This window comes from Carcharodon carcharias, chromosome 13 (assembly GCF_017639515.1).
Source record: "Carcharodon carcharias isolate sCarCar2 chromosome 13, sCarCar2.pri, whole genome shotgun sequence".
NCBI classification, from domain to species: domain Eukaryota; kingdom Metazoa; phylum Chordata; class Chondrichthyes; order Lamniformes; family Lamnidae; genus Carcharodon; species Carcharodon carcharias.
The window spans coordinates 15,242,844-15,314,932 of NC_054479.1; the positions used below are offsets into that span (position 1 = coordinate 15,242,844).

Below are 72,089 nucleotides of genomic sequence, written 5' to 3' on the forward strand. Positions count from 1 at the left end.
CATGCAAAAGATTCTCAATCCTACAGCAAATACCATTTTAGTTTTCTAGCTGTGTTTTGCAGCAATCTGTTCCATCCCTACTGTCCCCAAAAGAAAAAAGCTTCTCACTCATTACTGGCAATTTACTTCAAAAGCAAAGTAGCATCCTTAATGATGGCTGATCTTACTGCAATTTGAAATCAAGAACGGTTCCAAAATTGGACAAAATCCAATTGCCAATGTGCAGGATAACTAAGGTTTTGCTGAAAGCTAAATGAATTCAGGTCAAAATAAAAGGAAACAAATTTCAGTATCCAGTTGATGTGTAACTACAAGCTAATAATGAATTCAGAACTGTACATTATTTTTGCAGAGCCAGCTCTACTAGCTAAAAATTAAAAACTGATCATGAAGCAAGCAAGACTAAACTAACATCAGACAGATTATGGTATCCAAATTCAGTGCAATTGAGGTATTACTGGAAATGAGGCAACTTAAAAGTGCCACACTAAAGAATATGAAGACTATCCAGATTTTGAATAGTATTCTATTTAACATGGGTGAAAGCAATGTTAACAACCTTTCATTTGTACAGTGCCTTTAACATAGTTAAATGTCCCAAGCTGCTTCACAGGGCCATAAACAGACAAAAACTGACACCGAGCAAAAGAGGGCAATATTAAGACAGGTGATAGAGATCATTTTACATTTGAACACAGCCAATGTCAACACGCAGCTATCTTAGCTGTTAACTCTATGTAAATGTAAATAATCCAACCTTTAACTGTTCTGCTTTTTATCCCGTCAGCTGCTGCCAGATTCCCTGGCTCTGCTTCTTATCCACAAAACGTATAAGGAACTACTTTAGTTTGTCTGATGTCATCAAGTCAGTAGCTTTAACTACTCAATTGGTCAGATTGAAATGCAGTCCCAAAACCAGCCTTGCACACATGCATATAAAACAGCATGCTTTCTTCTTCAATCGCTAATTCTTGGTAATGCGTGCCACAGCCTCCCAACTGTCTGTAGAAAAAAAAAGTCCCTCCTGCTCTCTAAACCTCTTGCATTTAATCGTACATCTAGGTGCCCTTGTTCAAGATCATTAAAAACAGTCTGTTGCTACCCATTCTGTTCAATCCATCATGATTCATCTATCAAATCACCCATTAATTTCTTCTCCTCTATTGAAAACAGTCCTATCCCTGGTTACCTGGATTGGACTGTAGCAAGCAAGCATTTGCCACTGAAACTCTGCACCTCCAATTGATAGGTGGATTATGATTGTGTATTTTGCAGTTACAATGATGTTAACAATCTACCCTCAGATTTTATGGCTGTTCACAGTACTGCACAGGATTCGGTCTTGGTACATGTTCTCCTCCTAGGAAAAAGTCAATTATGCACTGAACAGTTGTCCAACAGTCAATTAGTTGCTATCCCCTGGGAGCAAGGGGTTGAAAGCACACTTAACAATGCAAAATTGGAACAGACTTAATGGTCTGGATTTCAATTTACCTGACCAGCTGGAGGGTTGGTAAGGCGCAGGGAACAGACAGTACAGGATTCCCCTGCATGCTCTGTAGTTTCAACTCCCTGGCATGCACGTGATGTCAATGATCAGTTCCTCACTCTGAAGCCACCCTGATCGTCAGGCTTGACCTCCGTTTGGGCACGGTACAGGTCAGTAGAGACTGCAGCACACATCTGGGGAGTTGGAGTCATTTGGATGCCTAGGATGGGGGTAAGTCCGAAACCTGGGAGGGCGGGTGCATGATCACTCAGAGGGTTGCACAGGCAGGCACGCTGAATCCAGTGGCTAGGTGTAAATGCACATGCTCCCTGGACCCAGCAGCCTTTGTGTGGAAGTAGCTGGTGGATTTCCCAAGGCTTGGGAAACTCGGTCATCCACAGTTAAATTCAAAATAGTGAACAATGAGGCTTCCAGCTTTATTATCTCATTCAAAGTACCAACCCACTTCTTGGAGCGGCTTGGTCACCCACCCATCTACCGGCCACAATTAAAGTCAAAAATAGGCAAGTGGGAGGCGGTTTTAAGTCAGGATTCAGAACACCCTCCAGAACCAATCCAAACCCACCTGTTTTTTCTGGGTTAAAATTCCAGCCCTCTCCCACCCCAGTGTTCTGTGACAAACTTAGAACTGAACCTACAGGGACGGGGAGGTCCAGTGGAATGATGGATGACCAGCCAACCTGGCTTATTGATGAGATTTTGGTGAATGAGAACAGTCGTTGAGGACCAGAACTTTTCCTGGATCTCCAAATAACCCTATAATATAATGTCTCAATGGAAATGGTGATCTTAGCTGGACAAGCAGCAGTAAACATACTTGTGCTGGGTAGCTGTGAGGATTTTACTAACTAAACCCAACCCAGATTTAGCTCCTGCCAACCTGAATTGGAATTCTATGGCTTTAGATAGATGGGCATGCTCATACTGAAAAAAAAAAACGGGCACTTGTTGTCCAGAAAACGGAAACTATTGATGTGGGTTTCTTAACAGTTTGGTTTGGAGACTTGTTTTTAAGCAGGTGTAAATTTCTGCCCTGAGTCAATGAGAGACAGAGGCATATAAATTTTGGGATGAATACAGTAAGCATCAATTTACAAATAAAAACTCAGTAAGATTAGAATGTGTGGTTTATTTCTCCAAATCTTGCACCAGCACAACTCCACATGTACACATGCAATACACGCTAGCTATCATATATAGTAAAGTGCATCAAAGAAGTAATTCACCTCAAGATTTGAGGGAAATCAATAGCCAGGTTGTGCAAACAAAATTACCAGGCCAACAGAGGTAAACGTGCCTATGGAAATATAGTCCATCAAATGGAGTCTCTCAGTGGTAGGCAAGCATAACACTGCATCATTAACAGCATTGATGTTAGTCTGAATTATGTAGTATTGTGTTAGCTTCTCTTAGAATTGAGTTCACAAAACACTAATTCACTGGTGGCACAAACAAAAATAACACTATATCACATTTACAATCTGAATAGACTAATGTAGCACTAAAATCAAGTACACAATGACACAAGGAACCTAGGTTTGAACACAGCTGATGCAGGATGGTAGTCTCTCCTTCTCTGTTGGCTGTTTAGGTCAGTTCAGAATGTCTCAGTCAACACAAATCCACTGTACTAAAGTGCCAAAGATTCAGCACAGTGGTCAATTTCCTTAGCATTTTGATGGGACAATCTTATTTGGAGAACACTAGGGCATACAGTGCCAGAACTAGTTATTTAAAACATGGAAGGAGGAATGAGGGAAAGACGTGAAGGGAAGCAACTGGCGGTCCCCTTCTTTTCTTCTTGGGTGGGACTCATGAACATTGTTCTAGCATTATGGAGCTTACACCTATCCTGCGCAGCACTATTCTGCACCTGAACTTGAAGTGCTTCAGACATCGCACACAAGAAGGAAAAAAATCTTCAAGCACTGTTAATCATCCTGCCACTTTGATAAACACAAAAGGAATAAAATATATTTCCACAGTTTTAATCTCAAAGTACATCAATAAAAGAATTAAAAATAATGACCCGAAGTTAAATACCTTTAGATTCAAGTAAGAGAATTTTTTTATTGTATTGATCCATGAGATTAAAAATAAATGTAAACCTGTTTATAGTGAAATCCAGCAAAGATAACTTCTCATTCGCTCCCATTATATGGATATCCAATGGATCAAATAATTTCCCATTTATTGCCATTAAATGGGACAGTGAGATATACCGTATTACTTATTTACATAGAATTTGCATTCCAAAAATAATAGTTCTAATTATCACAGCATAACTTTCCAGTGTTAGTCTCTTTCTATATATCTAGCATGCCCTGCATGGTCAATCCATTGTCTCATTTTCCCTGATGACAACAGAGCAGCTTGTGTGTGTAACTTTCCTTTTACCCCATTCATTTCTTTTTTTTGCAAAACTATTCCTTTTTAAGTGAATATATTTTAAGTGTGATTTTGATTTCACTGCAAAATACATTAAAACCGCTGAGATACACAAGCGAGTCGATAAGCAGTCTATGGAAATCACGGTCTGATCCAGAAATTTTTGATTCAGGTGAAACACATTTTTCTAAAAACATGCTCAATTGGGATTTGGCTCCACTCACCTGTACACGGACACCTGATCCTAGGAGTTCCTTTGGAAAATTCTTGGAACGCGACTACATTTCTCCTCCTTCCCCCCCAAACCACCCCTCTCCCTAAAAATGAACTTTGATTACCAGATGATCCGGCCTAGAAAACCTTCACAGTGTCTCAACTGGACTAGCTCTCGCAGGAGAGATGGCTTCAAATGAAAAACTTTTACAGCTCAAGGCATTACAGAAAATTGTCTCAGGGACTGCAGCGTAGCTAGAGAAAAATCAGATAGACAGCAGTGGCCACCCCACTAACCAGTGGGGAGGAAAGGAAGTTGAGCCCGACATATTTTGTTTAAAAAAATAAATCAGAAGCAATAGATAAATAAATAAATCTTGGACTCTTTTCTCCACCTAACCATTAACACGGCATTGCGTGCATTTTCAGCAAATAAAGCTTAAATTTTCCTTAGTGTGCCCACTTATTCCTTTTTGATGAATGAAAGAGGGGCGGCACGTCTGATGACCCAAGAGCCCTCATTCCAGTGTTCCGCTCCTTCCGAGATCAGCCGCTCTGGAGGAAAAATAAAAGACGATCAAAAGGAGTCAGCGGCCTGGAGAAAAGATGAAGTCTAGAGCCTGGCGCTCAGTGGCAGCAACATTCGGGTGCCACAAATCAATCATGAAGACAACCCGTGGACCTTCTTCACTTGGACCTGCAATCACAAGAAATAAAAATTAGTAATAGTATGGCCAAAGGAAAATACTTCTCACTTTGTAAAAACACTGTTCCTAATTACGCTACCAGGAATGCCACTTAAGTGAGAGACAAGGAGGGCACAAACGTTCAGCAAGGAGAGGCTAGGTTCAATTGTGTTGCCCTGCAGGGTCAAACAGCCATTCTGGGTACATTAGAATGAGATGAAAACAGGTCGCTCAGCACACTAAAGTATCCTGAAGTGCTTCACCAAAGCATTAGCAGAGAAAATTTGACAACAAGCCATGTATTAAGTCAAATGAACAAAAGCTTGGTCAACAAAGTAGTTTTTAAGGACTGTCTTAAAGGAGGGATGGTAGAGAGAGGCAGAGATTTATGGGAGGGAATTCCAGAACTGAGGGCCCAGACAACTGAAGCTACTACGACCAATGGTGGGGCAAAGAAATCCAGAGCCAGAACTGCAGGGATGCAGAATGCGCAGGGGGTTGTAGAACTGGAGGAGATTGCAGCGATAGGGAGGAGTGAGGTCACAGAGGGATTTGAACATAAGAATGAGAATTTAAGGTTGAGAGGTTAAAATAATCAGTGACAGTTAACAATATACTTGCCTCCATGGGATGCCGTATGTAGGAAGGAATCATCAAACAGCAAACAGCGCCCTTCTGCCCAGCATTGCGGCTCCCCACCTACCACCAATTCACAGCTGCTGGGAACCTTTAAACCTGAAAGAGCAAGAGACCACAGTGACAATAAGCACTGCAGGCCAATATTAACAATACAGACAGTGGAAAGCAAAACAGGACCAAATGTGAAAAAATATATAATTGTTAATCATATAGCTTAACAAATGGGATGTCATAAAAATTCCCATATTATCACTGACTCTAATCCAGATATTACATTTCTGTGGGCATTGTGCTCTTCTCCGAAGTTTGGCATTACAGTTCACGCCTACAAGCGAACCACGTATTCCCTATGATCCTGAATGCGTTTTGCCACCCATCCATAATTGGTTGAACAGGACCATGTTTGCACTTTTTTCAATGGCACTGAAATGTGTGGCTGACTCTTTACTGCCCTCTGAAATGGCCTAGCAAGCCAGTGAGTTATATCAAACTGCCACAGAAAAGTTGAATAAGAATAAAACTGGATGGGCCAGCTGGCATTGACCTAGGAACTGGAAAAGATACATCCTCTCAGTCGACCCTGCAAAGTTCTCCTCAATAACGTTTGGGAACTTGTGCCAAAATTAGGAGAACTGCCCCACAGACTAGTCAAGCAACAGCTTGACAGTCATGCTTATTAAATCATTCTATACAAGCAATGTCCCAGACTCCTCCATCGCCATTGATCGGTATATCCTGTACTGCCAGCAGGACAGACTCACCAGAGGTAGTGGCACAGTGGTATACAGTTGGAGGTGGGGGTGTGGGGGAATGCCCTAGAAGCACAGAGAGCATTAAGGGCACAGATGCACGGGACCACCACCACCTGCAAGTTTCCCTCCAAGACACACACCATCCTGACTTGGAACTACAGGCCTGAATTTTCCGTCGGCGAATTGGGAGCGGGGCCTGCTCGCCGACACGGAAATGATGCGGGATGACGTTCATGGGAAGCCAACTGAGGTCATTGACAGGATCATTAAGGCGATTAAAGGCCCTGTCCATCCAACCTTAAGGCTGGCGGGCAGGCCAGGAGCCCCAACGGGCTTCTGATAATACATGAAACCTCATCCACTGGCGGAATGAGGTTTCATGTCTGTTTTTAACAAGTTTAAAGTTTTAGTCATATGTCGCATCTCATGTGACATTGCCACATGAGGGGGACATGTTAATAGTTTTTTTTATTATTCTATTTTTGATATTTAAAATACTGTCAGCGCTCTCCCTGAGACAGCACTTAGTCTCAGGGAGATGTGTGCATGCATGAGAGAGCGCACTCTGACGGTTGGGTAATTCCCTCCCCCCGCCCCGCACAGGAAGCGCATAGATCTTCCTGTCGGGTGGCCTGCTGGGCGGGCTTAATTGGCCCGCCCACTTAAAATGGCGGCGGGGCCTGTTTCGGCAGCGGTGATTGGCTGCCCGCCCGTTGCCGAACTGGTGGGGCCCGCCCGTCAAGGGCAAAATTCTGCCCATAACTGCTGTTCCTTCACTGCCGCTGGGTCAAAATCCTGGAACTCTCTCCTCAACGGCTGTGGGCATACCTACACCACATGGAATGCAGAGGTTCAAGAAGCCGGCTCATCATCACCTGATGAAGTGCAATTGCGGATCCCAAGGACAAATTACAAAAGAAGAAAATTAGTAACCAGAAGACACAGACTTAAAATAATTGGCAAAAAATGCTGGTGGGAAGATAAGGAGCCACTAAAAAAAAAATTAGTAAGTTATGATGCTCTGGAATGCATTGTCTGAAGAGGTGGTGGGAGCAGATTTAGTTGGAACTTTCAAAAGGGGTTGAATATGTATTTAAAGAAGGAAAGATTTGTAGGGCTATGCGGAAAGAGCAAGGGAGTGGAACTAATTGGATAGATTTTAAAAAAGTCAGTGCTGATACAATGGGCCAAATCGTCTCCTTTTGTGCTCTATAACATTATGAATGTAAGATTCACAAATTATTGCTCGATAGCATGGAGGTGAAGGTTGATATTAAAAACATTGGCTCCTACACTATTTATTTACAGAACAGCATAATTTTCACCACTTCTATTACAAACATCACACCAAAAAAGAATATCAACTGTGATATTTAGCACCTAACATCCAAAACAAACAGCAGTGCCAAGTAAGTTAAAATGCACCAGGCAGACTTAGGCCCAATTTGTTCCATTATCTCCTGAAAATCATTTAGTTCCACTCAGTTAAATATAAGCAAATAATTGATCTTGCAGGGGAGAAGTTCCACTGGGTTCTCTTGATCTAACTTTGCAGAAACTCTTAAGTGTAAACTGCACTTTTTGCCATTTACGCCATTTCCAGGGGTTCCATTGATTTCCAGTTGGAGAAACCCCGTGGAAATTACATGTGGGCACCATCTCCGGGGTATCTTGTTCCACCGTTGCCACATGTATGGGTAACTGTATGGGTCTCATCAAAAATGTAATTTTGTCCTTTAAGGAGCTCAACAATTGATTGGGAATGGAATTGTGACTATTGGAATAACCTGAATTGAAATAATTAAATACTGTGTCAGGACGGTATGCCACATTTGAACAACAAAGATAGGTGGATGCTGCAGTATTCTGGAGATTGGCTTGACTATCTTTGGCGACCAGGGAGCGTACAGAAATTTTCCTCGAGATGAGGTGGATAGGGTAGAGTCCAACATCAGTTTTACTTGATGTGTGGGAGAAGCAGGCAGATGTGCCAAAATTTAGGGCCTGAATTTTTGAGTTAGGAGTGGGCCCGACAGGCTGGCATGTAAAATGGCGCACGATGACGTAGGGCATGTGTCCCGATGTCATCGTGCTGTCTCACGATGATTTGTTCTTTAAATGCCTATTAAGGCCATTAAGGAAGTAATTAAGGTCAAGCTTACGCTGCCCGTCCAACCTTACGGTTGATGGGCAGGCGAAAAGGCTGAGCAGCCTTTACGTTTTTTAGGAAACCTCATCCACAAGCGGGATGAGGTATCCTAAAGCTTTTGTTAAATAATTCACATGAGGGGACATGTTTAATTAAATTTTTAATCCATTTTACATATTTCACAGAATCTCACAGTGCAGAAGAGGCCCTTCGGCCCATCGAGTCTGCACCGACACGTGAGAAACACCTGACCTACCTACCTAATCCCATTTACCAGCACTTGGCCCATAACCTTGAATGTTATGACGTGCCAAGTGCTCATCCAGGTAATTTTTAAAGGATGTGAGGCAACCCGCCTCCACCACCCTCCTAGGCAGCACATTCCAGACCGTCACGACCCTCTGGGTAAAAAAAGTTTTTCCTCACATCCTCCCTAAACCTCCCACCCCTTGTTTCCTCACATTCCCCCCTAAACCTCCTACCCCTCGTGACTGACCCTTCAACTAAGGGGAACAGCTGCTCCCTATCCACCCTGTCCATGCCCCTCATAATCTTGTACACCTCAATCAGGCTGCCCCTCAGTCCTCTCTGCTCCAACGAAAACAACCCAAGTCTATCCAACCTCTCTTCATAATTTAAATGTTTCATCCCAGGCAACATCCTGGTGAATCTCCTCTGCACCCCCTCCAGTGCAATCACATCCTTCCTATAATATGGCGACCAGAACTGCACACACTACTCTAGCTGTGGCCTCACCAAGGTTCTATACAACAGCAACATGACCTCCCTACTTTTGTAATCTATGCCTTGATTGATAAAGGCAAGTGTCACATATACCTTTTTCACCACCCTACTAACATGCCCCTCCACCTTCAGAGATCTATGGACACACACGCCAAGGTCCCTTTGTTCCTCAGAACTTCTTAGTGTCATGCCGTTCATTGAATACTTCCTTGTCAAGTTACTCCTTCCAAAGTGTATCACCTCACACTTTTCAGGGTTAAATTCCATCTGCCACTTATCTGCCCATTTGACCATCCTGTCTATATCTTCCTGTAGCCCAAGACACTCAACCTCACTGTTAACCACCCAGCCAATCTTTGTGTCATCTGCAAACTTACTAGTCCTACCTCCCACATAGTCATCTATGTCGTTTATATAAATGACAAATAATAGGGGACCCAGCACAGATTCCTGTGGTATGCCACTGGCTTCCAGTCACTAAAGCATCCTTCTGTCATCACTCTCTGTCTCCTACAACTAAGCCAATTTTGAATCCACCTTATCAAATTACCCTGTATCCCATGTGCATTTGCCTTCTTTATAAGTCTCCCATGTGGGACCTTGTGGAAGGCTTTGCTGAAATCCATATAAACTACATCAACTGCACTACCCTCATCTACACACCTGGTCACCTCCTCAAAAAATTCAATCAAATTTGTTAGGCATGACCTTCCTCTGACAAAGCCATGCTGACAATCCCTGATCAAACCTTGCCTCTCCAAGTGGAGATAGATTCTCTCCTTCAGAATTTTCTCCAATAGTTTCCCTACCACTGACGTGAGACTCATTGGCCTGTAGTTCCCTGGCTTATCTCTACAACCCTTCTTAAATAGCGGAACCACTTTAACTGTTCTCCAGTCTTCTGGCACCTCCCCCGTGGCCAGAGAGGAATTAAAAATTTGGGTCAGAGCCCCTGCGATCTCCTCCCTTGCCTCCTTCAGCAGTCTGGGACACAAATCATCCGTACCTGGAGATCTGTCCACTTTTAAGCCTGCCAACACCTCCAATACCTTGTCACTCCCTATATCAATTTGCTCAAGAACTTCGCAGTCTCTCTCCCCGAGTTCGATACCTTCATCCTCATTCTCTTGGGTGTAGACGGATGTGAAGCAGTCGTTCAACACTCTAATGATGTCCTCTGGGTCCACTCATAGATTGCTCCCTTGGTCCTAATGGGCCCTACTCTTTCCCTGGTTATCCTCTTCCCATTGATATACTTATAGAATATCTTGCGATTGTCCCTACTTTTACCAGCCAGAGCTTTCTCACATCCCCTCTTTGCTCTCTGAATTACTTTCTTAAGCTCCACCCTGCACTTTCTGTACTCCACTAATGCCTCCTCTGATTTGCTTCCCTTGTCCCTGCTAAAAGCCTCCCTTTTCCTTCTCATCGTATCCTGAATATCTCTGGTCATCCATGGTTCTCTGGTCTTGTTACTCCTTCCCATCACCCTAGAGGGAACATGTTGAGCCTGTAGCCTCCCCATTTCCTTTTTGAACACCCCCCACTGCTCCTCTGCAGGTTTCCCCACAAGTAGCTGTTCCCAGTCTACCTTGGCCAGATCCTGCCTTATTTTATTTATTTCAGGCCCTGTGCCTCAGGGAGATTGAAGCGCTCTTTCGCGTGCATACGTGAGAGAGTGCTGGCTACGACTCTCCCTCCTCCCCCCACTCGCACAGGTAGTGCTACCACTCGCATCTTATGCTGGGTGGGCCTTATTGGCCCGCCTGCACAAAATGGTGGCATGGATCTGATTGCGGGCGGCAGTCAGCTCCGTGACTGCTCCCGCTGAGCCTACCCATTGACTGAAAAATTCAGGCCTAGGAGTCAAATCACAGAATCACAGAATTGTTACAGCGCAGAAGGGGGCCATTCGGCCCATCGTGTATACACTGGCTCTCCCAATAAGCAATTAACTTCGTCCTACTCTCCCAGTTTCTCCCTGTAATCCTGCACATTTTTCCTTTCCAGATAACAATCTAAATCCCTTGCGAATGCTTCGCTTGAACCTGCCTCCACCACTCTCAGGCACTGCATTCCAGACACTAACTACTCACTGCACAGAAAATTTTTTCTCATATTGCTTTTGCCAATTACTTTAAATCTGTGCCCTCCCATTCCTGATCCTTTCATGAGTGGGAGCAGTTTTGCCCTATCTACTCTGTCCTGGCTCCTTCATGACTTTGAACACCTCCATCAAATCTCCTCTCTGCCTTCTTTTCTCCAAGGAAAACAATCCTTACCTCTTCAAATATCTTCACAACTGAAGTTCCTCATCCCTGAAACCATTCTTGTGAATTTTTGTTTTACTTTTGCCACTGGAAATAGAAATTTTGCAGTACAAACAACCCCTCACTTTACTGAAATATTCACAAAGAAAATGCCACGCAAAATATTCAAGCCGAGATTGTAACAGTCACACTGCAACAATTTGCCTCTTGGCAGTAAGATTACACTGCTCGTTACTGTAGACAAGTTGAAAATGTTATTACAGTAGAAATTTTTGTTTAGAAGAATCTTTTCCAGGACTTAAGCACATCGCCCTTGAAATAATGGTGGTAAAATAATAACTCAATTTGAGAACAGAAGGAACTTCCTCAGGGGTCTGGTGGATCAATGGTATTGTGCCTCTCAGGCTAGGAAGATCCCAGGTTTCATGATAGGTTTATAGTGAATTAGTCATGTTTCCCAGGCCAGCAGTTTATAGCACTCCAACTGGGCTTAATGTTCCTATGACTGGTGCCAGGTGTGGGCAGGGGAGGAGGCATTTTCAGCTTTGATAGCTATCTAACAGAAAATGCACATGTGGGTATCAGCTGAGGAAAGAATTGCCTCAGTTGTAATGCCTGTCAACACTCACTGCTAAGGCTCAGATATGGAAAGTGGTCATTTGCACAAAGCTACGCATCACTTTGCATTTATCATTCCTTCTGACGTTGGATTAACTGGCCTAAAGCTACCTGGTTTATTCTTTTCTCCTTTCTTGAACAAAGATATGACTGTGGAATCTGGGAACCCTCTCCTAGAATGCTGCTGATACCGAGTCAGTCGAAATTTTCATACCAAGATCGAGAGATATTTGTTAGTTAAGGCTATCAAGGAAGAAAGGCAGGAAAATGGAGTTGAGGTGCAGATCAATCATGATCTAACTGAATGGCAGAACAGGCTCGAGTGGCTGAATGGTCTCCTGTTCTATCTTCTTAAGTCACAAGAAGGCGCCTGCAGATATGTACAAAAGTATCAGTCAGTGCTGAGGATAGGAGAGAAGTGCATGATTTTGTAAAGCATGTAAGCTTACAATAATACAACAAAGCAGAAATGGTCCAGCACATGCACATGAACACACACAAGCTGCAAGGAAGGTGGGTGGGAATTTAAAAAGTCACAATGATGCTGCAGAAGATTCTCTGAGATTGTGGTTAAGTCATTCTATTAGGTAGATGTAAATCATGTTTACTTTGCATTTAACTCCTGCTGTACTTAGCCTGGAATACTTGGTGTGGACATGGTGCAAAAGAAAAGAAGGTATTCCATTTCTCAGCACTTGACATGTTTCACCTTGAATGGTGCAATTATACACCAAATGAAGAGAACAAGTGCCAATGGGCAGCATGGGATCAAACCCCAGAAAAATATCACTACCTTCAGGAAAGGAAGAAAAGAATATATTGAAATAATTTTGTTATGAAAAGTCAAGACTAATTACAGTTTAGCATCTTATCCTGAAATATTCCTTTAAAGCTTTAAACACTGTTTTTGCCAAATTTTCTCCATTTTCTCCTGTACAGGTACAGGTCAACAGATGGTGGCAGTCTGCCCTCCAACCCTTCCCCTCTCCGTACTTCCCTCCCTGTACAAAGTCCATTTTCACGGGGGTGAGCCTGAACACTGATGACTGTCAGGAGGCTGTTCCACTCTGAAAGGCATCCAAACAGACCTAATCTTCTCACCCAATCCCCCAACACATACAATTTCCAGCAATTTTTTAATATTCGTTCAAGGGATGCGGGTATTGCTGGCTAGGCTAGCATTTATTGCCCATCCCTCATTGCCTTTGTTCAAAGGGCATTTAAGAGCCAACCATGTTGCTGTGGGTGTGGAGTCACATGTAGGCTAGACCCACCATCTGCTGTGGTGGGATTCGAACCCAGGTTGCCAGAGCATTACCCTGGGTCTCTGGAATATCACAGAATCAAACAGTGCAGAAGAGGCCCTTCGGCCCATCGAGTCTGTGCCGACACGTGAGAATCACCTGACCTCCTAATCCCATTTATCAGCACTTGGTTCATAGCCTTGGATGTAATGACGTGCCAAGTGCTCATCCAGGTACTTTTTAAAGCGCCTCCATCACCCTCCCAGGCAAACATTCCAGACTGTCACCACCCTCTGGGTAAAAAGGTTTTTCCTCACATCCCCCCTAAACCTCCTGCCCCTCACCTTGAACTTATGTCCCCTTGTGACCGATCCTTCAACTAAGGGGAACAGCTGCTCCCTATCCACCCTGTCCATGCCCCTCATAATCTTGTACACCTCGATCAGGTCGCCCCTCAGTCTTCTCTGCTCCAATGAAAACAACCCAAGTCTATCCAATCTTTCTTCATAACTTAAATGTTTCATCCCAGGCAACATCCTGGTGAATCTCCTCTGCACCCCCTCCAGTACAATCACATCCTTCCTATAATGTGGCGACCAGAACTGCACACAGTACTCTAGCTGTGGCCTCACCAAGGTTCTATACAACAGCAACATGACCTCCCTACTTTTGTAATCTATGCCTCGATTGATAAAGGCAAGTGTCTCATATGCCTTTTTCACCACCCTACTAACATGCCCCTCCACCTTCAGAGATCCATGGACACACACACCAAGGTCCCTTCGTTCCTCAGAGCTTCCTAGTGCCATGGCGTTCATTGAATACTTCCTTGTCAAGTTACTCCTTCCAAAGTGTATCACCTCACACTTTTCAGGGTTAAATTCCATCTGCCACTTATCTGTCCATTTGACCATCCTGTCTATATCTTCCTGTAGCCCAAGACACTTAACCTCACTGTTAACCACCTGGCCAATCTTTGTGTCATCTGCAAACTTACTAATCCTACCTCCCATATGGTCATTTATGTCGTTTATATAAAAATGACAAATAATATGAGTCCAGTGACGACACCACAATGCCACTGCCTCCCCTAAAATGGACAGCAATCAGGTGCAGGATTCAACAGCAGAAATAAGGGGCAGGAGTCCAGGCTGATTCTTTCCCTGTTCTCCAGGGTAGCAATCGCCAACTATAACCCCAGCTGAGATCCACGAACTCAGCACAACTAGGGAATCGACCCCGGGACGAATACTCCCTAAGGTTTAGTTCTGCTTTGGGCAGCATTTTAAACCATTAATCCATCAAGAGAAATTTCATAAATCACATTTAAAAGTTCACCGCATCAGAACAGTAGATGTCAAGAATTAATTCATGCTTGAGAAAATGTTTAAGTTACAAATACAAAATTCACATACTACCTTCATCTTGTCTATTCTCATTCTTGTCAGAAGTAGATATTAACTGGCAAAATTGTGGACTGCAATCTACCCAAGTGTACACAAGATTAGTCAAGCAACTCCCCTTTTTAGTTGTACATGTGTTGGCTCAATGTCATCTAGGGCAAGCAGCCTGCTTGATTAGCACCTCACCCATCAATCTAAACATTCACGTCCTCCACCACCACAGTGGCAACAGTGTGTATTGGAAACAAGACGCACTGCAGCAACTGGGCAGGTTAAGTAAGTGGTTAATAAGGCATATGGGATGCTGGCTTTATAAATAGAGGCATTGAGTACAAAAACAAGGAAGTTAAGATGAACCATTAGGTTTGGTTTAAACTGGAGTGTTGTGTCCTATTCTGGGCATCGCACTTAGGAAGGATGTGAAGATTTCAGAGAGGTTGCAGTAAAGATTTACAAAGAATTTACAAGGATGAGGGACTTCAGTTATGTGGAGAGATTCTTCTAAACTCCAATGGATACAGGCCCAGCCTGTCCAACCCTTCCTCATAACATAACTCAAGGCAGCATTTGACTGAGTGTGGCATCAAGGAGCCCCAGCAAAACTGGAATCAATGGGAATCAGGGGGAAAACTCTCTGCTGGTTGGAGTCATACCCAGCATGAAGGAAAATGGTTGTGGTTGTTCGAGGTCAGTCATCTCAGCTCCAGAACATTACTGTAGGAGTTCCTCAGGGTAGTGTCCTAGGCCCAACTATATTCAGCTGCTTCATCAATGACCTCCTTTCCATCATAAAGTCAGAAGTGGGGATGTTTGCTGATAGTTGCACAATGTTCAGCACCATTCGCGACTCCTCAGATACTGAAGTAGTCCATTACCAAATGCAGCAAGACCTGGACAATATCCAGGCTTGGGCTGACAAGTGGCAAGTAACATTCGGACTACACAAGTGTCAGGCAATGACCATCTCCAACAACAGGGAATCCAACCATCACCCCTTGATGTTCAATGGTATTACCACCACAGAATTCCCCACCATCAACATCCTGGGGGTGACCATTGACCAGAAACTGAACTGGACTAACCATATAAATACTGCTGCTACAAGAGCAGGTCAGAGGCTAGGAATCGTGCAGTGAGTAACTCACCTCCTGACTCCCCAAAGCCTGTCCACCATCTACAAGGCACAAGTCAGGATTGTGATGGAATACTCTCCATGAGTGCAGCTCCCAAAACGCTGAAGGAGCTGGACACTGTCCAGGACAAAGCAGCCCGCTTGATTGGCACCACATCCACAAACATTCACTCCCTCCACCGCTGACGCACAGTAGCAGCAGTGTGTACCACCTACAAGATGCACTGCAGGAATTCACCAAGGCTCCTTAGACAGCACCTTCCAAACCCACGACCACTATCACCTAGAAGGACAAGGGCAGCAGACAGATGGGAACACCACTACCTGGAGGTTCCCCTCCAAGTAACTCATCATCCTGACTTGGAAATATATTGCCATTCCTTCACTGTCACTGGGTCAAAATCCTGGAACTCACTTCCTAACAGCACTGTGGGTGTACCTACACCACATGGACTGCAGCGGTTCAAGAAGGCAGCTCACCATCACCCTCTCAAGGGCAACTAGGGATGGGCAATAGACGCTTGCCTAGCCAGCGATGCCCACTTCCCGTGAATAAATAGAAAAAAACTCCCTAGATCCCAGGTATCAGTCAAGTGAACCTTCTCTGAACTGCTTCTAATGTATTTATATCCTTTCTAAAATAAGGAGACCAAAACCGCACACAGTACTCTAGATACATTCGCCAAAACCCTGTACAACTGCAGCAAAAAATCCCTATTTTTATATTCCAATCCCCTTTCAATAAACAACAATATTTCATTTGCTTTTCTAATAATTTGCTGTTATTAAAAGACTAACTTTGTTATTCATGTACCTGGACACCCAGCTCCCTCTATACTTCAGAGTTCTGCAATCTCTCTCCATGTAAATAATTTGCTGCTTTTCTATTCTTCCTGTCAAAGTGGACAAGTTCACATTTTCACACATTTCACTCCATCTGCCAAATTATTGCCCACTCACTTATCCAATCTATATCCCTTTGCAGACTCATGTCCTCTTCACAACTTACTATCCTACCTATCTTTGTTATCATCAGCAAATTTAGCAACCATACATTTGGTCTCTTCATTTAAGTCATTGATATAAATTGTAAATAGTTTAGGCTCCAGCACTGATCCTACTCATCACATCCTGCCAACCAGAAAATGAGCCATTTATGTCTACTGTTTCCTGTTAGGTAACCAATCCTCCATACGTACTAATATGTTACTCCTACACCATGAGCGCTTATTTTGTGTAGTAACCTTTGATATGGCACCTTTTCAAATGCCTTCTGGAAATCTAAGTATAGCACATCCACAGTCTCTCCTTTATCCACCTTGCTTGTTACTTCCTCAAAGAACTCCAATAAATTAGTCAAACATAATTTCCCTTTCACAAAACCTGGTTGACTCTACCTGATTGCACTGGGATTTTCTAAGTGCCCTGCTATAACCTTAATAATAGATTCCAGCAATTTCCCTGACCTGTAGTTTCTTGCATTCTGTCTCCCTACTTTCCTGAATAGAGAAGTCACATTCATTATTTTCCAATCCGATAGGACCTTTCCAGAATCTAGGGAATTTTGGAAACTTAAAACCATTGCATCTACTATCTCAGCAGCTACTTCCTTTAAGGCTCCAGGATAAAGTCCATCAGGACCTGGGTACTTGTCAACTTCTAGTTCTAATTATTTTCTTAGTACCCTTTCCCTGGTGACTGTAATTGTTTTAAGTTCCTCCCTCCCTTTTACCCACGATTCATAATTATTTCTGGGATGTTATTTGCATCCTCTACAGTGAAGACAAATGCAGAACGTCTGTTCAATTAATCCACCATTTCCTTATTTTCCATTTTTAATTCCCCAGGCTCTTTAGAGAAAGAGGAGTAACACTCAGATGGAGTTAAATACAGATCAGCCATGATCTAATTGAATTGCCTATTCTTGCTCTTATGTAAAATACAGGCTGTACCGTTGTATTAAAAAAACATAAAAGCTTCAAGCACATGCATTGTTGTGGGTGGCCTGAAGAGTGTACTGGAAATAGCGAAGTAAACATAGAAACAGAAAATGGGAGGAGTAGGTGATCCAACTCTTCACGCCTGCTCTACCATTTAATATGATTATGGCTGATCCTTTATCTCAATGCCGTACTCACGTTCTATCCCCCATGCCCCTCAACGCCTTTAGAGTCTAGAAATCTATCTATTTGCTTCTTAAATATGTTCAGTGACTTGGCCTCCACTGCCTTCTGTGGTAGAGAATTCCATAGATTGGAAGAAGCTTCTCCTCATCTCTGTCCTAAATTGCCTACCCCTTACCCTGAGACTGTGATCCCTTGTTCTGGACCCCCCAGCCAGAAGAAACTTCAACCCTACATCCAACCTGTCCAGCCCTGTCAGAATTTTATACATTTCAATGAGATCCCCTCTCATTCTTCTAGACTCCAGTGAATACAAGCCTGGTCAATCCAATCTCTCCTCAGATGACAATCCTGCCATCCCAGGAATCAGTCCAGTGAACCTTCACTGCAGTAGATACAACTCTCTATGCTGTAAACATGGAGCTTGTAAAATATGCAAATTAATTATAAATAATCTAATGCTTGAAAGTATTTTGCACATTAAATTGAACATATTATGTCTTTTAATGGTCAAACTTCCTGCCCCTTTAACAGAGCAGCAGGCCCATTTATGGTCCCTGCGGGAACCAATATTCTGAATTTATCCTCATGACCTATTCGAGTGACAAGTTGTTGAACTCGGGCCAATAAATCATGGCCAATGAGTTATTTATTGTAGCAAGGCTAAGCTACTTTTCACTATTAAAAAAGAGAAGAGAAGTGGAGGAGCAAAAGAGTAGAGGACTAAAGGCCTGAATTTTCGCTCCCGAGCCAGGTTCGCAGAGTTGGGAAATTTCCCGACTACACAAACCTGACTCGGGAGAAACTGCCTCGATCCACCAGATTTTTCTTGTGAAAGAGTGTAAAAAAAAATCATCTGCAATGGGGGCAAAGGAGAGGCACTGAGATAGAGGGGGACAAATGGTCAGAGTACAACAGGCAAAAAGGATAACAAGCAGTGCAAAAAAAGAGAGACAAAGAAGGCAGAAACGGCACGAGACAAAGTCAAACAGAAAAGTGGCAAGGGCGAAGTGGGGGGAGCAAGGGCGAGGCGAAGGGAGCGAGGTTGAGGTCGGGGGGTGGGGAGCGAGGGCGAGGATCTGGGGAAGGTTCCATCATATTGGAAAATAGCAAATATGACTCCTTTATTCAAAAAGGGAGGGAGATAGGAAGAAGACTATAGGCCAGTTAGCCTAACATTTGTCATAGGGAAAAATGTTAGGGGCAGAATTTTCTGCATGGTGGGGGCGCGGACCCGATCGCTGCTCGCGATCTGGTCTGCGCCACCATTTTACGCAGGCGGGCTAATTAAGGCCCGCCCAGCATACTTCACAACTCCAGCCAAGGGCAGCGGCAGGCGCACTCAGCCCGCCGGGTCCAATGGTGACCCGGCAGCCTGTATAAAGGAAGGCCTGTCAGCCTTGTAAAGGCTGCTTGCTATGGCTGGGCAAAGGGCTCTGCAGAGGGGCAGTGGAGGTTATGCAAGTCGGGAGGGTAGGCCATCGGGGCAGGCCAGGCCGGAGGGTAGGGCAGGAGGGCCAATGTGCCCCTTGTTTTTCCGATGACTGCCTTGCTGCCCTCCTCGAGGTAGCAGCACAGTGGGAGGTTCTGATGCCCTAGGACGGGAGGAGAAGCCGCCCCCACATCGCGATATGTGCCTGGGAGGAAGTGGCGGAGGCGGTGAGCTCCTGTGACGTGGTGTTTCACACCTGGATCCAGTGTCGCAAGCTTCAACAACTTGTTGTGCTCTGGAAGGGTGATTGCCATGTTGGCATTGGTCACTTAAGCCAGTAGGTCGGCTTTCCCCCCTGCTGCCTTCCCCCACCAAAAGTCTGAGTGTAGTGACTGCATTCAATCATTGATGGCATGTGTCCTTTGCTGGGTGGACCAGCAGGTATCGCCCATGCTGAGGCCAGCCTGAGAGGGTGGTGAAGAGATGGGTTCTGTGCCCTCAGCATGCGGTACACTGAGACCCACATTACTGTTTTGGGGGCAACTTGGAGGGGCTGCACCTAGGCACAGTGCTGGAACGCCAGGACATGTCAAAGTCAGGGTGATGACATGCTGCGGGGGGAGCTTCAAGGTGGGGTGGCAACGAACCATCTGCTCCACGTGCTTGCGCCTCTTTGCTATGGAAGGAAATACCGTGTGGTGCCTAATGTGATGTAGGCAGCATGTGGCCAAGGGGGTGGGGGGGCCCGGGGAACAGGCCTATCACCTTTGTGTGAGTGTTCGGCAGCCGTGGGGTGAGGAGGCACTGGAGCCCTGATATGTCCCACTCTGGCTGGGTTGAGCTGTGCGTGAAGAGAGTCCACGTACAATTTTCACTAATCAATGCTCGTCTCTCATTTTCAGGAGAAGAATGCTCATAATGCAGCAGAGCGTGTGAGGACTGGCGGCAGCCAGGTGTAGTTAGCCATTCTCAGCTGGTTTGAGCAGGAGGCCCTGGATTTGGAGAGGCGCCATGCACCCAGGTCCACTGATGTCGGTGAGGCTAGGGTGTCAGCCCAGCAGTGAGGTCAGCATTGTTCTCCTAACAGCCATAGCAGTGCTGAATGTTAAGTGATTTAATTTTGCAACATGGCTTGACCATTGCTTATGGAAGGATAAGCGCATAATAATCCGGGGGACAGGGATGCACTTTGTCATTGTCTCCATGTTAACTGATCCAATGTCCTTTCAGCATCGTCGGAGCAGGGTCGAGAGGAGGAGGAGCAGCAGAGGCCCCCTCTCACACCTGAGGGCCCTGAAGTCTCACCAGCGTCACACCATCTCTGCCAGGCAGGCACCAGCGCAGATACTAGCACCTCGATGGGAGATAGAACATCGGCTAGTGTCCCAGGGCGCAGCAGCGAGGGCACTGCACAGTCGCTGGAGGAGCTGGCAGAGACAGAGGTTGTCTCAGATGCCACTCCCAGAGATCGGGCAGCACCAAGACGTAGCACCTGGAAGTGTAAATATATGGCACCTTTAACACACCACGGGTTTCTCACTGGTGCTTTTGTGTTGGCCCGAGATGAGGTCTTTATGAATTGCTTTGAATTGGAACACCCGTGTCATTTTGTTTCATTAAGTTTCTTAGACTGTAATATTAAATTCAGACATGTGACCATGGCTGAGGGTGCCTCTTTTCTTCTGCATGTGTACGGTTTCCAAAAATGTTAGGAGTGCTTTGTGGGACTTTCAGCTCTGTTAACAAGGCCCTTAGTTACTGTTCCTAACCTGGAAGATATGGCACTTAGGTATCGAGTATGGAGTCTACAGCCCAGGCTTGTCCTGGGGGTCCATCTGTGGTGTACTAGCTGAAGGTACGTTGGATTAAAGCCTCCCAGGTGTCCCTGCCTCCCTGGAGTATGCCCGGGTCAGCGCCTGCCCCCCCAGCATTTCCCTGTGTGTGCTCATCCTCGGACTCACTGCTGGACTCATCGTGCGCAGCTGCAGACACTGCATCGACACCTTCATCGTCCACTGCGTCCCCCCTTTCCAGCGCCAGATTGTGTAGAGTGCAGCATGCAACCACTATCACCGACACACAATCTGGGGGTACTGGGGTTTGCGCCCCCTGAGCGGTTCAGGCATCGGAAGTGCATCTTGGGAAGACCAATGGTTCTCTCCACCACAGCCCTTGTGGTGCCGTGGCTCCTATTGTAGCGCTGCTCAGCTTCTGTTCTTGGATGGCAGAGAGGCATCACGAGCCACCTTCTGAGGGGATAGCCCTTGTCACCCAGCAGCCATCCATCCAGGCGGGCTAGAGCACTGAAGAGCCCTGGCACCTGGAAGTGTCTGAGGATGTAGGCATCGTGGGAGCTGCCTGGGTGCCTTGCGCAGACTTGTAGAATCAGCATCCGGTGATCACACACTATCTGCACGTTCATAGGGTGGAAGCCCTTCCTGTTGACGAAGGCACCGGGCTCACCTGCTGGCGCATTTATGGCCACATGTGTACAGCCTATAGCACCCTGGACACGGGGGGAAGCCAGCAATGGCTACGAAGCCTCTGGCTCTCTGTGTCTGACTTGCCTGGTCCCAACAATAGAGGATGAAAGTCAATGCACACCTAAACAGAGCATCTGTAACCCGCTTGATACAAGTGTGGACAGTTGATTGGGAGACACCGCAAAGATCACCCACCGAGCCCTGGAAGGAACCAGAGGCATAAAAGTTGAGGGCAGCTGTGACCTTTACAGCCACTGGCACGGGGTGTCGACCCATACAGTTTGTGGAGATCTCAGGCTCAATCATCTGACAGATGTAGTTGCCTGTCTCCCTGGAGAACTGGAGCCTCCTTCAGCATTGCACCTCAGTCATAGTGAGGTAGCTGCTTCGCCACCTGTATACCCTGGCAACAGGATAGTGGCGTCTTCTGTGGCCCCTTCCGCCTTGGTCCACCTCTTGGCCCTGTGCTCCCTGTGCCTGCGCCTGTCCTCCCAAAGGTGGCTCCTCTGGAGGCGGAATGTGCACTCCTGGCCTCCTCCCCCTTCTCGCCCTCCCTTCCTCCTCAGAGGAGGTGCCTCCAGTGGAGAGTTCAGCTCCCATTCCCAGGCTATGGGAAGGCTTCCAGAAACCTGCAGGCCCAAAAAAGATCCCTCACTGCAGAGGGTTAAGAGTCCAGACAAAACAGCTGGTGTGCGTTTTAAAGTATTGCAGATCACACAGGCAAGTTTCAAAATCTTTGAAAAATCAATGCTTGAGAGAGCACACTCACGATCCCAGTGAGCCCTCTTATCCCGCCCGTGGATGAGGTTTATACAAATGCGTCCTACCCGCCTGCCCGTTGTGTCTGTGCACCAACCCGAAGATTGCACGGGCGCTGAAAAATCGGTGTTGATTGGTGAGTCAAGGGCCTTAAGTGGCCCATTAATTAATGGTAGGCGCGCAGCAGATATCATTGTGTGCCCGCCCAATGAAATATTGTGATGGCGTGCAGTGATGTCGGGATGCTCGCCTGACATCACCGCACGTCATTTACATAAAGGGAAACCTGTGGATGTACTGCACTTAGATTTCCAAAGGCATTTGATAAAGTGCCACATTAGAAGTTATTGTGGAAAATAAAAACTCATGGTGAAAGGGGTAACATATTGGCATGGATAGAAGATTGGCGAGCTAACAGGAAGCAGAGAGTCGGCATAAATGGGTCTTTTTCTGGTTGGCAGTATGTTACGAGTGGTGTGCTACAGAGATCAGTGCTGGGGCCTCAACTTTTTAAAATTTATATAAATTACTTGGATGAAGGGACCGAAGGGTGCTAAAGCTGCTGACGACACAAAGATGGGTAGGAAAGTAAATTGCGAAGTGGACATAAGGAGGCTACAAAGTGACATAGATAGGGTAAGTGAGTGGGCAAAGATCTGGCAAATGGAGTACATTGTGGGAAAATGTGAAATCGTTCATTTGGCAGGACGTATAAAAAAAAAAGTTTATTATCTAAATGCTGAGAGATTGCAGAGCTCTGAGACTCAAGAGGGATCTGGGTGTCCTAGTGCATGAATTACAAAAGTAAGCAGGTAAGGCAGGTAATCAGGAAAGCTAATAGGATGTTATCATTTATTGTGAGGGGAATTGATTACAAAAGTAGGGAAGTTATGCTTCAGTTGTACAGGGCCTTGGTGGGACCACACCTGGAGTATTGTGTACAGTACTGGTCTCCTTATTTAAAGAAAGATGTAAATGCATTAGAAGCAATTCAGAGAAGGCTTACTAGATTAATACCACGAATGGACGGATTGTCTTATGAGGAGAGGCTGGACAGGTTAGGCTTGTATCCACTGGAATTTAGAAGAGTAAGAGGTGACTTAAGTGAATCCTTTAAGATCCTGAGGGGTCTTGACAGGTTGGATGTGGAGATGATATTCCCTCTTGTGGGAGAATCTAGAACTGGGGTCACTGTTTAAAAATAAGGGGCCGTTCATTTAAGACAGATGAGAAATTTTTTCTCTCAGAGGGTCGTGAGTCTTTGGAACTTTTCCTCAATAGGCGGTGGAAGCAGAGTCTTTGAATATTTTTGAGGCAGAGCTTGATAAATTCTTGATGAATAAGGGAGTGAAAGGTCATTGGGGTTAGGCTGGGATGTGGGGTTGGGGTTACATTCAGATCAGCCATGATTTTATTGAATGGCGGAGCAGGCTCTAGGGGGGCGAGTGGCCTACTCCTGCTCCTAATTTGTATGTCCGTATGTAGGTGAGGTGAGGGTGAAGGGTGGTGGGGGGGTGGAGAAGACAAAGGGTGAGGGGGAGACAGTTGTGGGGGGGGGGGGGGGGGGGGGAGGCGGGGAGACAGTGATGGGGGGGAGAGAGACAGTGATGGGGGGGGGGAGAGAGACAGTGATGGGGGGGGGGAGAGAGACAGTGATGGGGGGGGGGAGAGAGACAGTGATGGGGGGGGGGAGAGAGACAGTGATGGGGGGGGGAGAGAGACAGTGATGGGGGGGGAGAGAGACAGTGATGGGGGGGGGAGAGAGACAGTGATGGGGGGGGGAGAGAGACAGTGATGGGGGGGGGAGAGAGACAGTGAAGGGGGGGGAGAGAGACAGTGATGGGGGGGGAGAGAGACAGTGATGGGGGGGAGAGAGACAGTGATGGGGGGGGAGAGAGACAGTGATGGGGGGGAGAGAGACAGTGATGGGGGGGAGAGAGACAGTGATGGGGGGGGGAGAGAGACAGTGATGGGGGGGAGAGAGACAGTGATGGGGGGGAGAGAGACAGTGATGAGGGGGAGAGACAGTGATGGGGGGGGAGAGACAGTGATGGGGGGGGAGAGAAAGTGATGGGGGGGGAGAGACAGTGATGGGGGGGGAGAGACAGTGATGGGGGGGGAGAGACAGTGATGGGGGGGAGAGACAGTGATGGGGGGGAGAGACAGTGATGGGGGGGAGAGACAGTGATGGGGGGGGAGACAGTGATGGGGGGGGAGACAGTGATGGGGGGGGAGACAGTGATGGGGGGGAGGAGACAGTGATGGGGGGGGGAGACAGTGATGGGGGGGGGAGACAGTGATGGGGGGGGGGAGACAGTGATGGGGGGGGGAGACAGTGATGGGGGGGGGAGACAGTGATGGGGGGGGGAGACAGTGATGGGGGGGGGAGACAGTGATGGGGGGGGAGACAGTGATGGGGGGGAGACAGTGATGGGGGGGGGGGAGACAGTGATGGGGGGGGGGAGACAGTGATGGGGGGGGGGGAGACAGTGATGGGGGGGGGGAGACAGTGATGGGGGGGGGAGACAGTGATGGGGGGGGGAGACAGTGATGGGGGGGGGAGACAGTGATGGGGGGGGAGACAGTGATGGGGGGGGGAGACAGTGATGGGGGGCGGAGACAGTGATGGGGGGGGGGAGACAGTGATGGGGGGGGGAGACAGTGATGGGGGGGGAGACAGTGATGGGGAGGGGGGAGACAGTGATGGGGAGGGGGGAGACAGTGATGGGGAGGGGAGACAGTGATGGGGAGGGGGGAGACAGTGATGGGGAGGGGGGGAGACAGTGATGGGGAGGGGGGAGACAGTGATGGGGAGGGGGGAGACAGTGATGGGGAGGGGGAGACAGTGATGGGGAGGGGGGAGACAGTGATGGGGAGGGGGGAGACAGTGATGGGGAGGGGGGAGACAGTGATGGGGAGGGGGGAGACAGTGATGGGGAGGGGGGAGACAGTGATGGGGAGGGGGGAGACAGTGATGGGAGGGGGGAGACAGTGATGGGGGGGGAGACAGTGATGGGGGGGAGACAGTGATGGGGGGGAGACAGTGATGGGGGGAGACAGTGATGGGGGGGAGACAGTGATGGGGGGGGAGACAGTGATGGGGGGGGAGACAGTGATGGGGGGGAGACAGTGATGGGGGGGGAGACAGTGATGGGGGGGGAGACAGTGATGGGGGGGGAGACAGTGATGGGGGGGGAGACAGTGATGGGGGGGGAGACAGTGATGGGGGGGGAGACAGTGAAGGGGGGGAGACAGAGGGAGGGGGAGACAGAGGGAGGGGGAGACAGAGGGAGGGGAGACAGAGGGAGGGGAGACAGAGGGAGGGGAGACAGAGGGAGGGGAGACAGAGGGAGGGGAGCCAGAGGGAGGGGAGACAGAGGGAGGGGAGACAGAGGGAGGGGAGACAGAGGGTGGGGAGACAGAGGGTGGGGAGACAGAGGGTGGGGAGACAGAGGGTGGGGAGACAGAGGGTGGGGAGACAGAGGGTGGGGAGACAGAGGGTGGGGAGACAGAGGGTGGGGAGACAGAGGGTGGGGAGACAGAGGGTGGGGAGACAGAGGGTGGGGAGACAGAGGGTGGGGAGACAGAGGGTGGGGAGACAGAGGGAGGGGAGACAGAGGGAGGGGAGACAGAGGGAGGGGAGACAGAGGGAGGGGAGACAGAGGGAGGGGAGACAGAGGGAGGGGAGACAGAGGGAGGGGAGACAGAGGGAGGGGAGACAGAGGGAGGGGAGACAGAGGGAGGGGAGACAGAGGGAGGGGAGACAGAGGGAGGGGAGACAGAGGGAGGGGAGACAGAGGGAGGGGAGACAGAGGGAGGGGAGACAGAGGGAGGGGAGACAGAGGGAGGGGAGACAGAGGGAGGGGAGACAGAGGGAGGGGAGACAGACGGGGAAAGGTAGAGCTGGGGAGGAGAAAGGAAGGCGGTGGGTGGGATGGTGTAAATAGAGAGGGACACATATACAGGGCTGCTTTTATTTTCTGAGAAACCTGGTGAGGCGATGGCAGGGCGCAGCAAGGTCTGGCCGTGGGAACTGGTTCCTGGAGGTGTCAATAGGAGAGAAATCCAGTTTGCACGAATGAGGAGAGCTGCTGCCACTGCAAAATGCATTCTCCAAAGGCAGCTCTTCATGTAGGAGGCAGGAAATTGGCCACTGCTGCAGGCTCGTTACATGAGCAACATTTTCACTAGGACCAACTGCAGTGCTTTCCTGCCTCACTGCAATGTTGATAGGATTGGTGCCAAAAAACTTCAACACTGAGAAGCAAGTAACATTTTGTTTAGATAATATATTTTCCTCTCTGTCTCAGGTGCTTACTCGTGTGACAGGAACTAACTTTTGACACTTCACTCAGTTGAGCATTCTTCATGCACGAAGCTCGACAGAGTGCTCGCAGGCTTTTCAACCCTATCACCACCAAACCCAACCCCTGTCCTCATTTGACGTGCCATTTCCTGTGAGAATCTTGGCTGACTTTTCTCCAGCCTCAAGATAACAGAGACTTTCTGGTCTGTTTGATACAATGGTGTACTACACAGTGCATTTACCCAGTGAGCGTTCAAAACACCTACAGAATACTTATCAAAATATCAACGACATTAATCTCAACCTAATGTTGCTATGATAAAGCTCTCGAAATCAGCTCCCATGGCTTCATGGTGACATTGCAATCACTTAGTGAGATATTGTAATCACTCTCACCTACCATTCCCTGTGGAATGATGGCACTGATGGTGCTACTCACTGGTAATCAACTTCTGGAGTATCACTCAATACAGTGACAATTACATCAGACCCATTAATTCAACAGTGTGGTGCGACCATACAACAATTGCATGGAAAATCCTGGCTGACATCTTCCAAAGAAAGAACTTACATTTACATACAAGTATTTTTATAACACTTTTATATGTGGCCACCACGAGGTGCATCACAAGGCCTTAACAAAACTATATTCCAACTGCTCTGAGAAGTATTAAAAGTATTCATCGCTTTATTCAAAGAAAGACTGACATTTATATAAGCAGGTTTCTTAAACTCGGAATGTTCCAAAGCACTTCACAAGCAACAAAGTAATTTTGATGTGTAGTCATCGTTCAAATATAGGAAATGTGGGAACCAATTTGTACACTGCAAGCTCCCATAAACAGCAATGTGATAATGAGCAGACAATTGTTTTAAACTGTTAGTGATGTTGATTGAATGATAAATATTGGCCAGGGCACTAGGACAGATCGTCTCTGGTCTTTTTTGAAATCCTGTCATGGGATCAATCATGGAAAGGGTTGGCTGGTTTAATGTGTCCTCCAACAGCACAGTGTTCCCTTGGTACCGCTCAGAAACGTTAGTTTCGATTTTTGAGTGGGCTTGATTCAGGAGAGAATGCTACCAACTGAGCCATGGCTAACACAGGAGAATAAAACGGGAATTCTCCCAGCCAACATTCCCCACTCAACTAATGCCACCAAAAAAATGAGCTGTTCATTTATGTCATTGGAGCATCATTCATGCAAAATAGTCACAATCCTCATTTCCAATAACAGCTTATATTTATATAGCACTTTTAACATAAATAAATGCCCCAATGTACTTCTCAGAAGCAGTGAGCTACATAAGGAGCCCACATAAACACAGTATTGACAAAGTGCTTAGGGTGCTGTGGTGTGACAAGGCATCATAGAATTGCAGATTTTTTTCATTATAACCTTGCTTACCCCCACAAGTTCCAAATCTCTGCCAAGTCGCTTTGTGGAAACACCACTATGTGGCTGCAGCATAGAAATTATAAGCAAAAATATTGGTAAAAATTTGGTAAACTAATGACACTTTAAATACTAACTGATAATCTCACCTGGGCAGGGAATGTGATTAGAAAATGGCAAATAGCAGGGAGCAGAGAATGCTCTTCATGAAGGTATTTACACAGAAACACATAGATGTTACAACACAGAAACAGGACATTTTATCCCATCCAGTCTGTTTTGATGTCCAAACTCTATACAAGCAAACAATCGTAATCATGATTATCTGCCTGTTTCCATAGCCCTTTATCCCTCTTTCCCTCATTCTGCAAAAGAGTAGGTTGGAACAGAGTACTTCCAGTGGTTGAGGGACATGGATATAAGATCAAAATAAGCAAGAGCATCCGGAAAATGCTTTCTTTTCTTAACTACAAAGAGATTTATGAGGCCGCAGAGTGCATTTACCAGGTAGAAATGTTTAAGAATAGGTTAGAAAGGTTGTTGAAGAAAATGGGTAAAGGGATAATGGGAACTAGGTGTGAATATGGGATTAGGATTACTACTTTTATGGAAGAAAACACTTTCATGGGCTGGTCAGGCCAAACACCCTGTTTCTGTGTGGCAATTTCTACATAAAATTCTGTTATGGAGGTTGGGGTCAGGAGGAATAGACACCTGGAAGGGAGTTGATGCCTGAAATGACAAAATACCTACACTTGCTCACCTGAAAACAAATGTTTAAAAAAATTAGAGGAAAAAAAAGCAATAGTGCAATCTAATGTTGGGAGTCTAGGAGCTTGTAATACATTACTCAAACAATGGCTGCCTAGTGCAACTTGCTATCTGAGTCTAAGACTGGATCATTGTCATGAAATCCCATACAAGGTCCATGAGTGCCTGCTTAACTGCAAAAAAAAGCATTTAAAGACACTATAAGACACACCAAGCAATACCTTCATGGCACACACAGAGCACACCTTATTATGGCCAGTAAAAAGTTAAGGAATACTCACGAACCTAAATGGCAGCGGATCCGAACATTTGTGGGGCCATAGTGTTCAGTAATGTGTGTTTCTGGGCTCATTACGGAGAAACAGGCATTCCCAAAGACATTGTTACTGATGAAAGTGCGAAGACTGCCTAGCAACCGGTACGTCCGGGGGCACCTTCTGCAATTACTGGGAATGCAGATGCCCTGGTTAACCAGATAGAAGGTGAACCAGTCGCCTCTGGGGGTGCTGTTAACCTTCCAGCCCTGCGGAAGGCTGCAGTTTGAGAACACCTTGAAGATCATTTCAAACTCGGCCAGGATGGCTTGGTAGTTCCGTTCCAGCAGCTCTACATCATGCTTCTGGGCATCACGTGCAAAATAAGGAGTTGTCGGCAAGTCAGGCAGGAAGAAAACTTCCGGTTTCTGAATGGATGGCCTGTTGTTCAAATACCGGCTCTGTTCCCGAATGCCTTTATGGATCCGTCCCATTCCTGACCACGAGTAGTGCTTGGCATACTCCTGCAGATTGTGATAAAGTTTCTGATTGCGTCCCTCATTATGGGTGCACCTCACGCAATCGGCAGACTGGCAGTACATGTAACCGTTTTGCAAACCATTTACATCAGTGCTCTGCATCATGGCATTCACTGGTGCGTAGCTCCGAGGCTGCTCACTACCTACGTGGTAACAGTACCACACAAAAAGTGCCAGGATGCAGGCAAATGTGGTCACTGCGGTTACGTCGCACTCTCTCAGTGCCTGTAGGCTCGCCAGAACCAAGCCATTCATTTGGTCCAGTGTCAGGTCCCAGTCTGTGAACCACTCTATGAACATGTTTCCAAGGTTCCGGTTAGATCGATGTAACAATGCAACGCAGTCAGTCCTCGGCTTTCGCACAGGCACCCACACCATGCAGTGTTAGTAATTTTCTTAATGGAAAATAGCAGCCGCGGCCAAATCGACAGGCAAGGATGGCATTTTGGCTCCCGAGCACCCTGTCAGCAGCCAGGAAACATTTAGTCTGTCTGTACGTCTCACAGAACATACACATTACCACGATCTTCCTGCTGCATAGAAGAGAAACCAGTGGAGCCTCGATTTAGATTGTTGTTTTATAGAGCATCTGGTTATAAATCAGCATCACTAAAAGCTCCAGGTTCCTACAAATAAGAGCATAGAGACAGACACATACGTACAACACAATTAGTTCCATAATAAACTGGATTTAAAAGAATATTACATACATGTTAAAAAATATTTTAACAGTGTTTTAAGTCAACCTTCTGATTGTGCACTTCTGATAAAGGCAAGAATAATTTTTAAAAATGGAGAACCGAGCAATAATTCTGATTGTGCACTTCTGATAAAGGCAAGAATAATTTTTAAAAATGGAGAACCGAGCAATAAATTACACAACATTCCAACAAAATAAAAATCTAATTGTGAAGCAGCACTTTATAACAATTCAACACTCTATAAAACCTTGAAGATAAAGAATTAGGGAGGAAGCAGAGCTGGCTAAACTAGTAGGCAGGTCAACAATTAACAGATGCAGTCAGTGTTCTGAAAATCCAGCTAAAAACTGTCAACTTAAATTATCCCCATTATACATAAGAGAACAGTTTGAAAGACTATTAGTCTAAGGATGAGCTCTGTGAATCATAAGTAGCTACAAGCAATGGACTCAATTTTTAAAAAGTTACTTTTCAGATATATGCCTGTGTAAGCGCCATTTCAACAGCACACGCAGACATGTAGTTACATACACAAGGCATAACACCAGTGGGATAATAATCAGGAAAGATCCAGAAGGCTGTGATTCTTTTCTCTGAAAGACAGAAGACAAAGTGGACACATGACAATAGGTTTTTAAAATTAAGGTATTAGGTTGGATTTAAAGAAACTGATACCAAATGTGTAAGAGTCCAGAACAAGAGGGCACAAGTGCAAGATAGCCATTAACAAGTCAACTTTTAAAAATTAATTTATGGGACATGGGCTTCGCTGGCTAGGCCAGTGTTTATTGCCCATCCCTAATTGTCCTTAAGAAGGTGGCGGTGAGCTGCCTTCTTGAACAACTGCAGTCCCTGTGGTGTAGGTACACCCACGGTGCTGTTAGGGAGGGAGTTCCAGGACTTTGACCCAGTGACAGCGAAGGAACAGCGATATATTTCCAAATCAAGATGGTGCGTGGCTTGGAGGGGAACTTCCAGGTGGTAGTGTTCCCATGTGTCTACTGTCCTTGTCCTTCGAGATGGTAGTGGTTGTAGGTTTGGAAGGTGCTGCCTAAGGAGCCTTGTTAAGTATTTGCAGTGAATCTTGCAGGAGGAGTTTCTTTACACAGAATGGTGAGGATTTATAACCCACTGCCAAATGTAGTAAATGATGCAGATAGCACTGATGCACTCAAGGAGAAGCTTGACGAATACATGAGGGGTAAGGGATTAGAGAGGATTGGGCAAGGTGGGAAGTGACAACTGGACTGGAGGAGGCTCAAATGAGTACAAACACTGACAAGCCCTCTCTCTGTACTGCAGATTTTATGTAAAAATGGTGTGCCTGTGCCGGCCCTCTGAACACCCCAAAAGGGCATGAAGAGATGGGAGAAGATGCCCTTTCACACCCCAACATGCCCTGTCCTATTTAAATTTGGAAATGTGGGTAACATTGCACATGCAAGTCGGAATGTTTGCAAAACTACTGGTTTACTGTACCAGGGATGCAGTTTTACAGACATTCCCATTAAGAGGTCACCTCACTAACTAAATGATACAGTTAAGCACCAATGCATTACGGTGCTCTTATTGCTCTTTGGTTGCCGGTTCCTACCACACAGCCATCGGCCTCCCCCACGTACACTGCTGCCATACAGTTTCAGTTATCCAGACAGACTAGAGAATTGTTTTCCTTAGAACAGAAAAGATTAAGGTGAGATTTAATAGAGGTGTTCAAAATTATGAGTACATGAGGAGAAACTGTTTTCACTTGCAGGAACCAGAGCACACAGATTTAAAATAACTGTCAGAAAACCCCAGGAGAATTTTCATTACTCATCGAGTTATGATGACCTGGAATGCCTGAAAGGGTGGAATGCACTGCCTGAAAGGGAGGCAGAAGCAGGTTCAATGGTAACTTTCAAAAAGGAATTAGATCCCTAATTAAAAATGTACAACCACAGGGAAAGAGTAATTAATAGATCTGTCAGTGGGCCGGCACAGGCACAATAGGCCCACAATGGTCACCTTCTATGCTGTTTGGTTCTCTATTGTAGTATACCAGAATTTGTACTGGAATGTGGGGGCTTAAACAGGCTGGCAAGCTTGCAGTGCTTGGCGGCACAGCACCTCAGTGGTGACAACAAGACGCACTGCTCATGCAGGGAAGCTATTCAAGGCATCGTGGCCAGCATAAACATGCATTTCCCATTTCCTGCCATCTCATAGGGGGACCAGCATTGAAACAAGATTTGAAAAAGGAAGCTCACTAGAGTGACATGTTTATCAAAAGACCAAAGTCTATATTATAAAAGTCCCTATTTGACTAAGTATCTCCACATACTATTCATAATTGGCTGTTGTTTGGTTTGGGTAAACAAGGATCAGTTTGACTGTATTGATTTACATTGACAATTTTCTCCTTTCTACTTGTGAATGTATTAACTAAGCATCAGACGCACTCTGTCAAAAACAGAAAATGTTAGAACATTCAACGGGTCAACGGCAGTACAGGCATTGACTATTGTGACTGAAATCAATGGCCACTATTTGTAGGCTGACTTTGTAAGCAGGGTTCTCCCAACAATTCACTTTAACTTTGGTGAAAAATTCAAGAAAACTCCAGAGAAAATGACCATTCTCTGGTTTTCTGCTGAAGTTACAGAGCCCAACTGGGAGGACCCCATGGCCATTTAACTCATATATGTTAGTCCAGGAAGTGAATTTTGGAGTAGCCATGACTTTCTTTGCTCCGCCATTGGTGGCTGTGCCTTGAACTGCCTGCGCCATAACCTTTGGAATTCCCTCTCGAAACCTCTCTATCTTTCTCTCTCTCCTCCCTTTAAAAACCTCCTTAAAAACTACTCCTTTGTCCAAATCGTGGTCACCTAGTCCTAATATCTCTTTATCTGGCTGTGTCAAATTTTTCTGATAACGCTCTTGTGAAGTGCTTTGGGATATTTTATGACACAGGTTTTATAATAAATAAATGCAAATTGTTATTAATATTAGAGTCAAGCAAACAAGGGCGCTTCCAACAGGGGACAGTGGAATCAATCAGTAGAGAGAATGCTAGTTAACTTGCACCTTCTTGGCCCAGGACTCCTGAGGGCAATTGCTGATTACCATCATCCCACTTCCACCCCTCTCCCTCTAGCTGAAACAAGCTAACTTGACAGTGGCTGCCGATCAAAGCAGATGCTTTCTTGAATAACCTTAGTGCCAAGCTGAGCAACCTATCCTACTTAGTAAAGAAGAAAGGTTAAGGCTATATAGAAAAGAGTAATTTAATGAGTAAATGCAGAAGGAAGTGTTGTACGGAGTTATGCAGATCACCATCAAATTTAATCTCTGACTGGATTTCAAATCATAGGGCCAGAGGTTCTGGTTTGGGCACAATTGGCAATTCTGGCACAATTTGTGCCCAAAATTGCACCTGTTTTGAAAAGTGTCTCTCTCCATGCCCCAGGCCTCAAGTTTCTGCTGAAATCCATTTGCATAGCGCCAAACTGAAAACCTGCCATAAGCTAGCACAATTGGGCAGTGTCTTAAACCGTAACTTAAAAAAAAATTTGCTTCAAAAAAAATTCCTAGATACATTTAAGAGTGGTAATGTGGCAGAGTTTGATTAATATAGCTGAGAGTGGATTTATCACAAAACAACTCTTAAACCACGCGGTCAATTCACCGCCTTTGAGTAACCTCATTTCAAATGACTGAAAATGACTTTTAAAAAAATATACAAAACTCACATTTGTATGTGTATTTGTGTGCACGGGTTGTACATGTCACTCACTCCCTCTTCCTTTTGCTATTTTTTAAAAAACTGATTATCTGAAATTTCATCTGCTCCTGTCACCTAAGACATTAACTCATCTGTTCTCTCCACAGATACTGACTGACCCGCTAATAGTTCCAGTGTTTTCGGTTTTTGACACAACACAGACACACATAACAAGCACACAGACCAGCAGTGGAGACGACCTGACAACAAATTGTTAATGCACAGATATCAGAAAAGGCCAATTTGGGAACTTGATTCCCAAGACTGAATTGGACATTGGACTTCCACAATAAATGAGCAGAGCACTCATCTTACTTCCGCTCTTCAAAAGATAGTGTTTTGATAATTGCTAATAAAACTCAAATACCATGAAAGCCCTCTTAACACACTATCTAACACTTAGAAGACACTGTCTGCTTGCGTGAAAAAGACATAAATTAAAATTGTCACACTACTATTGGATGTGGAGGTTGTGCTGTTTGGATTTGTCATGCAGCATCTTGTAGCTATGTGAGCAGTGCACAGCCTGTGAAGGTCAAAAAAACAAAAGATTCTTCAGCTTTAAACTCTGCAAGACACAGAACGCTGACTGGTCAATAACTGCTCATACAAGATCAGAGAAGGCTAGAGTGAAGGCCACAGAGCATCAGGGGTTCAGATGCTGAGAATACAAACATATTTTGATTAAGCCTCCAAATTATGAGCATCCCTGTTGATGATCAAACATACATACATTTTGTACTATTTGCAAAAGTAATACTCTTTTGTAATGGAGATTTTAAAATTAGATTTCAAGTAGAATAGGCTTTAAGTGCAGATTCAGTAAACAGGATTACATAATCCACTACAGATGGGCTGTTTACTTGAGCCTCAGAATCATAATTCTGCGTCAGGATTGCTGCTGTAAATCAAGAGAATTACAGAGAACAATGGAAAATGTTGTTTCAAGAAAGGATCATTAGCACATTAGCTTTGTGAAAGATTGCACACACAACTCCCCACGTGGCAAGGTCTCAATCATGAAATAAAGAGACTAGCATTTAAACGGTATCTTTCATGACCTTAGGACAGCTCAAATCTCTTTACAATTTGAACAATGCACAATAAACAGCAGTGAGATAATGACCAATAGTTGAGGAAAAACTATTGGCCAGGACACCGGCAAGAATGCTCCTGTTCTTCAAAATAGTGTCATGGGATCATTTACATCTCATTTAATGTCGATTTAACATCTAATCTGAAAGGCAGCGCTTCTAACAATGCAGCACTCCCTTAGCACTGTACTGGAGTGTCAGCTTAAATTTTGTACTTGAGTCTCTGGAGTGGGACTTGGCCCTGCAATCATCTGACTGAAAGACAAGAATACCACCCACCGAGCCACAGTTGGCAACTTGGTTAGTAATGGGGAGGCAAAGGCTCAGCTCTAACCCAAAAAGTAAAATAGAAAAGAAGAAAATAAAGCCAATAGGGAAGTTCAGACTTGGTCACTCTTGTTATTTTAATAAATGCTGGGAAATGAAGGAGTGAAAACAGAACAAAAAACACATTTCCAATTGTGTTCGGTTAAGGGCTGATGGTGCACTTGTCTCCAATTCTTAAGTCATTGTTTCCCTGAGGTTCAAAACTATGAATTCCTCTCAAGTGTCTTTAGCACATCCTGCTACAGTGCATAGTTTTTCCAATCTCAAACTTCATGGAATCTCAGAACTGTTACAGTTGAGAAGGAGACATTTGATCATGTCTGCAGTGGCTATCCAAATAAGCAATCCACCACCTTCTCTGTAAAACTGCAAATTCTTCCTTTTCGGATAACAGTCGAATTCCCTTTTGAATGCTTCATTGAACCTACCTCAACCACACTATCGGGCAGTGCATTCCAGACTTTAACCAATCGCTGTGTGAAAAAGTTTTCTCATAATGCTTTTGCTTCTTCTGCCAATTACTTTAAACCTGTGCCTTCTCGTTCTCGATCCTTTCATGAGTGGAAATGGTTTCTCCCTATCTACTCTGTCCAGGCACCTCATGATTTTGAATACCTCTATCAAATCTCCTCTCAGCCTTCTCTTCTCCAAGGAAAACAGTCTCAATTTCTCTAATCTATCTTCATAAATTAAGTTCCTCATCCCTGGAACCATTCTTGTGAATCTTTTCTGGTAGCGCATGACTTTTACTTTCTAACTTATCTCTTCTTTCCTACTTTTTTCCAGCTTTGATGATCACATGTGGACCCTACACATCAGGAACATTCCAGCTTTACTCCTCAGTGGATGCAGTATTAACTGGTCTATACTGGGACAGTGTTGGGGTATAACTGGTAGAGTAGTGCTGGATTAAGAAAGGGGAAAAAACAGCCAGGGTCCAGTAATTCCAACTGAAAATGCAAGGGAAAAAGGCAGACGAGGACAGGATTGGGCTCAGCTGTGATGGTTAAGTAAAGCTTGGTGACATTCTCCATAAATACTCGCACATGAAGCATGGCTAGATGCCAGAGGTAACTGACAACCATAAAAATGGACCACAACAATGCCTTCAGGAGGGAGAGAAATGAAAGATTTGTATTTACATAGCACCTTTCATGACCACAGGATGTCCCAAAGCACTTTACAGCCAATGAAATACTTTCAAACTTTCAAAGTGCAGTCATTGTTGTAATGAAAGGAAAGCAGCAGTCAATTTGTGGACAGCAAGCTCCCACAAACAGCCATGTGATAATGACCAGCTAATCTGTTTCTGTGATGTTGATTGAGGGATAAATATTGAACAGGACACCCCGGGGGAAAACTCCCCTGCTCTTTGAAACAGTGTTTTGAGATCGTATAGGTTCACTGGAGAAGGCAGAAGGGGTTTCCGTTTAACGTCTCGTCCAAAATGGCACTTTCAACAGTGCTGCACTCTCTCAACAGTGAAATGGAATGTCAGCCTGGATTTAGTGCTCAAGTCTTGGGGTAGGACTTGCACCCACAATCTTCAATTAAAGTGACAGCAAAGTAACATAAAAGTAATGCTCTTCTCTCTTTTGACCTACTACATGCATCTAGTGCACAAAGTTAGATACAGTGTTGGTTAGATCTACATGAAAGCTCTCAAACAATCACCAGTGTGATGTTTTAATTTCCCATAGCAGCTAATCTTACATCCCTCCAATCAAGGCTGGCAATTTTGCATGCAATTGCTGGGAGGATCCATTTCCACCAAGCCATGAAGAGTGAAAATACATTCAACTCATTCTAGGCAGATTAGAACCAAACTCCACTGAAACAGTTATCGAGTTTAAAATATACTATACAACTCTGATAGATTCTTGCACCAATTTTGTCCCATTCCCTTCCTTCCCCCGCAAAGGCAATGATTCATACTATGTATGCTTTTACAGGCACTGATAGTCCTTTGGGACCTTGCTCTTGAGGCCCATTCTTCATCTAGAAGCCTAACCAACAAATATTGGCAGATTATTGGAATATGGGCAGTGGGTGGGGATGGGGGCAAGCATTTACATTACAGCCAAGATCAATGTTCTTCGTAGATCATTACATAAAAATCAGGAGCAGGAACCCCCAGCAATTTTCCTCCAATTACCAGCCCAATTTTCAAGAAATCAGTCTGAAAGCCAGAGCGTGCATCTTTTGTAAACACGAGCTAGTACAGGTAGATTTTTAAATGTGCTAACGGCAAATCATCATCACGCTAATGTTTATTATTGACATCTTGAAACCTCTCCGTAGTGGTACAGCAAAACGCATCAGTGACTACGGTTGAACCAAACCCTTTTGCAAAACCATTTATTAATTTGAAATAATCAAGTCGCTAGCATCTAATTCCACCCCCCAGCTATTAGATGACCACTTATTCAGATGGCAAGCCAGCACCACGGATCGTGATACAGCTCGTCTGCTATCAGCATTGCATGTGCATTGCACCTGCACCAGTACCAAGTCTCGCATTTGCAGTCTAATCTGCTGCACAACCACAGCGCTGACAGAAAAACCACCTGTGACACACACATTTTATATATACATATATAGACACATCACAGAGTTTAAAGTACCAAACGACATCTATTGCTCATCAACCTCCCCCTCCCCTTTTTTTGCAGGTGAGGTGACCGATCAGAGTGATACAGTGACAGGCCTGAGCTTGCAGTCTCTTCTTGACCCTGCATTAACGTGACATAAACCCAGCAGCAGTGGCTGGGAAGGGTAGGAGAGAGAAATATATACAGTGGGATTTATATGTATGTATATATATATACATATATATATACACACATACACACACACGTGAAAGCTCAGTCGCTGCCTGGCTGCAAATGCAATTGTGCCAATGCCTCAGCATGATACCAAACAAAGCTGATGATTGCATTTACATGCCCACCTTCCCTAGCCATTGCAGAGAGTCAGTGCCCACCTGAATGATGCTGCCACCGAGCAGATTCATTAATCTGCAGCTTCCTCCAGCCAGCCAGCCAGCCAGACAGTCGGGGTGACGTCACCGCGCCGCCCGCCACGCCCCCCCCATCCTCGCGCCGCCTCTCATCGCAACTTCCCCTCCGTCCTGTCTCCGCTTTACCTCGAGCTCTCCCTTCCCTTCCCTTCCCATCCCATCCCATCCCCAGCTCCGGACGTGACCATGACACTTCGCGACCCGTTAAGATTCCCCCGACCGCCCTCTCCGCCTGCTGAGGCTGTAAACCGGAGCGGCGGTGGTGGCCAAGACTACAACTCCCGGCGGCGCCTTCACCTGCGCAAGCGCGTTGTGGTGTTGTTTTTGGCGAGGGGGGGGGGGGGGGGGGGGCGGGGGCGTTGTGGTCCCGGTCGGGGAACGCAAGATTCTCTCCCGGCCTCCCCCAATAGCGCCACCTGAAGGAACGCACCCACTTGACGTTCCAGTCCACCACCTCCGGATGTCCCAAAGCAAGGATCGCCGGCCGTAATAACCAGAATAGACAGTTCTCAAATTTGGACAGAACCGCAAAAACAGTATCTGAAGAGTCTAGATCTGTTACTCATATGTCAATAATGATAAAAAATAAGAGAGTCACGTTTGGACAACATTTTAGAGGCTTTCAAAAAAAGTTGTGAATTGAAAGATACTTTCTCGCAAGTACAGAATCACAGAAATGGCACAGCACAAAAAGAGGCCATTCAGCCCATCGTCCCTGCACCAGTTCTCCGAATAAGCAATTCACCTAGTGCCATTCTCCCCATTGAATCGCACATTCTTCCTTTTCAGATAACAGTCTAATTCCCTTCTGAATGTTTCAGTTGAACCTGCTCCATCACACTCTCAGGCAGTGCATTCCAAACCCTAACGCTGCATGAAAAAGCTTTCTCCGATATCACTTTTGCTTCTTTTGCCAATTATTTTAAATCTGTGCTCTCTTGTTCTCGTTCCTCAATATCTTCAAAGTTCAAAATCATTCAATCCACCACTCTCTCCATTGTGGTACAGCAAGTGATTAGGAAGGCAAATGGAATGTTGATATTTATTGCGAGGGGACTCTAGTGTAAGAGTAGGGACATATTGCTACAGCTGTACCGGACCTTAGTGAGCCCACATCTGGAGTACTGTGTATAGTTTTGGTCTCCTTACTTAAGAAAGGATATAATTGCATTAGAAGCACTTCAGAGAAGGTTCACTGAACTGATACCTGGATGAAGGAGTTATCTTATAAGGAAAGGTTGAGCAGGTTGGACCTATAACCATTGGAGTTTAGAAAAAATGAGAGGTGATTTTATTGAAACATATAAGTTTGATAATGTTACTGAACTAGTAACTCAGAGGCCTAGGCTAATGCCCTGGGATCATGGGTTCATATCCCACAAACTGAATTTGAATTCAGTTAATAGATTTAGAATATAAAGCTAGTCTTAGTAATGGTGACCATGAAACTCATCAATTGTTGTAAAGACCCATTTAGTTCACTAATGTCCTTTAGGGAAGGAAATCTGCTGTCCTTACCTGGCCTGGCCTACATGTGATTCCAGACACACGCAATATGATGGATTCTTAAGAACCCTCTGAAGTGGCCTAGCAAGCCACTCAGTTCAAGGGCAGTTTGGGATGGGCAACAAATGCTGGCCTTGCCAACGAGGCCCACATACCATGAAAGAATAGAGAAGAAAAATGGAGTTAATCAATTTAACTGAATGGAGAAGTCTACTCTTCTTATGCCCTGATAAGGGCAGAGACTGTGACTTTAAAATGAGGATTGAATTGTGTCTGCATGCCCTGGTCCACTTATTCCCTGCCCTCTAACTTCACTTTACCCGAAGACTAAATTTGATACTGATCCTCTATGTGCGGCGCCACAGGTGATTGACTCATATATAAATATCAAAATAAGAACTTGTGTTGGATCCAACTCCACACCCCCCCGAGTAAATTCAATACTAATGTTTTGTCAGTAGATAATTAAAAGCCTGAATGCAGATTATATAACTGGCTTCGTCAATGAAAGTGAACAAGATGGTCTCTGTATAATGGGTCTTCTGTGTTGAACAGGGCATAATGGATTGTTAAACCTGAAAGCATTTTGCTGCGTTATTGGATGCAAATTTTATGCTTCCTGAGAAAACTGCTTTTAAGTGGAGGTGAAGAAAATCGTTGGATTTCTTTGATTCTATTGTCTTTTATCAATTTGCCAACACAAGCCAAAATACAGCTTGATAAAAGCGAAATACTGCGGGTGCTGGAAATCTGAAACCAAAACAGAAAATGCTGGAAAAAGCCATCTTCCAAGATCTTGCCCAATTGACCATTCTTGTTACTAGCTAGGAATTGTTGGCAAGCTCTTTGACTGTGAGATGCATCACAGTCAGACCTGCCAGTACGGCCTGGATGTTCCTAAAACTGCACTCTTCTGCAGTGGCTGCTGGATAGCAATCAGGGACGGGAATCCTGGCTGCTATTTCTCTTCTATAGCGCAGAGATAAATCAGCAAAGGTAAGATCATAGAATGACCCATTAACTAACTCAGCACAGCCTGGGACCAAAACTTGGGACCTTCTTGGTCTGTATGGCTCAGTTCCACGCTGAGCAAATCACTTACTAACGGCACCATTGAGAAAGCTGGAGCAATCAGAGAAGAAATAGGCAGGTCCTAATTCAGCATGGTCTAGAGCATTATCACATAAAAACAGAAAGTGTTGGGAAAACTCAGCAGGTCTGGCAGCACCTGTGGAGAGAGAAACAGAGTTAACGTTTTGAGTCCAATATGACTCTTCTGAGTGCTATTAGCTTGGTACTGAAACAGGAAGGGAGTCACCAGATCGACTGAGATCACTATAATAATCCACAAAGAGATTTAATAATGTCTATTAGGCATTGAGACAGAGGCCATCTGAACTATCTGAAATCCCCAACTTTGTTCTGAGCTATCCCTTTAAGGGAAAAGGTCATGGTAGGGAAGAAGAGTATCAACAAAAAGCACCCATGTTCAAGTATCCCCCCATCTTTTAACCCGTTTCACGGTTAAATTTGCCCAGATCAGATCCCACCACAAAAAAAGACAAAATTGCTAGATTCCACTGATTGTACTAGTTGAGGCAGGCTTGCAGAAAATCTGTCCATTTTTTCAGTTTTCTCAATAATTGGTGTTTTTAGGTGCACAGTCACTAATAGGAACACTTTTAAAGATTTTCATATCAATAACTATTTCTAATTTAGCAAAAAACTGACTAGTGCACACCAAGGAAGCTATTAAATGGCCCAGAAAAGTTTTTGAAAATCTTAAATACATCAGGGAATAATTTACAACGGAAAGAAATAAAGAAATAATTGCATTCCATTACACTGCCCAATTGTGATGGTCTGTGGCAGATTTTAAGTCTGTGATTATGGAAATAAATTCTGACAGAAACTTGAACTGTAATCTTACCAGCCCAATTTCAAGTATTTTGGTTGTAGTTTCCCAATTTCGCCAAAACTGGAAATGCCACTCCCTAATGCTTAATCCATGAGTGTATGTCAAATTGTCCTGCTTAAATTGGCACAATATTGTCCTTGGATTTGTATTGTGGTCATTTCTAAACCTTATGGCATGATTAGGCAGACACTAACTCTTACAATATTTAATTGTCAGTAACGTGTGCCAAGATGGAAATATTGCAGTGGGGTCCCTAAGGGTTTGTGCAGTTTTGCTGGGCATGGCAGATGAAATGCTTCATAAAATTAAATTAAAAAACACTAAACTGGAGCCCAGGTTTAAGCCCTCTCAATCAACATATATTTAATTATTCTCCTGTAGGATGTTAAAAGTGAGAACCATTTAATTTTTAATTATAATGAAGGTTAATTAAAGAAATTGGCCTCAGAACTCATAGAGGGGTCTAAAATGTAACCTTTTAGGAATTGTGGCTATCACAAGCTCTTCAACCTCTAGGCTGGTTTCAGTTATCACTATCAACATCCTGGGGCTCAAATATTTGAGGCTCACCTCAAGGGCAATTAGGGATGGGCAATAAATGCTGGCTTAGCCAGTGACGCCCACATGCCATGAATGAATAAATAATAAAAAATATGTGCACTCAATGTACGGTATTCTACCTGGCACCAGTTCAGAAATCGTATAGGTCTCATATTCGGGCAAGTTTTCTGTCAGTAACACAGCACTGGAATTAATGCTTGGAGCAGCCACCATGTTAACATTCACAAATTGGTTATACAGTTGGTCAAAGGGACAGAGGGAAAGGGGCATATGGAAAAGAACTGGCACGTGTCATTCAAATAGCTGATCATGTGATGGATAAACACCAATTCAGACTGGGAGATCCAACCAACCTGTTTCCTTAATGCCATTTCTAGATAACTCAATGAAAATCCTTTTAAACTTTTTAAAATTCTCCCATTTTTCTCTTCTCTTTAACCTAGCCAAGAAGCATCCCTCAACCAAGACCACTGCGGAGTTATTAACTCATTACTGTTTATGGGACCTTGCAGTATGCAAATTGGCTTTTGCATTTGCTAACAAATGCTTTGAAATAAATCAGATACATAGGCACTGGAGAAGGTGCAATTTTTTTTACAGGAATGGTAAAGAACTGGAAGTTATAAATCTAAAAGAAAAGACTGAATAGAAAGCATTTTCTCTAGAAAGGATGGGGATGAAGGTGACCTGACAGAGATCTTTTAGAACTAGGAAGAGGTTTGATAGGGTGAACGCAGAGAAATGTTTTCACTTGTGGGGGAGTCTATAACTAGGGGTCATAAATACAAGACAGTCTCTAAGTAATGCAATAATTAATTCAGGAGGAATGTCTTCATCCAGAGTTCCACACTAGAAGGTGGAACTGACCACCACAAGAAGTAGTTGAGGCAAATAATACAGATGCATTTGAGAGATAGCTAGATAAGTATGAGGGAGGAAAGGATAGAAGGATGTGCTGAGAGATTAGATAAAGTAGAGTGAGAAGTGGCTTATGTGGAGCATGAACACCGGCACAGACCAGTTGAGCTGAGTGGCCTGTTATGATCCCAGCTCATGTTATAACTGGACAAGCCAGGTCTCAGGGTGGAACCTGGCTTGATAGATCCTAACTTTTATTTTTTCGTTTAGATATGGTGGAGAGCTGCTAAGGAACAGTCACAGGAGTCAACTGATAAACTTCTAACAAAAAAAAACATTTATTAAACAAAAAAGGATGAATTATATTACAATACTCCTTCACCCACAAATATACATTTACAGATATATACAGATTTGTAAGAATGACACAAGTTACAAGACCTAACTTATACTCTAATGTTCACAGTAAGTACACAGTCCATGTAAACCATTAGATGTCCTGTGGTCAGACACACCACACTCTGAAGCCAAGTGACAGATGCCACTCCAAACAGATGCTATGGATCTCTCTTCAACTTCACCCCACAGACGCTTGTGGCACTGAACTCTGACTTTCAAACGAGGGATTCCAATCTCCACTTTCCAACAAGTAGCTCTGGAATCTTTTCCCAAACAATGCTTTCACTCAGACACCTTCCACAAGGGGTCCACCTCCAGGGTTTCAAACTTTCCTTTCGATGTTCCACTCCCCTGGATCATCACGTGCATTCATGGAAACATAGAAACTAGGAGCAGGAGTAGGCCATTCAGCCCTTCGAGCCTGCTCCGCCATTCATTATGATGATGGCTGATCATTCAACTCAATAGCCTGCTCCCGCTTTCTCCCTATATCCCTTGATCCCTTTTGCCCAAGAGCTATACCTAACTCCTTCTTGAAATCATACAATGTTTTGGCCTCAACTACTTCCTGTAGTATCGAATTCCACAGGCTCACCACTGTCTGGGTGAAGAAATTTCTCCTCATCTCAGTCCTAAATGGTCTACCCCATATCCTCAGACTGTGGCCCCTGGCTCTGGACTCCCCCACCATCGGGAACATCCTTCCTGCATCTACCCTGTCTAGTCCTGTTATAATTTTATAGGTTTCTATGAGATGCCCCCTCATTCTTCTGAACTCCAGTGAATATAATCCTAATCGACTCAATCTCTCCTCATATGTCAGTCCCGCCATCCCAGGAATCAGTAGGGTAAACCTTCAGTGCACTCCCTCTATAGCAAGTACATCCTTCCTCAGATAAGGAGACCAAAACTGTACACAATATTCCAGGTGCGGTCTCACCAAGGCCCTGTACAATTGCAGCAAGACATCCCTACTCCTGTACTCGAATCCTCTGGCTATGAAGGCCAACATACCATTTGCCTACTTTACCACCTGCTGCACCTCCATGCTTACCTTCAGCGACTGGGGTACGAGGACACCCAGGTCTCGTTGCACATTCCCCTCTCTCAATTTATAGCCATTCAGATAATAATCTGCCTTCCTGTTTTTGCTACCAAAGTGGATAACCTCACATTTATCCACATTATACTGCATCTGCCATGCATTTGCCCACTCACTCAGCTTGGTCCAAATCACACTGAAGCATCTCTGCATCCTCCTCACAGCTCACCCTCCCACCCAGCTTCGTGTAACTGCAAATTTGGAGATATTACATTTAGTTCCCTCATCTAAATCATTAATACACATTGTGAATAACTGGGGTCCCAGCACCGATCGCTGTGGTACCTCTGCAATACTGAAAAAGACCCGTTTATTCCTACTCTTTGTTTCCTGTCTGCCAACCAGTTCTCTATCGATCTCAATACACTATCCCCAATCCCATGCGCTTTAATTTTACATGCCAATCTCTTATGTGGGACTTTGTCAAAAGCCTTCTGAAAGTCCAAATAAACCACATCCAATGGCTCCCCGTCATCAACTCTACTCGTTACATCCTCGAAAAATTCCAGTAGATTTGTCAAGCATGACTTCTCTTTCATAAATCCATGTTGATTCTGTCTGTTTCTGCCACTGTTTTCCATGTGCTCAGCTATTAAGTCTTTTATAATGGACTCTAGAATTTTCCCCACTACTGACGTCAGGCTGACTGGTCTATCATTCCCTGTTCTCTCTCTACCTCCCTTTTTAAATAGTGGGGTTACATTAGCTACCCTCCAATCTGTAGGAACTGTTCCAGAGTCTATAGAATCTCGGAAGATGACCACTAATGCATCCACTATTTCTAGGGCCACTTCCTTAAGTACTCTGGGATGTAGATTATCAGGCCTTAGGGATTTATCGGCCTTCAATCCCATCAATTTCTCCAACACCATTTCCCTACTAATCCTGATTTCTTTCAGTTCCTCCCTCTCACTAAACCCTCTGTTCCTGTTATGTTCCATTTCTGTTATGTTATTTGTGTCCTCCTTTGTGAAGACAGTATGTATTTAGTTGGTCAGCTATTTCTTTGTTCCCCATTATAAATTCCCCTGTTTCAGACTGTAAGGGACCTACATTTGTCTTTGCCATTCTTTTTCTCTTCAACTACCTATAGAAACTTTTACAGTCAGTTTTTATGTTCCCCGCATGCTTACTCTCGTCCTCCTTTGCTGAATTCAAAACTGCTCCCAATCCTCAGCTCTGTTGCTTTTTCTGGCCAATTTGTATGCCTCTTCCTTGCATCTAATATTATCTCTAATTTCCCTTGTAAGCCATGGTTTGGCCACCTTTCTTGTTTTACTTTTGTGCCAGACAGGAATAAACAATTGTTGCAGTTCATCCATTTGCTCTTTGAATTTTTCCCATTGCCTATCCACCGCCATCTCTTTCAGTAACGTTTCCCAATCCATCATAGCCAACTCGCGCCTCATGCCATCATAGTTTCCTTTATTAAGATTCAGGACCCTAGTCTCAGAATTAACTACGTCACTCTCCATCTTGATGAAGAATTCAATCAAAATATGGTAACTCATCCCCAAGGGTCCTCGCACAACTAGATTGCCAATTATGCCTTTCTCATTACACAATACCCATTCTAGGATGGCCTGTTCTCTGGTTGGTTCCTCAACATATTGGTCCAGAAAAACATCCCGTATACATTCCAGGAATTCCTCCTCTATGGTATTGTTACTAATTTGATTTGCCCAATCTATATGCAGATTAAAGTCACCCATAATTACACATGTTCCTTTATTGCATGCATCTCTAATGTCCTGTTTAATGCCATTCCCAACATCACCACTACAGTTTGGGTGTCTATATACAATCCCCACTAACATTTTTTGCTCCTTAGTGTTTCTCAGCTCTACCCATACAGATTCCACATCCTAGGAGCTTAATATCTTTCCTCGCTATCGCGTTAATTTCCCCTTTAACCAGCAATGCAACTCCACCGCCTTTTCCTTTTTGCCTGTCCTTCCTAAATACTGAATACCCCTGGATGTTCAGTTCCCATCCCTGGTCACCCTGCAGCCATGTCTCCCTAATTCCGACTATATCATACCTGTTTACATCTATTTGCGCAGTTAATTCATCCACTTTTTTGCAAATGCTCCTCGTGGTACGGCTCAAAGCCTTAAGGTTTGTCTTTTTAACATTACTTGTCCCATTCCCACTATTTTTCACTGAGGCCCTGTTTGATTCTTGACCTTGATTTCTCTGCCTATCACTTTTCTTATTCCCCTTTCTGTTTTTTGTTCTTGTCCTTGATTCCCCCTCCTCTGATTCTTTGCATTGGTTCCCATCCCCCTGCCATTTGAGTTTAAACCCTCTAGCAAATGTTCCCCCTAGGACATCAGTCCCGGTCCTGCCCAGGTGTAACCTGTCCAGTTTGTACTGGTCCCAATGTCCCAGGAATCTGAAACCCTCCCCCACACACCGTCTCTTCAGTCACGTATTCATCCGATATATCCTACTATTTCTACTCTGACTGGCATGTGGCATTGGTAGTAATTCTGAGATCATTACCTTTGAGGTCCTACTTTTCAACTTACTTCCTAACTCCCTATATTCTGCTTTTAGGACCTTATCCCTTTTTTTCAACCTATGTCATTTGTATCAATGTGTACCACGACCCCCCTGTTCACCGTCCCCCTTCAGAATGTCCTATAGCTGCTCTGAGACATCCTTGACCCCAGCACCAGGGAGGCAACATACCATCCTGGAGTCTCGTTTGTGGCCACAGAAACACCTATCTATTCCCTTTACAATTGAATCCCCTATAACTATTGCATTCCCACACTTTTTACTCCTCCGCTTTTCAACAGAGCCAACTGTGGTGCAACGAATTTGGCTGTTGATGCTTTCCCCCAAGAGGCCCATTCCTCCCAACAGTATCCAAAGCAGTATGTCTGTTTTGCAGGGGAATAGCCACAGGAGATTCCTGCACTGCCTGCCTAGTCTTCTTGCTCTGCCTGGTGGTCACCCATTCCCTTCCTGCCTGTGGACTCTTAGCCTGCGATGTGACCGCCTCTCTATATGTGCTATCCACGATACTCGCCACCTCACAGATGCTCCACAGTGTCCCCAGCTGCCGCTTCAGCTCCAAAACCTGGGCTTGCAGGAGCTGCACCTGGAGACACTTCCCACACACATGCTGGTCCCGGGCCCTGGAAATGTTCCTGGCTTCCCACATAGAGCAGGAGGAGCCCACCACAGTTTGGAGTTCTCCTGCTGTGACTTACCCCTTTAAATTAAATTAAACCTTTTGGAAGATACTTAATATCAAATAATGTCAATTACTCAGGCTTTCTTCCACGCAATCTCTCTCAAATGCTCAGCTGTGCCAACAGAATACCACCGCTTCACATGCCCATAGTAAAGAGTTACAGACCTTCAGCTGTCTCTTTGGGCCTTCTGACTTCTCACAAGCCGTTTTTGCTTTAAATCTGCTTCCTACAGCTTTTGTTCTCTTTAAGCCTGAAGCTTGGAGCCTTCCTCGCTGCTCTTTACTGACACTTCCACATTTCAGGACCTTTTCCACAGTCCGGCTCTTCCTTTGACTAGAAGGTCTTCTTGGGACCCATCCTTTCTGTCTCACTCCTTGGCCTTGGGACCTTTCAGTTCTTTTGGAAAATCTACTTTCTCTGCATTTCCCTCTTCTAGAATCTAATCTCTCTGGAATCCTGGCTTCAACTTCAGTTTGGGACTTGGTATCTTTCCTTTTGCTGTTGAGCCTCTCTGGCAGCTGCTTCCATCCGAACTCAAACTGCTTTTTTTTTTCTGTGTGTGTGTATGTTTGTGTATGTGTGGGGCCTCCCTCCCTGGACCCTGTTGCTAGGCAACAGCACGGTTTTTACTACTCTTGTTTGTTTTAACTTCTCTTCAAGAGTTGTAAAAATCTCATTAGAAATGCAGGTATACAACAGAGCTTTAGACTTGCTGTTTCCACTCAAAAATGAAACTAGATCCCAGGTTTCACCTTTTAACCCACAAATAGAAAAAATTATAAATTGAACTTAAACTTAAAGATATATTGTATTCCACACACTCAAATGCACATATATCTTACTTAAACTATCTCTATTTCCTAACAGGCCTGTTTCTATGCTGTAACTTCTAAGTAATTTGTAGTGTGTCTATTTGTGTAAAAGCAGGGACTCCCTCCTCCATCTATTCATATTGGAGTAAGAACTCCTCCAATCCCTATCTATTCCAATGCAGTAAAATATATTATGGGAGGATTCCCTCTGATCAATTGTCCAATGAATTTGTAAATGTTACATGCTGAGTGAAATGATTACAAGCTTATTTATGATGTAATTAAAGAAAACAACCTGATTAAATCTCTCTGTTCCCTGCGTTACTCCACACATTGCCTGTGGTGGTTCAACAAGACAGTTTCTCAAGTAAACTAGAAATAGGCAATAAATGCACCCTTGCTAGTATTGCCCATACCTTTGGCAACAAACATAAAGGTCGGAATTGTCCCAGATTTGCACCAAGTGCGATAGCGGGCAGGGAAAATGATGTTTTACACCATTTTTGGTTTTTACGCCATATAATCCCAATCCCACCTCATGAATCATGCATCCCCGGGAAACACGCCATTTCGATGGCGGGCGGCCTCCGATTTGCCTGCGATGCCATCCCCTCGCCGCTCCCGCATGCCGGGCACCATATTTAAAGTGCAGCCACGCACACACCTCTCAGTGTTTCCAGTCCAGAACTGCGGCACAGAAGACCTGGCATCAAAAGGATAAGAAGCCTGCAGTGCACCGATTCAGTGATGCATCCCTGGACACCTTCTGGACACCGCGGGAGCCCGCCATGATGTCCTCTACCCCCGACCTGGCTGCAGCAGGGCCATCAGTGTCACCACTCCGGCTTGGGTGGTCAGTGCCAACGCTGCACAGAAGAGGTTCGTTATCCAGTGTAGAAAGAGGATGAATGATCTTATCCGTGCCGCCAGGGTAAGGTAACCATCTCATCACTCTAAACTCACACATTCACTGGCATCCCACTCATTGCCAACTCAAGGGACATCACTACTCACTCTCTCACACACAAACCCTCACAGCATCATCTGGCCTCATCTCCTCTGGAGACAGCCTCCTCAGCCGTCACCCTCTTGAGGCCACTTGCACAGATCAACATGTTGTCCCCACACACACCCAGGGATACCCCACTTCCCCAGTAATGCCCTAGCCCTGCAGCCTCTTCCCTTGCCTGAGGCTACATCTCCCCCTTCCCTAAGCAAGCTCTTGCCCTGCAGCCATTGAAAAGCCACCCCCCCCCCCCCCCCCCCCCCCCACCCCAAGCTTATCTGGTAGGTAGAGACCTACGAAGTCTGGCACTGATGATCGGGAGTACTGTCCAAAGCAAGGTAGGCAGACAAACCTTGAAGCCCTGAATGAAGTGCAGTTGGCCAGCTGCACGTCACTTATGTTCAATTGTGAAACATGTCTGTGTGCAATCATGCTGATGTGTCCAGATGATCCAGCGTGGGGGGATGATTCCAGCAAGCAGGGCTTATGTATTATTATGTATTATGGCTTATGCAGGGCAGACGTATTAAAATGAAGTTCCCAGCGTCTGGTGGCGGGAAAGGTGTCCCGCCATTGATGGCTAGATTGGACAATCGCAAACTGGTTTCACGATGTTGCAAAACTGATTTTTGGCCTTCCCACCGTATTGTCCACTCAGGGCCACCATGATGCCCGAAGCCAAAGGGCCCGGAAAATTCTGCCCAAAGAAAGCGAAGGGTTGGGGGAAAAGAATTGAAGAAATTTCAAATGCAAATCCAACAACCACAATTGAAAGGTCAAAATCCTTGTCACCTTTATTAATGGGGGAAAAATTATCTTTCCATTTCAGCATCTAACAGTTATTAAAAACGTATACATCAGTTGATACAGAGTAAACATCACAGTATATTTATTCTATGGTGATTCATACACTTTTTTAATAAATCAAACGTCGTTGTTGGCAAATGAATTTTTATTATTCACATCAAAGTAACAACAATGAATGAAACTACAAGAAAAATTCCTTTGTGGCAGCTCAGAATTAAAAATGAATTGTGCAGCAAGGCAACATTTTCTTGATTGACCCCACAAGAACAGAATAGGGCTGAGGCACACACCACCTACACCAGCAAATCCTTTAAACCTCTTGGCTGCATTCTCTCTCCATATCAGTGAAGGTATTAGCACCATCGAGGTACTGAATGCTAAATAGTCTCAAGTTGTAGGCAAAATTTTGTTCTGTGTGCCAATTTAACAAAGAGTTGCTTCACTAAATATCATTGATTTCCAAATGCAATTTAATAAAATATTCTTTGATTGAAGTTCACACAGACATATAGGGAAATAGACTGCCAAATCATTTTGCAATGTACAGATTTGGACATGTGGAGTCCATTGACATCCTGCTATTTAAATGGCCCATTTTAACAGGTCATGTTACTTCACAGGCATATTAGTCTTTTGAATGCTTTTTCTGTTAAACTGGTTTCAAGCTTTTTCTTTGACACATAAACACACATTTGATTAATTAGTTCTTGCACAATATTTAAATATCATCTTTTCCCCTTGCTCGCCTCTTTTCTTCTCTTCCATCTTGAGGTTCTGAATCAGGGCTGGGGTGCATGATTCACAGGCGTCAATGGTATTCCAGTACCATGTCTAAATGCATGGGCTTCAACTGTGAGCCCTCTGATAGGCCCTTCTAGAATAGGAGGCATTGCAGTGAAAGCAGATCCCTGCCTGTCACTCACACATGTTTTCCCCCAGCAGTCACTGGCTGGCAATCAGAAGTAATTGTTTTCTTTCCTCCCAATTTTTTGTCCCTTTCCCAGCGCCAGAGCACTTAGAGAAATCGCAACACCCCAACTGCTGCTCCAGTGAGGGTCAACTAACTGACCCAAGGCTGGGGATCAGACCAACGTTTTTATACCCAATGGACTCATGAATTACCCATCAGGATATGCGGGGCCTATGAAGTAATTTACTCGAAAGGACAAAGGTCTTTCGTGTCTTTTAAGTAACCGGGTGTGAAATTAACCTCATGCACCTCCTGATGGCTCGGAGGTAAAGGGCAGGATTTTTAGGTTGGTGTGTAGACGTGTGCCCGGCCTGATTGGCCGTGAGACCACGCGGGATGACGTCAGGTGAGCGTCCTGATGTTATCCTGCGATCGCGCGATATTTCGGTCAGTGGGTGCGTGAAAAATTCAGAAGCGCGCCCGCTGACAATTAAGAGGCCAATTAAAGGAATTCAAATTGTAATTCCCTCCGAATTTTTCGTGGTCTGTCCAACCTTGTGATTGGCGGACGGGCGAATCGGCCAGGCGGCCTTTGCATTTTTCATGAAACCTCATCCAAGGGTGGGATGAGGTTTCCGTTATTGAAGGAAAAAAAATTAAAATGTAAGGACAGAATTTTTATCACGTATATGTTCAGGCGGGTGGCTGATTGTGAAGCGTGGAAATTTTTTTTCTGGATTTTAAAAACTTTGATTATTGGTCTTTAAGTCTTCAGCTCCCTGAGGCAGCTCTCTGCCTTCAGAGAGCTTTCATTCAGCGCTCGCCTGCGCTTACGTCAGCTCCCACCCTCCTCCTGCCCCCACCCCGGCAGCGCTGAGCATTTCAGCGCACACTTCACACTGGCTGGCCGTTAATTGGCCAGCTAGTGTGAAATCGTGGTCGGGGTCCGATTGTGGTTGGCGGTCTGTTCCCCAGCAGTGCCTGGGTCTACTGATCATGCCTGCACGCGGACCGAAAAATCCTGCCCAAAGTGTCCATCTTTGAGCCTCTAAACCCAGCAATGTTCAGGTTTGATGACATGTCTGTGTTCTGTTGGCTGTCTCCAACCACACCGGAGGGAAGAGCACTGATACAGCTGAACAAAACTCATGCAGGGAATTCTACTTCTCGTTGCCTGATTGGGAAGTGCAGAGATTAAGGGAGGACAGGGCCGGGTTCTGCTGTGAAATATTCCACAGTGGAATAGCCAGCTGGCGTTGACTGTCAAGATCACACATAAATATTGGTACTGGAGAGTATCTGGCATCCAGAGAAGGAGTTAATAGCTTCAGGAGAGGACCCATGTAAATATTAATGCAAGAGAAAATGGAAGAAGGAAATTGAAATGATAAGGTTAGCTTCATGCTTTGCTAATTTCAGGGACTCAGTCACAACATAATTGATTAAATCTTTTGAGATTGCTAATTGATGAACTTCTTCTATGATAATCACCAGGCTTACTAATGTTTGGGCACATTACATATAATTTTGGAAGACTACTTAGTCTTCAATGTCTCTTGATGACTTCTTGCACTGTATCATCAATTATTTAAATGGTTAAATCCCACTTTAATGTGCTTTAAGATCAAATGTATGGAAAAGTCATACCTTGTTTTAAATGGTCTGCAGAACTACACGCCAACCACAAGAGGTCGGAAATAAATTAATCCCAGCAACACTAGCTAGTTGAGTATCCAGCTAGTTGTCCATCTATCCTTCCACACAACTTCAATATATTGCCATTTGACATAACAGACATTGCTGCTACTGGCTATCAAATGCTAGGAGAAGCATTATAAAGCAACCTCTTTGCAGCATCCTTCTCAGCCATTACAGAGACCTCAAGGACAGGCTTCATGAGGGGGCATGTTTGTTGCTGGGTGACAGAGACAAATAAAGGAGAATCACACTGACCACATCGTTGGGATGACATTCTGAGAGATGGAGGCAATAAGTTGCACCCAGGGCTGTCTAATCACTGTCCAGGAAAAAGCAAAGTTGTGATGGATGACATTTTGTCTCAGCTCTATTCAAATCCCATCAGTCAATTGGTTTTCACATCAGATGCAACACAAATAAGGTCATGCACATAATTACTACTTACACCACAAACAATGGGATCACGTGCAACATTTCCACAAATTAACAGCTTTAGTTCCAAACTGTACAATAATTTGACCACAAACCATTGTTTCTCAATTCAAAGATAGGCAGAGAATAGGATGGGAAAGTACATTGTCTTGTCCTTGGAATAGAATTTGGAATATAATAGGCTCAAATGCAATTAATATAGCATAAAGTTGTTAATATTGCCCTTTGACCAACTGGAGGATTCGTAAAGAGTTTGAGGAGTTATTGACCTCATGCTGCATATTTTGGCCTATGCCTTGAAGGGGTGTTTCCACAGCCATATTGAGCCCAGATGAAAATAGGGGTTACTAGCCCTTCAAGTTAAGTTCCAGTGAGATAGAAGGGCAATAGAGCAGTAATACCACCAACTGCATATTCCTAATGAGAACCAGAGGACAGGAGAACCTCATTTTGCCAATGATGAGGTGAGTTTTCCTTCTCCATGCATTCTAGTCAGAGAAGAAAGCATTAACTCAAGTCCTACCTCCGACTATTTCAACTGACGGACAGGTTAGCCCTATTTATCTCCTAGACATGGCGTACATTAAATCCACACACACAAAAAAACTGTGTTTAAAACAGGCCAACAGGAAAATATGTTGTCCAAAGTCAAAACCTCGAGATAGGTAGATGGAACAGTCCAATTCAGCAAGGCAGCCTCAGAATTCCGATATATGCCATACATAAGCTCTGTGAATTTGGCTCAGGATTTCTTGATGGCTTCCTAGCCTGGTAATTTCCTCCCATTGGCTTATCCATTTTATATTTATTAGACATATGCATTGGCAATATCACAGTATCATTAAAATCCTACTGAGATCTGTACACTAAAATATTAATATCTAAAACTGAACGATGCTATTGGTACTATTTAAAACGTCACAATGCTGACTTTGCTTTAAAAAAGTGTAAATTTAAATTAAACTGCTAATTTGTAAATATATTCAGATACGCATATAATAAAGCAATGAGTGGTTAACAGTACATGCGCTATTTACTTAAATAATAATAATTTAAAAATTGGCCATTGCACCAATACTGAGGGAAATGCCTCAGTTATATTACAGGTCTTGCAATGTAGTGACAACATTTTTGACTACTCCAGTATAAGAGCTGCATTATATTGCTACCAATCTCAAAGTGTTTAAATCTTAATGCAGCAAGTATTACTTACTTTAGAAAATTTACAACAGAGAAACATGCCATTTGGACCAACTTATCTAAGCCAGTGTTTATACTCCTAAACAAACCTCCTCCAAACCTCCTCCTTTTAAAGCTGTGCAATTTTTCACTGCTTCTGCTTGAAGATGCTGCCCCATGATGGGATATGGTTCCTTGAGCATTGTGTGCTGATGATACCTAGCCAAGTGTCCAGTTTTTTGTGTATGCTTCTTGACCTTGACTTGTCAGCAGCATAATTGATTCCTGACAACTTTGTCTGATTCCATCCACGCCAGACGTTCACATACATGCACATCCAGCAGCGGTTTCTGCATGGCCTGCTACTTATTTTCTTTCCATGGCCCAGGGACTTTGCAGCTAATTGGAGATCCCTGAATGGCAACTAGCCAACTCAGCAAAGACCAGAGCTCGTACCTAGGACATTCCAAATCTCTTTGGCTCCATGATTCACTGATAAACATCACATCCGTTCCTTGTAACTGGCAGTGACATTTAGAATCCAGTAGGCAGAGCTCAGATGATGAACTACTGTACATGTCCATTGAGCATAATTGAATCTTGGCCAATACGTATGCAGGCAGCATGCTGAATATGTGTCATATCACTGAGCTTGCTGAGGGACTGGAGATTAGATTTGCACACATACAATATGGAAAAAGAAGGAAAGGCTTAGATTTATATAACACTCATCACAGCCTCAGGACTTTCAATATTCACTGTTGTAATGTGGAAAACATGGTAACCAATCTGTGTATCACCAACTCCTACAAACAACAATGTGGTAATGATCGGATAATCTGTTTTTAGTGATGTTGGCAGGAATACATCGCTATTTGTTCATTATCTTCCCTAACAGCTCTCAAACGCTGGTATATATTCACAATTCCTGCATTGCCCCCTTATTCCATAAAACTCACTACATAGTGGAAATGTTCAACTTCTGAAACTTTGGAAGATGGGTTTTGATGAAGGATCCATTACAATTTTTGAAACATAAGCAGCTAGGTTAGAAAATTACTTTACGGATGATTGAAACACAAACTAATCTGAACCAATGCAAACCAGCATGGTTGCAAACAGGAGGTAGGTCACGGAATTTTTGGTGTACTATAGATGCTAATAAATTGAACCAAATTTGAATATAATCTGAATAACAGGTGTCAAATTATCAATGCTGTTAATGAATGACTATCCTTCGTCCAATTCAGCCATTCTTTACATGGAAAGGATAATCATATTTGGCAAATTAAGCTGAGAGTTTCAATTCTTACACTTATGAATTGAATGATTCATGTGAGATATATGAATGAAAAGACCACAGCTCAGTATCAGTATCACTATTGTACCACGTGAACTTAATTATTATGTTGTACCATCAGAGCTCTTTCACTTTCTGAAGAGATTTGTCAGTTACACCATTATCATGTGCATGTGCAGCAGTACTTGCTGTTATTCCTTGTCACTCTCAGGGTTGACTTGTGTTGGCCATGTCAATGATGGCACGTCACTCCAAATCTTCCACTCCTGGAAATCTTTGTGTATCACCCCTCAGCCTCAAAAACTTATCTGCCGATTAAGTAATTGATTCTCTTGGGGCATCTAGATGATGGGATTCAGTTCATTTACCCCTCAATTCTGAGAGTAGTAACTTTGACATTACTGTATCATGGAGTTGTTACAGCGCAGATGTATGCCATTCAGCCCATCTCGCCTGCGCTGGCTCTTTCATTGAGCAATTCACTTAGTGCCATTCTCCTGTCTTCTCCCTTTAATCCTTCCTTTTTAGATAACAGTCTAATTCCCTTGCAAATGCTGCTCTTGAACCTGCCTCCACCACACTCTCAGACACCGTATTAACTACTTGCTGCATGAAAATGTTTTTTCTCATATCACTTCTGCTTCTTTTGCCAATTACTTTAAATCTGGGCCTTCTCATTCTTGATCCTTTCCTGAGTGGGGGTAGTTTCTCCCTACCTACTCTGTCCTGAACCCTCTTGGTTTTGGACACCTCGATCAAATCTCCTCTCAGCCTTCTTTTATCCTAACTTCTCCAATCTATCTTCATAACTAAAGTTCCTCATGCCTGGAACCATTCTTGTGAATTTTTGTTGTACTATTCTCACTTAGTTGCCTGCTAAGACACTTGAGAAGTGTGAAATGGGCCCTATCGCTGCTGGTTTTGAATTGAACAGAAAGAAGAATTATGAATGTAATTGAGAAGTTTCTAAAAGCTAAACATATGGTAAATTTGAAGGAAAATGAGATGATTGTGTGAATGGATGTAGGAGCTGTCACTATGCCATACAGATTAAGAAGCTTGCAGGTTCTTTCCCTGGCTGTTTTTGATTTAGTTGTTTTGTCCTAGTTAAGGAAAGTACAATAAGAAACAAAGATGACTTCAGGATACCCTGGCTTGAGTGGGAAAAAGTAATTGACCAAATTTTGGGTCTATGAGAGCCATACATCATTCCCTCCGAAGTGTTATACAGATATGAGTGTGTGCCATCAGGGGATTGCATAGAAGGAGAACATTTGAAGGAGAATGTCTTGTTAAAAGTGTGATCAGTTGTCAAAAAATATGAAAACTGAAAAAAAAAGTTCATTTAATCAGGTTCATATAACCAACTAATCATAATTTGCCTTGTGATAAACTCTCCCTAAAACATTCACTAACCAAGGACCTGATTCCTTAATATTGAAGGGAGTTTATTCCAATTATTGACTACCTTTCATGGGGGGAACTTTCTTTGAGATCTCCAATTTCACTTGAGGTTTCCCAATTTTATACATATATAATCGTATATTTTTCTCAAGTTGTCAAATGAGCAAAAAGAACACAATGACAGAACCGATTGGCTATTTCAGTTTTTATGCTCTTATCCCATCAGTCATCCAGAGTAATGTAAAAACATGCACTGGAATCTGTAGAATGCAGGTTTTTAAAATTGCAAGGTTTCTATAAATCAGTCAGGTTATTTCCCATATAGTCAGTTTTTATTCATAGCTCACATACAGCATCACAGCTACAGGACTATGTCAATTCAGCTCATTTACAGAAAATGGTCTTTTTCCTTACATTAATATACCCTCTCAGCCAACAGAATCATCAAAATTAAAGAATCTACTAGTCTATATGGGATACACTCTGACTAATTTATAGAAGTCTCTCAGTTTTTAAAAGCTGCCTTCTACAGAGCCCATTGTACCTTTTACATTACTCTGGATGATTGAGGTGCTTTCAATACTTTCGGTTTTGTGCTCTTATGCCATGTTTGACACTACCCTGGACGACTTACATGTTTTAGATCGCCTTGATGATGGTAGTGCGAAGCTGGATTTTTTTGGGCCAAATCAGTATGGAACCCACTCAATGTTTTGCGTCATCTTGTGATGAAGTTGAGCAAGGCAAATGGTTCATTGTGGCAAAGGCTTCAATATCAGGCAATGCCCAAAAAATTGTGATATATGCTACCAGGGAAGGCCACTGATGTTGGCAGCATAAAACTCAATTAGCTGAATGTCTGGAATGACAAGGGATTGAGGAAAAGGTTGAGAAGACAAATAGGGTTGAAAGCTATTTAAAAGCTAGCAGCCTTCTCCTACTCTGAAAAATTACTTTGAGATGATGGATGGTCAATTTGGGATTAATTCCTTAAACCAATTGGTGATTTTGTCATCCATACCACATGCTTAGGGAGGTCTTGTGGTGCATTGGGTAATGTTCCTGCCTCTGGGCCAGAAGCTCCGGGTTTGAGTCCCACTTCAGGACTTGATGGCCAAGGAAGGTGTGTTCACGATGCAATCAGACAGGTTGAGCATCAACTTGTGAATCCTTCCAGCACACAACAATGACAAGCAGCAAGAGCAGGAGCGATTGCGATTCCTTCGGATGGAAAGAAAGTTGAAGCCTCTACCATCACTGTCCATAGCTCCAACTGCAACATGCATTTAAACGTGCATGTTGCCACAGCAACCCAGGCTCCCTGAGTGAGCCTTAACACACCACTGCAACCACATGCTGGAAAACCACTGCTGTGTCATGTCCAAGGATTGAGATAACAGTCTAAAAATTACAAACATTCAGGCAGATAGTAAAAATCTAATGTTAAAAATAAGAATCCGAATATTGCAAGTAGTCAGACCCACAAAAGAAAGTTAATTATAATTAAAAGGAAATTCTGGTCCTAATCTGACCCCATCACCCCACACAGCATATTATAAACCAATGAGAGCTTTATTACCTATCAGTAAAGCACTCTCTCGGGTTTGAAGGTCACACAATTTATATTCCGGTTTAAGAAAATGTCAATCATCAGAATTTTATAAATGTGATTTTTTTTCCCCCTATGATGCAAAGCCACATGAGAAAACTTGGCATCCAGAATGGCTGTTGGGCATGATAAGGACAAATGATGGTCAAATTAACAGAATGTATGAATAACAACAGCAAGGTTACAAATGTTATAAGGAACATCAAAGGGCCTGTAGCGTACTGCTCTTCTCCATGTAACAAGTTCTATTGTGCATAAATCTGGTTCTATGAAATATTAAGACATTGCAAATCTATCGAACCTGATAGATTGAATTGTACATATAATTCTGTTCAAGTAAATTGTTTATTGGTTGACTTACACAATAACAGTGAAGTCATTCCAATTTTGGCAAATCTAATTGTAATCAATTCATTTAATTTTGCCAAGTTTCCTGACCATTCATCAGCAGAACACAAATTTCCTGATTCCAAAATCCTATTGTATTAAAATCCCCATAAGTTAAAGGAGCAGAGATATTTATGTGGGGACATACAGCGATCCTTCCTTTTGACATATATTTACGTCTTTGGGCCTTGTCTCTACATCATAGCAGTAGGAAACAGTAATAGTTTGCATGGGCTGTGGTCAACTTTGATTAGTCACCCAAGTACCCAATTTTTCACTTGCATTAGATAGTGAAGCCCCGGTTTCACACCTGGGCAAGAATGGAGCAAGCAGGGGCCAAGGTGTGTCATAAACCACCCTGACCTAAAATGCACAAAGCCCACTTTATTTTAATCCCTGGCTTCCCCTGCATGACAATTTCCTGCTCTTGACTGACTAGGTTGACCACAATGGCTTCACCGCTCTGAATCGTGGAGCCGGGACTGAATGACCTAATTGGAGCCCAATTTACATAAATTAAAGAAGGGGCCTTGACAGTTTCTGGCCGGTGTCCTTCTTGGCTGCTCAGAGAGCTGGTTAAAATCGAAGACTGCATGAAGCGAGTAGGTCATCGGTGGGTAAGGCATCAGAGCAGTTTTAACTGCCCATCTACCCGGTTTCAGCCAGGCGGGCAAAGTTAAATGGCAGTATGAATGTATCAATTAAGCTCCATGCACACTTTCAAACAGGAGTCACTGGGCAACACTCGTTAGCAGATAAATATTCATGGATGCTTAGGCCTGATGTAAACTCCTTAATACCAGCTGGGCGAAGATCATAGTTTGAAGTTGGCCAGGGCCTCTGAATACAATGCACCCTTGCACCACATTTATCCATCAAGCTACTTCTTTTTATTTTATTGTCCTGCCAATTTTTTTTTTCAAAAACCCATCTGGTTCTCTTAATGTCCTTCAGGGAAGGAAATCTGGCCTGGCCTACATGTGACTGCAGGCCCACAGTGATGTGACTTGGCTCTTAACTTCCCCCTGAAATGCCCTAGCTAGCCAGTCAAGGGGAATTGGGGATGGGCAAAAAATACTGGCCTGGCCAGCGACGCCCACATCCCAGGAAATAATAAAAAAAATTCTCCAGTTCATTTCCTTTTATTTTTTTCCCTTGCCCTCCTATCTTTTCCTGAACTTCTCTTCACTGGAGCACAATTCCTTGGGCTTCCCCACCTTATCCAGGCAGCTTCTGTTCATGTATAGCTTTGACAAGTGAGTTTGAGTAAGCCTTCAGGTTGTGGTGGCAACTCAGCCAAACCTAATCCTATCCTTACCAAACATCTACTGTATCACCATCAGAAGCAGGAGCCCTGGATTATTTCCTACCCAACCACCCCCCCGCCCCCTGCTTAAACCTATGGGTGCTGCAAGTTAATTGTAGCAGACCATAGTGCAGGCCTGACTGAGGTCAGCTGGGGATCTAACCTAGGTGCTGTTATGCATGGCTCTGGGGTGGAGCTTTCAGCTCTGAGCCATCATGACCCTCCCACTAAAGCCATTACAAACAGCAAACTGGACACAGCTGCCTACATACTGATGCTGTTTTAATTAAATCCAGCAGACCTGTGTCCACAGTGCAAAATCTGGCTCTCTTATCTTGCTGGTACTCACGGGCCTATGAGAAACCGCACCTATGGTCATCAAGCATCGAGACAAAGAAAGCGGCTTTAGCAGTGCAAACGCTAGGAGTTGGTTCACGTACACAACAGTCTCCCCTGATTCAGAACACAAAAAGAATCCCAGCAAAATCCTCCTAAATAATGTCAACATAATACACCTTAAAAACATCACAGCAAGAATCTGTGGCACACTAATACTGCACTTTGAAACACTGTGGGTGCAAAAGAATACATTGACAAATCCACACCGCCCACAGCCATCTAGTCAATCTCCAGCCTCAAACATGCTGACTGTAGGAAAGATGTTTCCTCATAAGGAAGAAGACAAGTACAACAGCTGGGCTGCCATTTTATCTGGTTAAGTTGCAGATACAGTCTTTGTTGCTGTAAGCAGGTGCTGCACTGAGATGTGTTCAATGCTCCCCACACAGCATACAGTGCAGGAATGGATTGTTTTAAAAATACTGTTTCCTCACCCTATTTTTTTTCCTTCCCTTCTCTTCTGAAATGTTAAATCAGTGAAGGAGGCTGGTTTTCTATCTACTCCTCCCTCCTAAGGTGCTGAGTCACAGAAGTGCTGTTTGTTCCCTGCTACAATGTCTAGCGCCAATTCTTCACTTGTGAACCCTGACAGGATGTCGCCAAGGTTGTTCTGTCGAGTGAGCATCACAACTCAGCTTGTTATTGCAGCCTCTTCTCCGGGATTGCAGACAGTGATCAGAAGTGAGAATCTGAGCTGATTGTACCCCGCTCCTCCACTCGACCCCCCACCCCCCCACTCCCCCCACTTCCTAAGTGAGAGGGCATTATTAGCACCTCCAACTTGCACTCACACTAAGATCAGCTAGCTGAGAATCAAAATCGAACCTTCCTGATCCAAAGGGCTTAGCTACTCACTGTGTAAATTTGCTTCAACATTAGAGCTAAACTGCTCTGCTATTTAATATTATACATCCGGGGCAAGGAGAGAAATATTAAAACATTTTGTGTCTGATCACAAAGACTAGTGCAACTAGAGTAGAATTCTCCTGTGTGTTACTTTACCAGAAGAATAAAACTCTTCATAAATAATTAGCAAGAGGTAAATGCAGAAAATGCTGCACAATGTGGGTGTGCTGGTGTAATGTGCTTTGCTTATATAAGGGGAACATATGTAAACAGACCCACGGATACAAAATGTGCATGTTAGCACACGTATGCATGAATTCTGCAGATGTACAGTAAGGGTATACATGCACAGATGCACATCACACACATATGCTGTTAATGAATATACACAGACGTACAGTACGTGCATGTATACACATGTATGTGCCTGCATATACATATTTACAGGAAAAGTGCGTACACAGAGTGTGTACAGTTAGGCAAAAGGGGACGTTTAGAAAATATTTGCAAGCAATTCACCCATCGAAAGGCAAATATACGCCTGTCCTTAGCAGAGACTTAAAAGAGATGGAATACTTTTTGTTCAAGGTGCTGAACCAATGTCAAAAGCCGTTTGTAAAAATATTCCTTGAGGCTATATATTTTTTTTTAAATGGGGACTCCCAATTTCCTGCCCAATGGAAATACTGCCATTTTGGATCCTGTTCCCTCCTGCCCCTTCTGGTAATGTTAATGCCGGAGGGTGTCTTCCTCCACATGCATAGCGTGATAATATATTTTCTGAGGGACTGATCTGAATAGTGACTCCTCTAACCACTCTCTATTACAATTACAGAGCTTCTCTGGGACACAGGTTAGCCTTTCCCAGTCAGCAAGGTCACAGCAGCCACAAGGAATATTTTTATTAAGTAATTAATGCACTTTCAAAGAAAAAATCTAAACTTTGGGGAATTGCTTATTCCAAAAGTAAATCTCCATTTTTAAAAAATTCTGTTTTGGTCTTCTTTACATAGTCAGTTTTACTTCTGAACTGAAATTTTTAAATTTTTATTTTACCTAAACCGTTCAACCCAAATGTATTTTTGGAGATTTTGAGGGAGCTTTTCCCAGGCTGAGCAGTAAAGATCCATTTTCAGATGAACACAGCTGGGTGCAATACATTTAGGGGAAGCGCCGAGTCTGGAATGTCGGTAATTTCTATTCTGGATTAGAAAGCACAGAGGAGCATCATTCTCTGGGTTGAGCACTGGGAAGACTCTGGCCGTTTGCAGGAATCCCACTCTCCCGGCCTCTTCCATGGGGGGTGTATTCATATGGAAACTTCGTATTCCCTTGTGTCCTGAAATCAAACAGAGGAGGAAAAACACAGCAATGTATCTGGCGTTCTCTTTCTCATGTGCCTTAGTAATAATGATAAAAGTGCTAAACCAACCTCAAACCTTGAAGGAAACCACCATTAAGGCAACCAACAAAAGAAACTGAGATGAGTGGAGGAGAATTTTACACGAGAGGAGAGGAATTTTATACAGCAAGTTGTTATGATCTGGAATGTTCTGCCGGAAAGAATGGTGGAAGCAGATTCAACAGTATCTTTCAAGAAGGAATTGGACAAATACTTGAAGAGAGAAATTTGCCAGATTTTGAGGGAAGGGGAGGGGAATGGGACATAATGGAAAGTTCTTTCAAAGAGCCGGCACAAGCACAATGGACCGAATGGCCTCCTTCTGTGCTGTTTATTCTTCGATTCTAAGTTATCAATGAAAGACATCTTACAATGTTGCTGTATTCCGACCTTTACAGGTACGGAAACATAACTGTGAAGCAGGGATGTGACAATTTTTACTTTTTTCAGCAATTTTTTTCACAGTGTTTCTTCATGCTGGCGCTGACTGCTCTTGGTCAAGTGGTATTCTTCACGTGTGAACCTAATCAATTAGACTCTGGTGGGCTATTCATTTTGAGATCCACAATCCTGTTCAGCCAATGTCTTCCACCCATATGCTGTTCAGCATGGAGGCTTATGTACAATGACCAGGAGCTAGGACCAAGGCTGATTTGTCCCCTGTCTCTAGACCAGGGACATGATGGTCAGTTGGTATGGTTCTTTTGGCTACCTCAACCAGCTCAAAGCAGGGATTGGACCTGGGATTTTGCTAGGCTTTACGGTTTGGTACCAGACTGCAAATTTCATTTATCTGCTGAGACACTGAGGAAATAAAAGTCTTTGACCTGGGAGCTTGGGGAACCTAGTGTTCCCTGTTATTATCTCCATGATAACACCTTGGCCAATCAAAGGACTTGCCAACCAATTAGCTCCCTTTTTTCCCGCAGTGTTAGTTGTTGTGATGGTTTGAAATTTGGCATTCTTGTGTTTGTCCTAATGGGTGCAAGATGGAAAGCTTTGGCAACATGTTTCTCTTTTCAGCAATGCAAAAGTCTTAAGAGTTTCATTCTCAACATTACCATCCATCACCGGAATGAGCATAAAGTTCTGACGCCACTACCCCTCCAAATAAAAATACATCAACTCTCATTGCAACTCCGAATTAAATATTGGTGGATAAGTGAGCAAGTGGTTCACATTTACAGTACTGTCTCCTAGATGAACCTATGCTTCCATCTAACTGCCTTTATAATGTTGCTGGGAAGAACATTTTGAGCTTTGCTTATCAACATATAACCGGATGGCATGCTGTAACAAAAGGACATAAATACACTATTCTTGTTGTTTCGCTTCTTCTCTGTATTTGCACATAATGTTCAGTGACAGTGGTTACACTTGGCTTCACCAGAATAAAGAAATGTTCAGCTACCTCTAAATGTTTCACACGCCGCCCCCACCCCCCCCCTTCCACTCTCACCATTTTTAGGATATAGACCCAGAGAGAGACACCTAAACCAAACCCTTTCCTACATTAGTGGAAGAAAACCAGCAACATACGCCTGTCTCATAGATGGGATTGTCGAAGGCTGTTTCCACCGTGATTTGACTGTATGGGTGAGAGGACATGAGAGGCAGACGCAAGTTTGAGTGATACCGGCATCTGGAATAGAGAGATAGGGAGAAATTTTGATTAGGAGATAATGGCAAACAATACTACACACGAGGCTTTTACTATTCTGTTAATCACTAGGCTTTGCCCACTTTTCGGGCTTCCCCAGATTGCAAGGTACAGATTGCACATTCACTGCCTTTCATACTACCCATCACCATTCATGCATCTTTCTCAATAGAAAGCGATTTCACTCCATCAATGTCCAGCTAGTTTGTGATTAAAGACAGTGCAGGTTTGTACCTGATTTCTTGACAGCATTTATTATTCATTCTTCCTCCGCCAGTATTCTGTGCCACCTTTACACCAAACAGGCCATCAGATTACACAATAACACAAGAAATAGGAGCAGGAGTAGACCACATGTCCTGTCGAGCCTGCTCTGCCATTCAATACGATCATGGCTGTTCTTGGGCTTCAACTCCACTTTCCCATCTGCTCTCCATTATCCCTTGATTCCCTGAAGGACCAAAAGTCTGTCTATCCCAACCTTGAATATATTCAACAACGGAGCAACCACAATCCCTGGGGTAGAGAATTCCAAAGACTCGCAAACCTTTGAGTGAAGTAATTTCTCCTCATCTCGGTCCTAATCTCGCACCTTATCCTGAGACTGTGTCCCCGTGTTTTAGATTCCCCAACCAGCAGAAACAATCTCTCAGCAGCTACCCTATCAAGTCTCTTGTTAAGGCTGGCTATTAGGTGACTAGGACTATTAACTTGAGACTTGGTTCGTGACTCCTGTCAGATACCCGGGCACAGCAAGTGAGGTGGTTTACAATGAGGGACAGGTCACCACAAGCAAAGGTGTTGGAACAAACCCATTGATGTGCTGAAACAGTGTTTCTGCTGCCAGACCATTCATCAGGGCCTTTGCAGTACAGCCCTGACTGATTATCTAGATTTGTGGTCATCTGTTGCATGTTGCAGAACTTTGCCATCATGAGGGACCAGTATATACCACCACCTGGGCAGCATGAAATACCAGGAGAGGCAAAGCTGTGGCTCAACTGGTAGCACTCTCGCCACATGGTCCCAGGTTCAAGTCCCACTCCAGGGCTTGAGCACGTAATAAACCAAAGTTGACACTCCAATACAGTACTGAGGGAGCTCTACACTGTCGGAGGTGCTGTGTTTCAGATGAGATGTTAAACCCAAACCCAAGCTCAGGTGGATGTGAAAGATCTCATGGAACGATTTCGAAGAAGAGCATGGAAGTTATTGCCAGCATCCTCACCAATATTTATCCCTCAATCAACATCATAAAAACAGATTATTTTGTCATTAACACATTGTTAACCATATTCATAAAAAACACGTTGGTGGAATATGGATGTTAGTCTGTAATGCCAAAGCGACAGAAGCAGAAGAAGGGGCAGGATGAGCGGGAACAACATTGACCATCACTGTCCCTAGCTGCGGCACTCTCAAAGACCAGCTCACTCGGGAGCTCTTCTCATGTGCCATCCCTCCCATCCCCAACACCCCAACAGCCTGTGCTAACACCATCCCTGCTATCCCTATCTGAGTCCCTTCCTTCAGTCTAACCTTATGGGTCTTGTGCTTGCTTCTGAGCAAATAAATACAAACACTGAATCCAGAACAAAAAACAAATTCATCCAGCAATTCAATTCTATCTATGACTAATGGCTTTCACTCAGACCAACTGAAGATAGCTCGTGTGGGAAGTGGAAAAATATCATGATGTCATGAGAAAGATTTCTGTCCCTGCCACAGTACAGAAACAGCTCTTTGCAAAGTACAAATGATATCCTACGTGGCTGTGACACAGGTAACCTCTCCACCTTGTCCTTCTCGACCTGTCTGCAGTCTTTGACACCATCTTCCTCTAACGCCTCTCCACTGTCCTCCAGCTGGGCGGGACTGCTGTCACCTGATTCCATTCTTATCTATCTAATTGTAGCTAAGAAATCACTTGCAATGTCTTCTCTTCCTGCTTCCACCTCTGGTGTCCCCGGGTTTTCACATGTACACTGACACCACCCAGCTCTACCTCAACATCACCTCTCTCGACTCCTCCACTGTTGCTAAACTATCAGACTGCTCGGATGAGCAGAAATTTCCTCCAATTAAGTATTAGAAAGACTGAAGCCATTGATTTTGGTCTCTGTTCCAAATTCCGACCCCTAGCTATCAACTACAGCCCTCTCCATATTCATAAAAAACACGTTGGTGGAATATGGATGTTAGTCTGTAATGCCAAAGGCAATAATCTGAGATTAAGCCAAGCTGTTTGCAACCCTGGTGTCTCATTTCATCCCAAGATGAGCTTCTGACCTCGTATGCAGGTCATTACTAAGACCATCTATTTCCACCACTGTAAAATTGCCCAACTTTGCACAGTCTCAACTCATCTGCTGATGAAACCCTCATTCAGGTCTTCATTACCTCTAGACTCGAGTATTCCAACATGCTACAGGCTGGTCTCCTGCGTTCTACCCTTATCCAAAACTCTGCTGCCCGTGTCTTAACTTGGAACAAGTCCTGTTCCCCTGTCATCTCTGTGCTCACTGACTTACGTTGGCTTCCGGACAAGTAACATCTTGCTTTTAAAATTCTCAAATCCCTCCATGACCTCGCCCCTTCCTATTTCTGTAATCAGGACAAGCACAAGAATGCCAAACTTCAAACAATCACAGCAACTTATACTAGAGGAGAAAAGGGAGCTATATGCTTGGAGAGTCTATAGTTCTCTGTTGCTTTCTCCATGGCAATGCCTTAGCTGATTAGAGTCAACTTTCCAACCAATCAGCACCCCTTTTTTCCTGTAGTATAAATTGTTGTGACTGTTTGAGATTTGGTATTCTTGCATTTGTCCTGATGAGTGCACTATGCAAAGCTTCAGCAACATGTCTCTCTTTCCAACAATATTCAAATATCTGTGCTTCTCTAATTCTAGCATCTTGTGCATCTTCATACTTAATTGCTTCACCATTGGTGGCTATCCCTTCAGGTGCCCAAGCTCTGGAATTCCCTCCCTACACCTCTCTGCCACTCTATCTCACTTTCTGCCTTTAACACGCTCCTTAAAGCCTACTTTTTTGACCAAGCTTTTGCTTATCTGACCTAATATCTCCTTACGTGACTCAGTGTCACATTCTAATAAAAGCAAAATAACATGGATGCTGGAAATCTGAAATAAAAACAAAAAATTCTGGAAATACTCAACAGGTCTGGCAACACCAATTCTGAAGAAGAATCATATTCGGCTCGAAACATTAGCTCCCTTTCTCTCTACATAGATGCTGCCAGACCTGCTGAGTTACTTCAATGTCATACTTTGTTTCTATTGCTCCTGTGAAGCACCTTGGGATGTTTCTTTACATAAAAGGTGCTATATAAATATAAGTAGTTGTTGTTGAAAAGAAAAATTAAGCATATTAAATTAGAAATCTCAGTAATGATCCTACTGATGTGCTCACATGAAACTTCCTTGTCTGTCATTTGGCTCCTAGAGTTAAAATTTCATCTGATAGACTAACATGTTCACTAGTAATATTCAAAGGATCAATTTCAATACAATTGTTGGTATTGCTGAATAAAGAGACTTGCTGTTAAAGCTTTTTGCCATGCACTCACCAGGACAGATATGCAAGAATACCAATATTAAAGGGAACAATAATTTTTGCTGCGTGAGAAAAGGATGCTGATTGGTTGGCAAGTGGTCCCTGATCACTGATCTTAACTATATGCATTGGGATTCCTACAGTTCCATGTGCTATAAGATTGGCCTTATTGGCAACCTTGTAAATAGGGCCAGAGCCATTTGCTCACCATGCAAGCTTGATGCTGCAATACAGCCCATCAAAGCCATCCTGTGGGATAGTGGCTACCCAATTAGATCACTGCTCGCTGTATACATCACAAACTCATGGTTGGGCCGAAGGCCACCACTTTCAGTCCTGAAAAGTGCGCAGTCTGTGGATTACTGTGGAAAGGTAAACTGTCTCAAAAGTTTGAACAACAGGTGAAGCTAGCCATTTCATGCTGCTAGTATGCAGTAGCAACACGAGTGATATTCTCCACTAACAGGGATGCTGCCAATAAGCCTAAAAAAACAAATGAGTATTGTGGTAAGTGAATTTCAGTGCTGGTGTGATGCTAGGTGTGTAGGCTGCATGTCCCAATGGTTGACGGATCGTATCAAACAGCACATCCCTTCGGCTGTTCGCAACAGGCAAAGTACTAACTGTACCCGACCAGCCTGTACTTGCAAAACTCAAAACATAGTGTCCAACATTAGATGTGATTCTGCGATTGGACAGCACTTCCTTAACAATCCTGATTGTGCTAAGAATTACACTGACAACCAATTTAAGATTGTCAGTTATGCTAACAAGTGTGGCTCACTTACATGTGCTAGAAGCTACATCTATTCTCACATAGGGCCCTGTGCTTTGCAGACAGAAGCAGCATGTCCATGCATTGCACCTTTTTCAATTAATCAAAAGCTTTGGGGACAGCCATTCCCTGGTTTATTCCTCATGGTAATGCCTTGGCCAATCAGACTCGACCTACCTGGTTTGAATTTAAACAATAGCTTGGCAGTTAACAGTTACCTGGTGCATTCTTCATGGCAACACCCCTACCAATCAGAGTCCACTTACCAACCAATCAGCACTCTCTTCACATACAGTATAAATTGTTGTTTTCCCCTTATATTGGTATTCTTGTGAAGTGCCCTGATGAGTGCAAGGCGAAAAGCTTTGACACGTCTCTTTGTTCAGCAATACTCAAGCTCTGTGCTACCAAACGACTATTTTTGGTATTATACAGAGAGTTACAACTAACCCAGGCTAATGTGCACCTGATAATTGACACAGATATCACAGAACAGAAAACATCTTTCACCTTGCTAAGTGTAAAAAATAACACCCAAATAAGTTATAGCTATATCCAAAAATGTACAATCCAAGTACATTATCATTAAAATTAGATACAGTTAAAAGCTAATTTTAAAAAAAAGTATTCATTCCCAGGATGTGCGTATTGCTGCCCATCCCTAATTGCCCCTAAGAAGGTAGTGGTTGACCACCTTCTTGAATAGCTATGGTCCATGTGGTGAAGGTGTTTCCCCAGCGCTGTTAGGCTAAAAGGACTGTAATTATATGCCCAAGTCAGGATAGCGTGTGACTTGGAGGGGAACTTGGATGGGGTGGGGAGTGTTTGGTGCACCCATGCACCTATTGTCCTTGTCATTGTGGGTGGTGGAGGTTGCGGTTTTGGGAGGTGCTGCAGGGAATGCCTTGGTGAGTTTGCACTGTGTTATTAAGTACTGCAATATTCCGAGGAGTCCAAAGGATTATTGCTCGCTTACCTGGTGACGTAAATGTAGGCACTTCCCAGCAGTATGGAGATGATGAGGATGGGAATGAATATCGCCAGAGCCATATTCCCGCCTTCCATTGACGTCTCCACAGCTGTCCCTGATACTGCAGAAAAAGCAACTGAGAAGTGACTTTATTATTTCAAAGCTCTCTTACTGACTTAACTATTTTCAAATTTTCTCTCGTCCTTCCTTGAAGGCACTCACTCCTGCTGAAGCATGGTTCTGTTAGGGGTGCTGGTCCAGTTTGGCACTTTGGGCAATTGCCCATTCTTTGTGAGTGAGATATAGTGATTACAACACTTCTCATTTCAAAGGAAGCTGAGTGAGTCTTGTATGTATCTCACTCAGAAGGAAATGATTTTAAATCATTAATCCCTTCAGACTCCTTTGATATTTTAACACAAATGCCCTGATTTTAATTTTAGGTGGTGGCAGAAAATAAGCTAGCGACAGGCTGGCCATTGTAGCCTGCCTGGTTTTCATTGACTTCAAGGGAAAAGAATCTGATACAAGTGTTGTGCCAGTTATGCCACATCATTTTCCACCCGTTAGTCTATAAACTCTGAAGTCAAATGTAGTACCCCAAAGAGAGACCTAACTCAATATAGAATAGATATTGAAACTTGACCTTCCTAGGTAGAACACCCAGCACTGCATTTATCCAATAAGGGAATTCTAAATGAAAATGTTGCAACTTGATTTTCCTGCTTTCCATTATACCTGCTACACTCCTGACTACCAATGCTGAGCAGCATTACTTACCTGTTTGCACTGCGGCCTGTAGGCTCAGTGTACAAAAACTGAGTGCTGCTGCATTGGTTAAACATCAGGGCCAGGATTTTATGGCCCCGCTGTAGCATGTATCCCCCAGCGGATGCGGCAAGCCATTTTAATCTCCGCTCAGTTCGGTGGGACCCTAATATCCTGCTGGGTGGGAGGGGCCATAAGATCCTGGCCCAGGTCCTCGGTGTGTCATTTGAGCAAGTGTACATTCTGCATGAAAGAGGAAGAGGCAACGGTGTGGAAGGGAGAGATGCTGGCCACATGGGTGTCAGTCCACAGCACGAAACTGCCCAAACTGGCACAAAATGGCCAGACTCACTCTTGAAGTCAACAACAACGGGCGGTGTAGAGAACAAAATTAATATTCTCACTGGTGTAGAAGGATGCGTGTTTTTGGAGTTGGTGTTTAGGTGGTTAGGTATGTTTGGAAAAATATTATTCTGTACCTAGGCTATACTGTATTAGACCTGGCTGAGCTTGATCTGACAGTGTAAGTGGTGCTTTATTGTACCTCAAACCCATGCTATGCCTGACCTGGGTGT

General features: G+C 44.1%; 2 protein-coding genes across 4 annotated transcripts in view; both read right to left on the bottom strand.

Annotated features, from left to right (window-relative positions):
- Positions 1–2,619: 2,619 nt before the first annotated feature.
- asphd2 (aspartate beta-hydroxylase domain containing 2) lies at positions 2,620–38,768 on the bottom strand. Of its 3 annotated transcripts, none has more exons than XM_041201892.1 (5): positions 38,681–38,713; positions 31,045–31,106; positions 29,305–30,438; positions 5,419–5,532; positions 2,620–4,808 (listed from the first exon to the last, which is right to left on the bottom strand). In XM_041201892.1, the coding sequence occupies exons 3-5, from the start codon at positions 30,188–30,190 to the stop codon at positions 4,699–4,701; spliced, it is 1,110 nt and encodes a 369-aa protein (XP_041057826.1). In that variant the 5' UTR covers positions 30,191–30,438; positions 31,045–31,106; positions 38,681–38,713; the 3' UTR covers positions 2,620–4,698. The 3 variants fall into 3 exon arrangements, with proteins under 3 accessions (XP_041057826.1, XP_041057823.1, XP_041057824.1); XM_041201889.1 differs by having other exon boundaries at positions 30,982–31,106; positions 38,681–38,697; XM_041201890.1 differs by lacking the exon at positions 31,045–31,106 and having other exon boundaries at positions 38,681–38,768.
- A 24,902-nt stretch (positions 38,769–63,670) lies between these two features.
- Positions 63,671–72,089, bottom strand: part of LOC121285705 (seizure 6-like protein) — a 247,482-nt gene continuing 239,063 nt past the window's right edge. The window contains exons 15-17 of the mRNA XM_041202396.1: positions 70,753–70,867; positions 65,303–65,405; positions 63,671–63,700 (exon numbers count right to left, since the gene is read on the bottom strand). Of these exons, the coding sequence (XP_041058330.1) occupies positions 63,671–63,700; positions 65,303–65,405; positions 70,753–70,867 (248 nt within the window). The remainder of the gene's footprint in view (positions 63,701–65,302; positions 65,406–70,752; positions 70,868–72,089) is intronic.

Excerpts from the sequence above, each read along its gene's own strand:
- asphd2 (XM_041201890.1), bottom strand. The coding sequence starts at position 30,190 with ATGGTGTGGGTGCCTGTGCGAAAGCCGAGGACTGACTGCGTTGCATTG. Across the intron at positions 5,533-29,304 it reads TCGGATCCGCTGCCATTTAG|GTTTAAAGGTTCCCAGCAGC; the intron begins GTTCGTGAGTAT and ends TTGCTCTTTCAG. Across the intron at positions 4,809-5,418 it reads ACATACGGCATCCCATGGAG|GTCCAAGTGAAGAAGGTCCA; the intron begins GCAAGTATATTG and ends TTGTGATTGCAG.